General features: G+C 45.7%; 6 protein-coding genes across 11 annotated transcripts; 1 reads left to right on the top strand and 5 right to left on the bottom strand.

Annotated features, from left to right (window-relative positions):
• Positions 1-9,475: 9,475 nt before the first annotated feature.
• On the bottom strand, positions 9,476-13,050 carry LOC120670972 (probable LRR receptor-like serine/threonine-protein kinase At3g47570). The gene is made up of 2 exons (XM_039951161.1): positions 10,099-13,050; positions 9,476-10,002 (listed from the first exon to the last, which is right to left on the bottom strand). Exons 1-2 carry the CDS (start codon positions 12,998-13,000, stop codon positions 9,608-9,610), a joined length of 3,297 nt encoding a protein of 1,098 aa, XP_039807095.1. The 5' UTR covers positions 13,001-13,050; the 3' UTR covers positions 9,476-9,607.
• A 7,823-nt stretch (positions 13,051-20,873) lies between these two features.
• Positions 20,874-30,053, bottom strand: LOC120669626 (probable serine/threonine-protein kinase PBL28). Its single transcript, XM_039949428.1, has 8 exons — positions 29,975-30,053; positions 29,616-29,639; positions 29,397-29,525; positions 28,943-29,284; positions 22,291-22,406; positions 21,908-22,168; positions 21,228-21,425; positions 20,874-20,942 (listed from the first exon to the last, which is right to left on the bottom strand). Exons 1-8 carry the CDS (start codon positions 30,051-30,053, stop codon positions 20,874-20,876), a joined length of 1,218 nt encoding a protein of 405 aa, XP_039805362.1.
• A 1,772-nt stretch (positions 30,054-31,825) lies between these two features.
• LOC120670270 (mitochondrial outer membrane import complex protein METAXIN-like) lies at positions 31,826-34,967 on the bottom strand. The gene is made up of 6 exons (XM_039950358.1): positions 34,723-34,967; positions 34,108-34,448; positions 33,936-34,012; positions 33,712-33,772; positions 33,266-33,431; positions 31,826-32,330 (listed from the first exon to the last, which is right to left on the bottom strand). Exons 1-6 carry the CDS (start codon positions 34,904-34,906, stop codon positions 32,152-32,154), a joined length of 1,008 nt encoding a protein of 335 aa, XP_039806292.1. The 5' UTR covers positions 34,907-34,967; the 3' UTR covers positions 31,826-32,151.
• A 7,285-nt stretch (positions 34,968-42,252) lies between these two features.
• Positions 42,253-43,319, top strand: LOC120670016 (proteasome subunit alpha type-4-2). The gene has a single exon (XM_039949971.1). The coding sequence runs from the start codon at positions 42,367-42,369 to the stop codon at positions 43,117-43,119; it is 753 nt and encodes a 250-aa protein (XP_039805905.1). The 5' UTR covers positions 42,253-42,366; the 3' UTR covers positions 43,120-43,319.
• Positions 43,320-44,718: 1,399 nt separating this feature from the next.
• LOC120670014 (probable LRR receptor-like serine/threonine-protein kinase At1g56130) lies at positions 44,719-61,646 on the bottom strand. Of its 2 annotated transcripts, XM_039949963.1 has the most exons (18): positions 61,159-61,646; positions 60,907-61,063; positions 60,744-60,815; positions 59,838-59,909; positions 59,163-59,299; positions 58,992-59,067; positions 58,816-58,887; positions 58,662-58,733; positions 58,357-58,428; positions 58,200-58,271; positions 57,582-57,653; positions 56,530-56,595; positions 50,430-50,498; positions 50,281-50,325; positions 47,125-47,186; positions 45,531-45,892; positions 45,259-45,445; positions 44,719-45,159 (listed from the first exon to the last, which is right to left on the bottom strand). In XM_039949963.1, the coding sequence occupies exons 1-18, from the start codon at positions 61,268-61,270 to the stop codon at positions 44,969-44,971; spliced, it is 1,968 nt and encodes a 655-aa protein (XP_039805897.1). In that variant the 5' UTR covers positions 61,271-61,646; the 3' UTR covers positions 44,719-44,968. The 2 variants fall into 2 exon arrangements, with proteins under 2 accessions (XP_039805897.1, XP_039805899.1); XM_039949965.1 differs by lacking the exon at positions 59,163-59,299 and having other exon boundaries at positions 58,992-59,063; positions 61,159-61,586.
• Positions 61,647-62,002: 356 nt separating this feature from the next.
• LOC120670015 (dehydrodolichyl diphosphate synthase CPT3-like) lies at positions 62,003-68,863 on the bottom strand. Of its 5 annotated transcripts, none has more exons than XM_039949969.1 (3): positions 68,714-68,863; positions 63,322-63,390; positions 62,003-63,130 (listed from the first exon to the last, which is right to left on the bottom strand). In XM_039949969.1, exons 2-3 carry the CDS (start codon positions 63,355-63,357, stop codon positions 62,255-62,257), a joined length of 912 nt encoding a protein of 303 aa, XP_039805903.1. In that variant the 5' UTR covers positions 63,358-63,390; positions 68,714-68,863; the 3' UTR covers positions 62,003-62,254. The 5 variants fall into 5 exon arrangements, with proteins under 5 accessions (XP_039805903.1, XP_039805904.1, XP_039805902.1 ...); XM_039949970.1 differs by lacking the exon at positions 68,714-68,863 and adding an exon at positions 67,215-67,424; XM_039949968.1 differs by lacking the exon at positions 68,714-68,863 and adding an exon at positions 64,232-64,486.
• Between the last annotated feature and the right edge of the window lie 914 nt (positions 68,864-69,777).

The raw sequence follows: 69,777 nt of genomic DNA, 5'->3' as shown, positions 1-69,777 counted from the left end.
CAAGCATTTCCCAAGTTAAATTATACTCTGGTAGTAATGTTTAAAAATTGCTTAGACAAAGTACTCTATTATGCCTTTATGTGCACACATTAAAAAAATGCCAAGTTGGTTTTATTCTAGAAGTCATGTTTACAAAATACTCAGGCAAAAATTGTTTGTTATGCCTTTATGTAAACACATTATAGGCTCACCACATAAAAATCTGCTTAAAAAACAATGTTCCTTAAACTGAAAACATCATCACTCTGATTCACCTGATTTTGTTTATGAAGGAAGCACACATTACTACCTGGCATATTTTGATTATAAAAAAATTGTGTGGCTTGCAGTAACAATGGATTTGAATGAGCTGCCCCCTGAATTTGATTATGATTTCCTAGATGAAGTTGGTACAAATGCTTCCTATTGCACTCAGCCAACCTTTGGTGTTGCATGGCCACAATGCGATGAGCGGGGGGTCCAGAGCCACCAAAGCCATAATGATGTTGGTGCCACACTGGTTGCTAGTAGTAGCACCCAAAATGCAAATGCTTGTTCTGTTAACAATCAAGAATCTAGTGTTGTTGCTAGTGATGTTGTGCAAAATGTTGTTGAAGAGGGGCTAGCAAATATTGTAGAAGATGCAGTGCAAGATAAGGTTTGGTTAACACCTCCAGTACCAGACAAGGGGCAGACCTTTAGCACCATATAGGAGGCTCGAGAGTTCTACAATTCCTATGCAAAAAGGGTTTAGTTTTATATCCGTACAACCACTACACGCTGTTGTTCCTATTACTAGACCTAAATAAAATGAGTTCAGTATCCTATTGCAAATGCATATTAAACGAAATGTTGTTGTTCCTGTTACTAGCGGTAAGCAGAATCCGCATGTAACCTTGCTTCTGCAGAAAAAAATACTTATTGTAACATATATTATTGCCTATCTGAAACAATATTATTGCCTATTTCCTATATATTATTGACTAATAAAGAATCAGTGTTATCATAAAAGATGTAGGATCTAGCACAAATACCGCCACAATAAGAGGAAATAAAGCCTATAATTGAGGGTGGAAACATAATGTATCATTCTGGTTAAATATATGTGCTTCTAGATCAGAATCATATAACGAGTGCAGATCTTAGTTTAGTATATCCAGTTCTGATTATGATTAGCACAAAATATTAGAAACACATTTGCCAAATCAGAAAAATATAAATTGCTTATCACAAGCTATATAAATACTATAAGGAATAAGTATAATTTCCGGTGAAAATAGTATAGTTGTCCTTCGCGCCAGCCGCCTCGAGCCTTCCTCCTTTCATGCTGGATACTAGCAAAACAATAATATGATTAGAGTACTTGTAGCAGTGGAAAAATAGTGTGGCATGAGAAATAAAAATTGCTTAAAGACTTACATTATTCTGATTAGTTGTTAACACATTATTGCCTGAATACATATATTGAGCTGCATATCTAGAAAAATCAGAAAATTTGTCGAGATAAATACACTGAGTTTGCCATATTCTTAACCATTATTACCTAGATAAATGCACAGAGTTGCTTACTGGAAAAGTGATGAAATGCTTCTAGTAATTGACAAATTGTCTATAGAAAAGTACCGAAATGCTTCTACTATTTGATAAAAAATTTCTATTGTAAAGTACTGAAAATGCTTATGACAATGAACCCAATGCACAGGGTTGGGATGCGTGTGTCGTGAACCCACCCCTACCACCCCAAGTTTCTAAATCTGCACTTCCACTCCCTCTCCCACATCGAGAATAGATTGCTCAAATCCAAATTTTGGCATAGATTTTTCCCGTGTGCAAAATGATTTCGGAAGCACTCTATGAGCTACTGGAACCTTTTTTGAATTCATGCAAGCAAACTAGTATGAGCTACTGGAACCTTTTTTTAATTCATGCAAGCAAACTAGTTAACTTTGTTTACTATGATGATATCTTTTATGAACTCCATGTGTTCAACCAATCACCAGCCTTTTAAAATTCTTGTTTAAAATCATAACCATTGTGTCATAAGCATTTTGATTAGTGTTCAGTAGGCATTTTAATGATGTTAGTATAGCATCTCGTAAGTTTAATCAGACTTCCTCTCATGTGGTCATCAACAACTTTATATGTGGGATGAGCACACATCAACCACCTATACTAATCACACTAGGAAGTAGTCATATTATTTGACTGCACATATGACATGCCTAAACAATTTGTCTGAATCATATAGGATGCTGTAGCGAAAATGACCTCTCATGCCATATTTCAATATAATGTTTTGGTGATTGATATAGACAACACAACACTTGGACTAATATGATTGTTAAGATGATCATTCTCAGGCTTTTAGATTCAAGTGATGACAAAGAGAAGATAGGCGTAGCTAGGTCCGAAGGGCCGCACATACGGTGGATAGGCGTAGCTAAACCTCTTCGTCCAAAGGACAAGAATTGAAGAGACCGTGAAGAAATCCAAGTCGAAAAGATCAAAACGAAGACAATTTGCTATCACCGGTTAAACCGATGATGAGCAAATTACACTCATCGGTGCAATGAACACAGAAGCTGCGAGCTAGGGTTTGGCACCAGATTAACCGGCGTTGGGTGTTTTACACTCACTGGTGTAATGGACTTGGAGGCCGAAGAAGCAGCAGGAGTTTTACAAGCACCGGTTAAACCGGCGATGAAGGCAAAGTGAACGTCGGTGTAATTGTCCAGAGAGTTAGTTTTTCAGGAATCATGGGACAGTTACATTCACCGGTTAAACCGACGGTACGTCGGTTAATTTCCCGTACAACTAACAGCTAGTTTTTTAAGTGGGCAGATTACCTTCACCGGTTGAATCGACGATGGCCATTGGAGGAGCATCGGATTAACCGGCGTTACGAGCTTTTTCTATCAACTTTCCTCCAATGGCTAGTTTGAGGGGTTGGGCTATATATATGCCACCTCATGCCTCATTTGGGGTGTGCTGGAGTTGCTGAAGCCTACTACACTTGAAGAACACCTCCAACCACCATAGAGCATCATTGTACATCGTATAGGCTTAAGCACACTTGTGAGAGTGCTTAGCACTTATTTAGGCTTAGCTCTTGAGAGAGCAAGCTTGAGAGAAGTCTTGCTGCGGCAAGCAATCATTGTACTCGTCGTGTGACCCTCCGACTTGGTGTGGAGAGGCAACGACACTTTGTGCGGGGAATGAGACCCCTCTTGGTGAGAAGCTCCAATAGTGAAGACTGTGCCGTTGGTGACGCTTTGAGAGAGACGGTGGCGGTGGCATTGTCTTGGTGACTTGGCGCCACTTAGCCTTTGCTTGCCGGAAGCCTTGGTGGCGAACGCAAGACGGTGATCAAGCAAAGAGACTTGGCATCACACTTGTTCTTGTTGGACAAGTGGCCGTGGACGTAGGAAAGGACTTGGTGTCCTAACCGAACCACGTTAAATCGTGTGTCTTGGTGTCTTCACGGGAGTTTGCATATTCTCTCCCTTACCTCTTTACTTACCGTATTACGTTTCCGCATTTACTCTATCTTGCGTGCCTTTACGTTCCTAGTTAGTTTGATTAGGATTGGCTATAAGTTGCAAGTCTTTTAGGGGTAAGTAGAGAGTAGCATAGATAAACCTTAGTCATAACTAGTATGTGTAGGACGTGTTAGGTTTATCTCATGCAAATAGATTGAGCCCTAGGATATAAAGCGATTAGCGACCCTATTCACCCCCTCCCCCTCTAGGGTCAGACACCCCGGTGATCCTTACAGATGCACTTGCAAGATGCGATGCCCTCTAATAAGTGCGAATGTCTAAAATATGAAGGAAAAGTACACTGATCACAATTTTTTCATCTTGGTATCGACGGAGCCTTCCAGAGAATATACTTTTATAAGCATAGAAATGTGATGTGCTTAGGTCTAAAATAGTATCATTGCATAATCATAACAGTAGTGCTGTCTAATTAAAAAATATTATTATTGCCTAAACATGCTTTGGAAAAGAAAATGTATTGAATAAAGTTATGCAAATGTGTCATTTCTATATGCATCCAGCTTGATATAGTTATCAATTAGTCTCATCTTCAATAATAAAATAGGATGCTGTCTAACTGAAAAATAGAATTGTCTACATATAAAATAGAATTTCACCTAACTGAAAAAAGAATTTTCTATAAAAAAACAATTATGTAACTAAAATGGAACGGTAGCTTTACTTAGCAGAAATTGTACTTTACCTCAACATGCTTGACTTAGTGTACTTGTAGAAATTAAAATTGATTCAATAAGCAAAATGGAGAACCCTGAAAAACGTAGAGCACTGCAAAATGGAGGTCGGGATGAGAATCATCGCACACCTTCGAGAACACTGATGGGGGTTTAAATCCTCACCATCGGGGGGAATCTAGGTTGGTTCATGAATCCACACATTCTCCTTGGATGGGTGAAGAAAATCCAGCCAAATCCTCAAAAAATTCCCCAAAAATGACTCAAAAACTCAATCGATTCGAACCAGCCCAATACAGAAACGAGATAGCTCACCTGCATGTGCGCCTACATCCATCTTCAATTTGCACTTTTCCCTGGACAAATTGACAGATTCGAGAGGAACGGGAGAGGATTTGCCATGGGGGGCGAGCACTCCGCTCCTGACGCCCGCCCGCATCGGATCGAGGCGGCAGCTGACCTCGACGCTAGCCTCCATGTGCACAGTAGCCGCTGCCGCTGTGCCCCGCCTCTCCCCTTCACAGCCTAGTCCGCGACATTGCGACCGTGAGCCTCCTCCATCTCGTCGTCCTGCGCGGCGCGAAAATCCCGACACCTCTCCTCCTCCGCCTTCATGCCGGCCGCGCCGCGCTAGCAGGAGCAAGGCTCGCCGCGCCCTCCTTGAGCCCCCACCGCGGATCGAGGCTGCCCGAAGCGATAGGGTTTGGTGGTGCCCCGGGCCCGGGGGAGCTGCTCGCCCAATGCGCAGAGGGAGGGAGGCAAGATGCGATGCGGGAGAGGAAGGAGAATGGTGGAGGAGATAATGTTTAGTGGGACCCATGCACATGGGGTTGAGCTGGTGGCAACAACAAAAAGAAATCTCTCGGCACACCTTAGGCCGTATGGTTCCGCAAAATTACGGCCAGCCAGAAACAAGTCATTACCTTTACTATTTCTTCCGTTCCAAATAGCCCATCACTTTAAATTTGTTCTAAGTCAAACTCTCTCTCTCTAATCAAGCACTACTATACAAAAACAATTTGTAGCGACACCTCAATTTTTTTAGAGGCAGGTCAAACTATAACTCACACCTATAAAAAAAACTGCGGGTACTATAGCAGCTGACCCACTCTAAAAATGCATTTTTAGAGGCGGATCACTCCAACACCCACCCCTAAAATGTCATTTCTATGGACAGGTCACCTATGACCTGCTCCTACAAAGTTTGAACTAACTGAGCGACTGACAGGGATAGAAAATTTCCTATGGGCGGCAGCACGGTGCACCTATTAATATCGGCGGCCACCTCTTTCTTATCCTCAACTCACTCCTCTCTCTCTTTCCACTTATCCTCCTTCATCTGTCTTCTCTATCGCCTCATCTCTCTCCTCTATCTCAATCTTCTGTTAGATGCGGGCACAACATGGCGGTCTCTAGCGACGCTGGCACGCGGTGGCCTCTTGCAGCAAGGACGTGGACATGGCGGCCTCCTGCAGCGTCGGCGGGGTGTAGACGCAGGCGTGGCGGCCTCCCGTGACGCCGGCGGAGCGCGGACGCGGTGGCCTCCTGTGGTGCCGGCACGGTGCGGACACGGGCGCGGTGTGGACGTGGCGGCCTCCCGTGGCATCGGCGGGGCGCGGACACGTGCACGGCGGCCTCCCGCGGTGCCGGAGGTGTGCAGACGCGGACGCGGCAGACTCCTGCGGGACGCGGATGGGGTAGCAGGAGTGGTGCGGCTTGGGGGAGCAGCAACGACCGGTGCAGGGTGGAGGTGGCGGCTCGGCGCCAGGACGAGCGACTTTTTTTGTTTTTTATTTGATCTGTAAGGGCGGATCGCGGGCATGATCCGCCCCTGCAAATCTATTTTCAGAGTCGGGTTATGCTCTCTTCCGCCCCTAGAAATGTTTTTTTAAGGGCAGCCGCTTTATCCGCACGTACAAATAACATTTGTAACCTCATAAACTAGAGGTAGGTATCGCGTCCGTCTCTAAAAATATATTTTTACCTCTCCTTAAAACCATTTTTGCAGTAGTGAAATTTAGAAAATAGGTTGTTAATTTCCACAATGCTAAATAAAATCAATGTACATTTCACGGTTGATTTAATGAAACTTGTTTGTGTGATGCTGTAGATATGTATACTTTTTGTACTATGTCATAATTGTAAAAAGTTTGGCTTAGAATAGAACCAAAGTGTCAAGTAATTTAGAGCTGAAAGAGTACTACTTTTAACCACCAATTTCACATTTTCAGGGGTCGCTATATTTTAAACAATAAAAAGAAAATGCTATCTTTTTTTTTATAGATCAAGAAGATGATGCTATCTTCAAGTCGGCCACTTTATTCTGCTTTATGAGATGTCAGTCCGATAGCTCATGTGTCACCTTCCATCTTATAAACCTCTCAGTTGCTGTCTTCTACAAGCTCAACTATAGAGACAGTACGTTTTGAGTTAGATTTGTACCCCCGTACGGCTACTCGCACCACTACCACTAATCTTCATGTGTCTCCTTTAGCCTAACAAATGGATTAAGTTAACATGAGTTTAATGGATTGAGTTTTGATATAGAATATATTTGGGTGGGTTTAAATGGATTATATTAGGTAATGGGACGCAGTAGAGCGGGTTCTATGTAAATCCGGGTTGGGGTGGGTTGGGTGGACTGAAATAGATATTTTATATAAATAGCATAGTTATATATAAATGTCGGTCTCGTATTAAGAGCTGGACCTTAAAAATAAAATCTCATGTTTACACTATAAAATTTTATCAAAATTGATCGATTTGTTAGAGATGACTCGTATGACTGGCAGCTATTCTATGCAAAATAGTGTGACAAGATCTACACTATAATTTTTTTAGAAATAGGTTCTTATTGGGTTGTAACCATAGTTTGGCTATTACATTATGAGCTGAAATTTTTGAGCTTGATTGGTGTGTGTTGGTGATGGTTTGAATTGGAGTGGATAATATTAATTTCTTTCGTGAGAATGGATTGGTGTGGACATAGTTTGGTTTCTAATCCATTTGCAGATTAGTCTCCTTACATGCAAACCACGAAGAACTCTTGAGACGCTGACGGCAAAATAGAACAATCAAAATCTTAGATTGTCCAAGGTAAATGATATATGTATCCCAACACGCCCTGATACTGGTTTTGCAGTCAGCGCCCTTCCCGATTCCACTTCCACCTTGTCTTTTCTAATTTTCTAATTTTCAGATGCTCTAATTTTTATCTTCAACGTTTTTTGTTTCTTTGAATTTTGTGTCAAAATATTTATCTCCAAGTTTTCTATCTCAAAATATTTTGCTTGAATTTTTTTTGGCTCCCCAATTTTTTCTTGTACAAAATTTTACACCACCACTTTTCTTTCGAAAATTTATCGATCTTAAATTTTCTGTTCAGACTTTTTTCGCGAAATTTCATGGTAGCAAACATTCTAGCGTGGAGGGCCACATAAGCAAAATCGGACTGCAAAACCACTTTGAAGTTAAATATTTGGTTTTGCAAAGGTGACTTGATTTTATAGTTTAGGGAGTGATGTGATTCACCGTTGATATATATGTTGGAGGTCGTATAGAGTTTTTCTAAAATAAATTCTTATAATAATAATAACAACAATAATAAAGACATTTTAATCCTCTACTTTTATGCGTGGAGCGTGCAAGACCCCAGCTATACAAGCAACACCATTAGAAGTTTCAATCATTCCTATCGTCAACCAGATCGGCAGCGGCTGCGCTAGAGCCTTCGTCAACCCCGCCGCTTGCCGTAGTCGCCGCCGCATCGTCTTCGCCCGCCCGGAGCGCCGCGAGCCGACTCTTCACCATGACGTCGAGGTCCCTCAGCCTCGTCTCGAACTCCACGGAGAGCTCCTCCTCCATCCGCGACAGCTCGGCGAGCCGCGCCCGCAGATCGGAGGCGGCGGAGGTGTCGCCGCCGGCGGCGGCAAGCTCCTCGAAGTCCCCCTCCAGCTCGTCGAATAGCTTCGTCAGCGCGTCGGCCCGGGCGTAGGCCTCGTGAGCCACGTCGTGGAGGAGCTGGTTGATCTGAAACGCGGAGAGCGGCGGCGCTGTCTTCTCCCGGGTCATGCCGCCGGCGCCGGAGGTTGCGTCTCCTCCCATGACATGACGACGACGTTGATATCGCTACTGCAAGTTTGCAACGCACGAGTCCGTCGATCGACGTGCTCGCGGAGGACGACACGGCCGCATAATTATAGCGGTCGGGGCAGCATGTTTGATCCGCGTACGAGTACGACGACGGCACGGACTCCAGTGTACGGTCGTGCAGGAGTCCAGGAACTGCTCGACTTTTTAATCGAACGAGTCTCGGGGTCGGGGATGAGTCCGGCTCCGGTTCGGACAGTACTTCGTCGTAGGCACTGCATCCTTAATTTATCCCAAATTAAATTAGTTTAAATTTAATCGAATAAGTAAATAATATAAATGCATTTCATAACGTGTCTAATTATTTTTGTTTAGCATTCAAAATATTATTACTCTTTTCAAATTTTAAATAATTCAACTTAGAATAAATTAAAATATTTTATATTTTAGGATGGAGCAAGTACAGCGGAAGCCGACGTGCGCTACGGCCAATAGCTGAACATTATGAAAAAAACATATCAAGATAAGTCCGGTACGAAATCTTTCTTTATGCAGTTATTAGTAGCCACGGGAATATAATATTACGAATGGAGGGAGTATGTGCAATTTTGGGCTCAATTTGTATATGACGTGGATAAAGGAAAATTTTCTTGGCGAGAATTTTCCGAGAAAACCGAAAATCCTGTTTCTCGGTAGGGTCCAATTTTTTTTTGCTTATCATCCATAATTTTCGACGCTTTTGAATCCCCGCGCCAAACCAAATTGGTGCAGGCCAATATCAGACCACCCCACTGCCTCCTAACCCTAAACCTTATCATATTCCGTTCCCCATCTCCCTCGGTCCCTCCACGACTCCACAGAAAGCCATGACGGCGGCGGCAACCATGTTAACAGATTGTCTGTTGATGCAATATTTCTCATTTATATGCATTGTTGTATCTTGTTTTTGCTGTTAGATTGTTTGAAAATAATCTAGGTTATTTCCTGCACAAATTGAGGATTTTTTTTTCTAAATTTTGCCCGAAAGCAAAACGGAGAATCTGAGAATTTTTCGAGAAACCCGATAAACGCATTTCTCGCTGACCTCTGTTTTTTTTTTTACTTACCGGTAAGGAAAGCCGGTTGATTAGCTCAATTTTGGGCTAAAAGGCGTCATATAAAAACGAATGGAGGGAGTATCTGCAAACGATGAGCATAACTTTTCCCTTAAAATAAACAAATGAAAACACTAAGTTCTCATGCCCGCTAGATTCAAATCATAGGCCACCTCGGATATTTCCCCCAAAAAAAGAAAAATTATAGGCCACCTCATGCTGAACTGGACTCCAGCTTCAAATCGTCCTTGATCTTCTTCAACTTGGCAACAACATCAGTCATAGTCACCCTTTCGTCAGGCAATTCACTTGAGCATAGCAGACCCAACTGGAATACCGATGTGAGAGTGCTATGCAGGGTGCTATGAGAAACTTCTGAAGAGTTGCTGGTGTGGTGAAAACCATGCACAATTTCATCGTCTTTTGGTACATTACCATCCATAATATGGCCGATCCTCGATGGAAATGCTTGGTGAACCCACTCCCTAAGGCTCAGTTCCCCAACAAACATAGGATCTGTAGGTTTCTTACCAGTGAATACCTCAAGCAGCATGATTCCAAAACCAAACACATCGCTCTTCCTTGATGCTTTCCCCATTAAACCATACTCTGTTCAGGTACGTTGAAAACAAATAAGCATCAGTACAAAATAGAACAAGTTTTCATGTTACTAAAGAATTAGTTGAGTCATGGTTGGTGGAGAACCTGGTGCCATATATCCGATTGTTCCAGGCATGCTTGCAGAAGCCACCGAGCTATTGTCACCTAGCAAGAGTTTTGCTATGCCAAAATCTGCCACGTGTGCTGTCATATCGTCATCAAATAACACGTTGCTAGGCTTCAGGTCACAGTGCAAGATTACCTCATGGTGTTGATAATGCAGATACTCTACTGCCACCGACACCTCTAGCATGATATCCAATCTCGTCAGGAATCTTAAGGGTGGCTTGTCTTTACTGTGCAGATGTGTATCCAAGTTACCATTAGGCATGTACTGAAGTAACAATGCTTTGAAGTCTAGGCTTGAACAAACGTTGACTATCCTTATCAAGTTGCGATGTCGAACCCTGCTCAGCACTTGGCATTCAGCATCAAAGCTCTTTGTAGCTTCTTCCAGTCGTACGTTTAGAACTTTGATGGCAACCACCATTCCATTGTTTAGCTGTCCCTTGAAAACTTTGCCAAAACATCCCATTCCCAATAAATTGTCATCGCTGAAATTATTAGTGGCATGAACAATCTCGTGATAAGATACTAATCTGTGGCTGATTGCATCAGTAACATCACTGGAACCTGTCGTCGCTGCTGGATTTTTTGCTTTCCTTCTTACTGTTACGTATAAGCAAACAGCTAGTGCTCCAAATGCTGCAAGGGCAGCAGGGAGTACAAATTTTAGGATGTGTCCATTCATTGAGTGAGATATGACTGTACATGGGGGGAAACCTAGGCGTGTAGCACCACAAAGTGCGTCGTTCCCCAACAAGGACTCCAAACTGATGTTTGAGAAAATACCTCCTTCTGGTACACGTCCTTGAAGCTTATTGAAGGAGAGGTTCAGATTGATGAGGTAGGTAAAACTGGCCAGGTATACTGGGATGCTGCCGGAGAGGTTATTGTAGGACAGATCCAGTGTCTCCATGCTTGCTAACTTGCCAAAAGAATTTGGAATCGAATCTTGAAACGAGTTACTTGATAAATTGAGGTAGGTCAGCATCTGCAGTTGTCCGAATGAATCTGGAAGGTGACCAAGTAGCTGGTTTGTGGAGAGATCTATTTTGTTTATCGCGTTCATGCTTCCTAGTGTATCAGCTTTGAGAGTACCAACCAAGTGGTTGCTTGACATATCAAGTTCAATGAGGTTGTCAAGACTAAATAAACTCTGTGGTATGGTTGAAGACAACTGGTTATGGGACATAGAAATACGTTGCAACATACTAAGATTGCCAAGGCCATCGGGTACGGTGCCGGAGAACTCGTTGTTGTCAAGAAGCAATTGCTGAAGGCTTCTTAGCATACCGATTTGGGCTGGGATGGGACCAGACATGCTGTTACTGGAGAGAAGAAGTACCTGAAGATTCTCCATTGTCACAACAGATTCTGGGATTGGCTTGTTCAGTTTGTTGCCTGCGAGATCTATGAACTGGAGACCAGTTAAGTTTGATATAGTTGCAGGAAGTCCGCCAGTTAAGTTGTTATCACTTGCATGGAAAGTCACTAAATTTTTGGAGAGGTTTCCAATATAATCTGGGATACTTCCAGAGTGAGAGTTGGATGCCATGCCAAGGTAACTGAGCTCCCTACAATTTGAAAGAGTGCCCAGAAAGTCAAGGCCTCCCTCAAAGCGATTCCATCCGAAACTAAGAAGAACTAGAGAGCCAAGATTCCCAAGCGTGGCTGGGATCGGGCCACTCAACATATTTGTATCCAATACTAGGAAAGAAAGATCAGAGAGGTTACCAATGGAAGCTGGAATTGGACCTGTCAGTTCATTATCTGAAAGATGCAAATAGAAAAGTGGTTTCATCTTCCCAAATTCAGGCGGAATTTGCCCTTTCAGCTTGCAGTTTGAGAGATCTAGCTTCTGAAGCCTAGTGATATTGGTTAACTGAACTGGGATTGACCCAACAAGGTTATTTCCACCTAAGGCAAGGTACCAGAGGTTTGACAATTTGTCCAACCAAGTTGGCACAACATCTGTAAATGCATTTTCTGACAAAGATATTACTTGGATGAACTGGCACGCGCTGAGTCCCACAGGAATTCTACCCACGAAGTTGTTTCCGGAGAGCGATAAAAATTGCAACATGGGAAGGCTAAAGCTTTCATTGTCAGGGACGGTCCCAGTCAGATTATTGTTTCTCCAGAGGCTCAGAACTTGCAGGGAGGACTTGTTGAAGATGCTAGGAGGCACTGTGCCGGAGAGCTGATTCTGTTGCAAGACGAGGAGCTGAAGCAGGGGCAAGTTACCAATACCAAGTGGTATCTGTCCCCAAAGGCTGTTGTTGCCAAGGCTCAGATGGCTCAGGTAGGGCGTGTTGTTGAATAATTCTCCTGGTATCTTGCCACTCAAGTAGTTCATCTGCAGATCTAAGAGCCTAATATTTTGCAGGTTTTGCAGCTCAGGCGGGATAAGCCCTGATAGTCTGTTCTTGTAAAGAACTAGGCTCTCGAGCCTGGTGAGGTTCCCGATGGTCGACGGGATGTAGCCTGAGATGCTGTTCTGGGGAAGAGCAAGAACCCTGAGACGTCGCAACCTTCCAAGCTCGGCTGGAATGGAGCCCGTGAGGTTGGCGTTGGTGAGGTTCAGGACGGCGAGGAAAGAGAGGTTACCGACATGGGGAGAAACGCTCCCGTGGAGGGGAGTGTTGGGCAGAGCCAGGGCGGTGACGCGCTCCCGGCGCTGGCTGCACGAGACGCCCAGCCAGCGGCAGAACGACGTGCCGGGGGTCCAGTTGCCGCGCAGGACGCCGAGGGGATCCGAGAGCTGTGCCCTGAACGCGAGCAGCGCGTCGAGGTCGGTGCTCGTGCCGCTGCTCCGGGAGGAAGCGGCAGCCGCCGGCAGGACGACTTGGGCCAGTGATACGAGGACAAGGAGCAGGAGGGTCATGTCGCTGCGAATGCGAAGGCGTGGTGCCAGTGCCAATGTGTTGCGCTGGGTCATTCAATTGGAACGGGAGGTTGGATGATCCGGGCTTCTTTTGAGCAATTTGGTTCGACAAAATAGAGGACCGTTCCTAGTCAACGCAAAGTCGTTATCATAAATGCCTCTGATATTTTCCTAGAACCAAATGCCCTTGGGCGTGTTTAGTTCGTGAAAAGTTCTCGAAAAAGTTGTTGTAGCACGTTTCGGTTTTATTTGGCAACTATTGTCCAACCATTGAGTAATTAGTCTCAAAAGATTCGTCTCGTCATTTACAACCAAATTGTGCAATTAGTTATATTTTTTAACTACATTTAATACTCCATACATATATTGTAAGATTCGATGTGATGTGCGTCAGTGAAAATTTTTGGGAACTTTTCGCGGAATTAAACACAACCCGTGATAGTTACTGCCTCCATATCGTCGCATGTAACTACAAAATAGAGGACCGTTCCTAGTCAACGCAAAGTCGTTATCATAAATGCCCCTGATATTTCCCTAGAACCAAATGCCCTAGTCCCTCCATACTCGAAAAAAAAATCATTTTGAATAAGATTTAGGTCAAACATTTGAGAATATAAATCATAAATAACTTTTAAGTTATTAAATTTCAAAATGCAAAAAAACCATACTAATATATTTGTCTTGATAAATATTTTCATAAAAATAAAAAAATATCACTTTGCGATAAATATTTTTATAAAAATAAGAAGTTAAAACTAAACTTTGGAGGCCACGCTATCCAAAACAATTTTTTTCCAAAACATCTTTATTTTCGAGCAGCATGGATCACGGCAGTGGCAAAAGGTACGAGAGCGATAAGGCAGAGGGACATGAAGACCTTTACTTTTGACTTCTGAGTTCTGATTAAGATTTTGTTTGGATCTAAGTGCTAATAGATGAAAGTACTAAACTTTAATACTAGTGTATCCAACTAGGAATGCTAAAATAGGTAGGTTAAAGTTTAGCCAATATTTAAAAACTTAGTAAAAATATAAGTGCTAATAGGTGCTAAAATTCAGCACTCAATTTTAATCCCTTCAAACAGATCCAGTGGTAGCGGATCGGAATTCCCTATCCCAGCAAAGACTTGGAAGCAGTCCAGCAAAGACTTTAGAGCAGTCCATCATTTGGAATCATTTGGAGTGGCACGTTTTCATCAGTGGGCAGTTCGCGACAATTTTTAGATTTGGCTACTGTAGTACTTTCATTTTATTTAATAATTAGTGTCTAATTATGGACTAATTAGGCTCAGAAGATTCATCTCATCATTTACAGCTAAACTGTGCAATTAATTATTTTTTAAAACTATATTTAATACTCCATACATGTGTTCAAAAATTCGATGTGACGAGAAATTTTGAAAATTTTTTAGAACTAAACAGAGCCAGTATTCTTTACTAGAAAAAGCAGTCTAGCCGGCTGCTACTGCTAGTAGGGGCCGGATTGGATTGAGTGTGACAACAGCCGTGTATATCACGATCTGATGCGTGTGGCCCCGAATTCACCTATCAGTATCCGGAACCGAAGTCAGGGATCTGATGATGCCCTCCTCTGCCTCTGGCTGTGTTTATATCCGTAAAATGATGGTAAAAAAGGTCATATCGGACACTGTGGCACACTGTAGTACTTTTCGTTTGTTTGTGGTAATTGTTGTCCTACCATGACCTAACTAGTCTCAAAAGATTTGTCTCGTCGTATATATCAAAACTATGCAATTAGTTTTTTTATTTATCTATATTCAATGCTCCATGCATGAGGTAAAAAATTTGATGTGATAGGTGAATAGTAAAGTTTGGAGAAATTTTTTTTTAAACTAAACACAGCCCTCATCAGGAATGCCTGTGGATGTCCACAATTCGTCATTCAAGAAGCAAATACATTCGAATATTTTGTTTTTGAGACGAATACATCCGAGTATATTGGCATGCTTTTGCGTCTCGCCTGAAAGGATTGTGCATAGAAAGGACACCTTGCTGCAGGGAAACTCTATGCATGCATGCTTACGTCGTCTGAATTTAGCCACGGCCCTGCCTGCCAGAGTAGTTCAGGATCAAAATGGAAGTGTGAGTGTGCGACTGGCTACACAGAGGGAGGAATCACATGCGGCTGTGCGCTGCACGCAGCTCTCCGCCGGCCGGCGCACCAACGGAGCAAAGCGGCAGCATGCCCACCGAACGTGTATATGAACATTTGAAGTTGGCATTCTTCCAGAATAGGAACCTTGATAAAATGCAACCACATAATGGCCTGCAAAAGAATGGTGTTGCGCTTGTACTATAGTTGTACGCACCTTGACTAGCTCTTGGTATATTACTATATTATTAAGAAACGACAATTGCATAGAGAATTATGCAAAACTATATATGTCACAGGTCTACTATCCGCGAAAGTAGGGGGTGTCATTTGTAAGGTTTCAAAGTATGCAAGTAAGTTGGGCAAACTTGAACGTTTAAGCCGCTTTGTACAAAGTTAGGCTCGTTATGGTAGGGGAAACCATCACGTTGAGGCCATTCAAGAAAATGATCAAGAGCATTGAAGAGTATCAATCAAACTCAGAGTTGAAGATTCTTTGTTTTGATCATTGTCTTCCTGATGTCGAGAAAGTCTTTTCAAACATAACACCTTAATATTACTGATTAGAGGCTTCTTTTGAAGCCTCCACGTGAAGTCACATATAATCCTAAGTGGACACTCTAAAAAAAATAGAGAAATCCTACAAATTCTTACAAACATTAGAAAGATACAACCATTAGTCCAACAACTCTAATCATAATAGTCATTGGAGCCGTTATCTTTTCTAATAAATTACTCACTTCTGCCATTATGAAAATGAACTAAAGTACTCATAAACATGTATCTGAATTACGCACCTCTGCCATTAAAATAAATTAAAGTAACCCCCTAATCTTCGTATAAATTACCCACTTATGCCACTATAAAAATAATGCAAATAACCCTCTAAATTTGCATATAAATTATCCAATTATATCTTTATTAAAATTTAAAGTAACCTCTAAATCTAAATTATACAATTATAACAAAAGATTTAAATGCACCAATATAAAATTTTAAATTACTATTTCTATCTTTAATAATAAATTATTTATGTTATTATTTATTTAAAAGTATTACCCATGATATGTGTCACCATTTATTCATGTATGATAGAAGAGATAAGAATACCAACAAATGGTTCAATTAAATATATATATATCAAACACACATATATGTGTGATGCAAAATGAAATCTATTGCAACTAGATATGTGTTAGAATATTTAATAGATGAAAGAGACCGTATGAACACATGAGTATTTAACTAGTGTTGACAATATAGATTTTTTTTTCCGTAGCAACACACGGGTACTTAACCAGCCTCATATATTAAACATGAAAACTGAGTTTGATAAGACATGCATGGGCCTCTTTCCCTGTCTACGCTCAGCACCATGTCAAGGCATTCTTTTCGGTGGCTATTATAGAACGAGATTTACTCCTTTTAAGATGACTTAGATCTTGTATTTGCGTAAGTTACCAACGTGGACCATTGGATCCCGTCCAGGATCGATCTTAGTGTCTTGTTTTGTTTTTGTGTCTAGTGTTACTTTCTTGTGGACTGATATATAGAGGGTTACTTAGTCACAGCTTGAAACAATTATTACCACATTTGATTGGTTCAGTAGCTACTAGAGCAAGAAAGAGAATAATTTTTTATGCCTTATTGGAATGAGGTTGATCTCTGATAGACAAGGGGCACTCACAGTGGATATCCTGATCTAGTATATCATGAACTGTGGGATCTTCTCTCAAGTGTTGTGCTGTAATCAGAGGTAGAATATTTGCATATTTGGAAGTTCTTTGCTACTGGTAAATGTGACAGAACCGTCAAGTTAAACGGCTTAATTAAGCGTAATGGCCATCATTTGAACGCATCAGGCCATCATTTGAACGCATCAGGTGCATTAGCTTAATTAAGTGTAACCTGACAGCCTGTTTCCAACCCACAGGCCGATCGAAACACACCAGAAGTCTCGCGCGACGGCGAGCACAGACGGTACCAGCATAATATAATTTCACAAAAATAGATAATAACATATATATTTACACAATAACTTTAAATTTAGAATTTACATAAAATAAATGACAGCAACGGATGAGAATATGACCTGAGAGGAAGAAATTTGACTGAGAACCAATAAAACGAAACGATAACTATGAACACATGAGGACGTCACATCGAGCCCACCGATGTTAATCCTGGTTAGCTTTTATACCTGAAACAGGGTAAACAACAAACCCTGAGTATACTAATACTCAACAAAACTTACCCGACCAGTGGGTATAACTTAGCCCACATATCTAGACATGCAAGACATTTGACTGGTGGTTATTTTGCAGAAAAAGCTTCTAAAAGTGGATCCTTAATTTCAATATTTTAGCTCTAAGTTTCCATATGCTTAAACCATCAACTAGCATTTGCACCTTCTAAGCAACCATAGCAAACATTGAAATATTAAAACAAGATAATTAATTCCTAACCATCATTTAAATTCCATATAGCATCACTACGATGTGGTGCTGTGATCAAGGTGCTCATATCCGAGATGCGACGTACGGCGGATCAATCCGATTTAACCTTGCAAGGTGGACCTAACCAACACGGCACGTATTTGCCCCGTCGGACAATACAAACCAACCATTCCCCTCCCCGTCTCGAACTACAGGACCGCCCCACCATCATATGGTCAGCCGAGCTCAACGTGAGACCACCAAAAGTAAACATATGCAACCCCATTTCTCCGCGACTACTCGACTACCCCAGGAGGTGAGTTGGAGTCCTATACTTTCGAAACAAGGCAGTACTCGGCTTACCGGTTTCGACTACCTCCTACTCCCGGCATGCGGTTAGTACAATTCAAACTCGATCACAGGGCCAGGCAACGAACGGTCCTTAACCGACACAGGCGGGGCTAACCTTTCCCCGCCCGGTCTCCAATTCTTTTCCTTTCCTCCATATTCCAATATTCCATAATCAAATCATAAAGACATCCTATATCTCGTGAGTAACAGGACATTACTCGACTTCTACCGAATCCTAATTTTAGCATGGCAAGAATAACGATATAAACACACTAGTATTCCGACCAATGGAACCTAGGAATTATGCAACTAGGGTTTCATCCAATGCCTAGAAACTTAATGCATAAGTAAATACATATATAACATTTCATAAGTTAAAGTAATAGGTTATGCTCCGGGGCTTGCCTGGGAATAACACTAGGTTAGTGTTAGTTAGAGAACAACTGCTCGGCGAACATCTTCCTTCAGTCATGCACATCGGGATTCATCCATCCATCTTCAAGATGTGTCCACCATTCACCGTCTTCTGGCTCGGCTTCAATGTCACATCCCTCACGTGGTTCATCTATCGTACCTAAATGAAATACAGCAATGCATATGTATGAATGCACAGTTCTGAGTTGCTCAACAATATAGATGCTATTATTTTTCCTTTACGATAAAGTTGTAGTCTAACAAGTAGCAAACAATCATATCACATGGGCAATCGTTTATAGAGTAGTTAACTACATTTCTAACTACCCATGGCATCATGATCAATCAGCACAAAAAAAGTTCACTAACTGCACAAACAAGCAGTAGTTGATTCCTATAACATGCAGGTCTTGGCTTGCTAATAATTAAATAACTCAGTACATAAACAACAACAATTTCAGCAACAATTATTATAAACAGAAGGTACAAAGAGCAATCTACTCTGTAAAAATCATGTCATTTCATGCATCCATTTAATTCGAACAATTCATTCATTCAGACAACTCCTAGAAAAAGATTGAATTATACAAGTCATACCAGAGCAAAACAGAAGCTGAAAATTTAACAGGAGGTCTAAACAGGGATTATTTAGCTACTGTGAATTGTTCATGATTTTATCTACACAGAATTAATTCTGAGAAAATAAACAAAACAGACATCAATGTAACAAGATTCATTTTTAACTTCTGTTCTAGTCATGAACTGGTACTCAAACTTCATGGACAAGCTAATATATTAAAAAAGAACACTCAGAAATATTTTCATGATTTATCATGAATATAAACTATTTACCATAATTAAAGTCTAATAAAAAAACATTAAATCAAAGAAATAGCTACTCATGAGAACTGACCACGAAAGTTTTATAACAACACTAGTGTCACATGAACAAACCACCATAAAAATTTCAGAGCATAACAAGGCTCCAAGAATTAATTAAGAAAAAGAATAAACAACTAGCCTTTATGCACCTAGTAACATAAATCTAATTTTCCAGCAAAAAGTTTCAACTAACAACCAGCATATTATGATTCTACTGCATAGATATTTACACAAGGATTCCAGAACAATTGGATTTGCTAATTTACGATTTTTTTACGAATTTTTACCGAATTTCAAAGTTTACAGCTAGAAATTACAAAGAAGTCCTTAAAGCACTTTTCATCTGAGTCACAGTCTATTCAAACAACCCCCTGGACTTTCTTGAATTTCAACTCGAGGTCCCTGGCTGGGGTTTGAAACAGGGGAGGCGGCGGGCGGCCGGATTCCGGCGCTTGGGGTCGTCGGCGGCAAGGGCCCGGTGGGGGAAAAGCAAGAGGAGGACGAGCTCTACCTCGGGGTGGCTTTGGTTGGGGCTGGGATGGCCGGAGCGGGCGGCGCCGTGGAGAGGAGCGGCCGGCGGCGGACTGGGCCTGCGGCGGTGGCGTTCCGGCGGGCTTGGGCGTCGGCGATCGGGTCGGGGAGCACCAGCGGAGCGTGAGGGAGCTAGCTGTGGGGTCGGTTGGGCGCGAGGAAGGCCGGAGGAGGGAGCTCCGCGGGAGCCTAGGGGGCGGCGGCGCTAATGGCGGCGGCGGCGGCTCTGGACGCCGCGGAGAGCTCGGTTCGGCACTTGGAGCAAGGAAGGGAGTAGAGGGAAAGGTAGAGAGCTCGCTTGCGAAGCAAATGGAAGGGAGGAGAGAGGGCAGAGGGTGATGCGCGGTCGGCCGACTCGGCACGGCTTCGTCGTGGCGGCTCGGCGTCGAACCTCGGTGTGCGCGCACGGGAACGGCGACGCGTGGCGAAGCCGAGAAGCTACGGGAGAGGCAGGGACGGGGCGCTGCGAAGGCGCGGCGCGTGGCCGGCGGCCTTGCGCACGGCCGACGCTGACAGGGGAGGAAAAGAGAGAGCAGAGAGAGTAGAGAGAAAGAGAGAGAGAATGACATGTGGGGTCCACGTGTAAGCTCAAATTTTCATTTGATCTCTAATTTTTGGATTGTTACAGTAAATAATCCACTAAATCTGCTTATAAACCCTTGTTCATTGGGGCCGCGTGACATCACATCAACCCTAGGTTGTATAGACCTATATTTCGGTATGATATTCATGACTTTAAATACTCAAGCTTTCTACTGTCAAACAAGTGAGAAGATCTTTGGAAGATACACATCTTGAGGATCAAGAGGAGCCCCAACCTAAAAGGTGACACCATGCCATACATCCATAGCCCAAATTCTGACTGCATTTTTACATCTAGGTTCTTCTACTTCTTTTAAGTGTTTACAGTACCTTTTAAGTATTATATTAACATGTACCCATAAAGGGCTAATGCTTTGTGGAACCACTAGTGTTGCAGGTATATCGGCCACTATTGTACAACCACTTCAATAAGTATTGCAGCCGGTATAAGTCACTCCTTTGTAAAATCTTTTGACCATGGTGCATCTTCCTTTCAGCCATGTGAAAAAGGTGCAGTCTTACAAATCCCATCGTGGTTGTCATAACATATGAAGGTGAAATGCGATCTATACATCCAGCACTTTAGCATATTGAGCGTCCAAATTTGCCGCATTCATCTCCTTCCTTGCCGTAGTCTGCACAAGACAATATTAAGGTTGTGAAATGAGAATGCATGAATTTTTGTATGAAATACTAAAATAGTGTAATTCCTATAGGAATCATTTGAAACTCATATATTCCAAATTGTTAGCGAAATGTTGTGTCCAAAGAAGTTATCATATCATTCCTCAAATTTTGCTTTAAAGGAATTTGTGAAATACATTTGTCGCGGTATTGATCTACCACACGTCATGCATAAACTAGAAACATAAATTACTTTGAAGGTGCAAAATAGTACTATGTTATATTGAAATTCTAACCTTTATGGTTGTATTTCTTAGAGCTTTGTCCATCTCCTCAAACACATCCTTTATTGTGGGACGCCCTATGCTTGAACTGGCCACACAAAGGGCTGCAATTTTCAATATCAACACGAAATCTTCTATGATAACTTCATTCCTAACACGTGGGTCTATGAATTCTTCCATTGGCTTTTTCCCATTGACGACATCCTTGGCCTTCAAATATATGACAATCACAATAAAGAAATAAAATTAACCAAAGAAAAGATAAAAGAGAGTTCATGTTATCATAATATAAATTAAGTAGCTCAGTTGGTAAAGATTCTTGTGGTGAAACCTACCCAGCCTTGTTCGAGTCCTCAATTGGGCATGGGTGCTCATATTTTCCTAAATTTATTTCAGGATGTAACCAGCATTAAGTAGCTCAGTTGGTAAAGGTTCTTGTGGTAAAACCTCTCCAGCCTTGTTTGAGTCCTCAATTAGGCATGGGTGCTCATATTTTTCTAAATTTATTTCAGGATGCAACCGGCATTATTCGTTCAGCAGTAGGTAAGCGTCTACTGACATCGAGACGTATGTGGTGACTTCATCAATTTCGAGATCTGCCGGCTCAGTCTATCAGAAGTATTCATAGGGGTAAGGTTCTGTGCGCGTATTCGTTTGGAAGAAAATATAACATTTCCACTAAAAGAACTTACCTTCTTTGTAAGAGAATCACGTGCAACAATGTCAAGTTCTATGACCTTCCTCCCTGACAGAAGCTGCAGCGCAACCACACCAAAGCTGTATATGTCACTGGCACAAGTGAGTTTAGAGTGTGTGATGTACTCGGGATCCATATACCCAATGGTTCCCCTCACATCTGTGAACACCTTAGTCTCCTCCATTTCCAGCATTTTGGCCAAACCAAAATCGGATAGCTTTGGCACCTTGTCCTCTGTCAGCAAGATGTTTGTGAGCTGGAACAATCCGAACAGAATTTCAGGTCTAGTATGTAAAGAGCTCCAAGAGGCAAGAGCATGTTATGGTTCAGAAGCAATCTCACGTTGTTATACCTGCAAATTTCAATCAACGTTCTCACCTTGATGTCTCTATGGACAATACAACCATCAGGGTGTGTGTGAAGAAACCTCAGGACAGATGCACAGTCCCTAAGGATCTTCACTCTTGTTTCCCATGGTAGAACAGAGTCACTTCCTGCCAATCAAGAACAGAACTTGCTGTACTAAGTGTTGGAGTAATGGGCTTGGCCCATTTATTCTAAAGCATTAAAAGAATTTAAAGCCCACTATTAATGCTAGGGAATCAATGTTTAATTCCGTACCGGGAATTGAGGAGGATCTCAACCGACTTAAAAGGTGGACTTCTTGTACACCACTTGTGAAGCCGGTAAGAGGAGGACGGTGAACCACACGCGCGCGCGCGCGCTCGCTCGCCTCGCCGGGCCGGGCCGGGCCGGGCCGGGCCGTGGCCGTGGCCGTGGCCGTGGCCGTGGCCGTGGCCGAGGCGAGGCGAGGCGCGGCGCGGCGCGGTGAGCAGGCCTCCGAAACCTTGCTCGCCTTGAGATCCTGCACGGGATAGGCGGGCAATCAGGTTTTTGGGTAACGCTTTAGCGTGACTGCTCAAAAATACTAAGGCTTTGCCCGATTGTACGACTACTTCCTGGTGGACGAGCCGAACGACTACGTCGACTACATTCTGGTGGCCGAACGACTACGTCGACTACATCTTGGTGACCGTTCGTGGGACTGCACTGCGAACTTCTTCCTGCACCGATTTAGTTCGACTACTTCGACCGAGGCCAACCGAGTAGATGTCTACTCCAGTTGGTAACAGCGCAGCCAATGCCTCCGGCAACGGCCCCGCTTTAGGGTACTCCCTGAAACTTTGGTTATTTATATTGTTTATGCTTATATGTGTGATAAGTATAAACATGTTCACATGTTTTATTTTACTCCTTAAAGTCATAGAAATATTGCTAGTTTATACATTTAATTTTGGAATTAAAATATACCGAAAATTGCCTAGATTTATAACAATCCAAAAACCTGATTATGTTAATAGGCTTTCGGTATCTAGCTTTGCTGCATCAATCAAACCATCACCTTTTGATGGTTCAAATTACAAACGTTGGCAAGAGCGGCTTATACTGTGGTTAACACTATCGAGAGTGATCCATGTGAAAGAGGGTAAGCCTGAACAATTCTCTCCAGAGGAAGGGAGTGCGTTCGATGAGGCTGATATCCTCTTTCGAGGCTTGATCATTAGTGTTCTCGGTGATAACCTGGTGGATTCTTATATCCGGCTGCCAACTGGCAAAGCTTTGTGGGATGCTCTTGAGGCTCAATATGGAGTATCTGACGCCGGGAGTGAGTTGTATATCATGGAACAGTTCCTTGAGTACAGGATGGTCGAAGACCGTTCTGTAGTGGAACAGGCTCATGAAATACATACTCTGGCAAAAGATCTCAAAAATTGTAGTAAAGAGTCCCCATGTGTGTTACCCAATAAGTTTGTGGCTGGAGGTATAATCTCTAAGCTGCCACCTTCTTGGAGGGACTTTGCTACTTCTCTAAAACATAAGAGACAGGAGTTCACAATAGATGGACTCATAGGGACTCTTGATGTTAAGGAGAAGGCGAGAGCAAAGGACATACGTGGGAAAGGAGTTGTTGGTGCTTCAAGTGCCAATCTTGTTCAGAAGAACAACTCCCATAAGAACAAGAAAAAGCCACCGCAGAACCAACCAAAGACTAAGAAGACAACCACTTTTAAGAAGAAGAAGAAGACGGGAGCTTGCTATGTGTGTGCTAGTACGGATCACTTTGCTGCAAAGTGTCCGAACCGCAAAGGCAACGACTCCGCCAACATGGTTATTAGCGAGCCTGGAGGAACTTCGGGGTACGGTAATTTATTACCTACTGTTCTTTCAGTCTTTGGTTCACCCGAGTGGTGGGTTGACACTGGTGCTAATATTCATGTTTGTGCTGATGCTTCTTTGTTCTCTTCTTACCAGACCGGCGGGACTTCCTCCTTGCTGATGGGGAACGGATCACATGCGCGTGTTCTTGGTGTTGGTACGGTAAATCTGAAGTTTACTTCGGGGAAGACCGTGCAGCTGAAGAACGTGCAGCATGTCCCCACCATCAAGAAGAATTTAGTCAGCGGCTCTCTACTGTGTAGAGATGGTTTCAAATTAGTCTTTGAGTCCAATAAATATATCTTGTCTAAGTTTGGTACTTTTGTTGGAAAAGGTTATGAAAGCGGAGGTTTGTTCCGTCTTTCTTTGTCAGATGTTTGTAATAAAATTGCATACAATGTTATTAACGTTGATGAAACAAATGTTTGGCATTCGAGGCTTTGTCACGTTAATTTTGGTTGTATGATGCGCTTAGCTAATTTGAGCTTAATTCCAAAGTTCACTTTTGTCAAAAATTCTAAGTGTCATGTATGTGTTGAATCAAAACAAACTCGTAAGCCTCATAAGACCGCGGAGGCAAGGAGCTTGGCACCCTTAGAATTAATTCATTCCGATTTGTGCGAAATGAATGGAGTGTTGACAAAAGGTGGTAAAAAATATTTCATGACTTTGATTGATGATAGTACTAGATTTTGTTACATCTATTTGTTGAAGTCAAAAGATGAAGCTTTACACTACTTTAAAATATATAAAGCTGAAGTAGAAAACCAACTTGAGAGAAAGATCAAAAGAGTTAGGTCAGATCGTGGTGGCGAGTATTTCTCAAATTTATTTACTTTATTCTGCGAGGAACATGGTATTATTCATGAGAGGACGCCTCCCTATTCACCTCAGTCAAATGGGGTTGCCGAAAGAAAGAACCACACTCTAACGGATTTGGTTAACGCCATGTTAGATACAGCGGGACTTTCCAAGGAATGGTGGGGTGAGGCTATATTGACTGCATGTCATGTCCTAAACCGTGTTCCTACAAAGAATAAAGAGATAACTCCTTTCGAGGAATGGGAGAAGAAAAGGCCAACACTGTCATACTTACGTACATGGGGTTGTTTGGCAAAAGTGAGTGTGCCAATAACCAAGAAACGTAAGCTTGGACCTAAAACTGTGGATTGTATCTTTCTAGGTTATGCTATTCACAGCGTTGGATATAGATTTTTAATAGTGAAATCTGGAGTACCTGACATGCATGTTGGTACTATAATGGAGTCCAGAGATGCTACATTTTTTGAAAACATTTTTCCCATGAGAGATGAAACAAGTTCATCTAGGCAAGAGTTCATCAAGGATGATGGCTCTGCTGAGCCGATAGAACACAATGAACATACACTTGTAGAAAATCCTGAGGAGGATAACAATGATGCTCTGAGAAAGAGCAAGAGACAAAGGACTGTAAAGTCTTTTGGTGATGATTTCATTGTATACCTCATAGATGATACACCCAGAACCATTGAAGAGGCATATTCATCTCCTGATGCTGACTATTGGAAGGAAGCAGTAAGGAGTGAGATGGATTCTATTATGTCTAATGGAACCTGGGAGGTCGTTGAACGTCCTTATGGATGTAAACCAGTTGGATGCAAGTGGGTGTTCAAGAAAAAGGTTAGGCCAGATGGTACTATTGAAAAGTACAAGGCTAGGCTTGTGGCCAAGGATTATACACAAAAAGAAGGAGAAGATTTCTTTGACACTTATTCACCAGTTGCCCGATTGACCACAATTCGAGTGTTACTTTCCTTGGCAGCCTCTTATGGTCTTCTCGTTCATCAGATGGACGTTAAGACGGCTTTCCTCAATGGAGAGTTAGAAGAGGAGATCTATATGGATCAGCCGGATGGGTTTGTATCAAAGGGTCAAGAAGGAATGGTTTGTAAGTTGTTAAAATCTTTATATGGTCTCAAGCAAGCGCCTAAGCAGTGGCATGAAAAGTTTGATAGAACTTTGACCTCTGCCGGCTTTGTTGTGAACGAAGCTGACAGATGTGTGTACTATCGCTATGGTGGGGCTGAAGGAGTGATTTTGTGCTTGTATGTGGATGACATACTGATCTTTGGCACTAGCCTTAATGTGATTAAGGAAGTCAAAGAGTTTTTATCTCAAAATTTTGAGATGAAGGATCTGGGAGAAGCTGATGTTATCCTTAATATAAAGCTGGTAAAAGAGATCAATGGTGGGGTGATTCTTACACAGTCTCACTATGTGGAGAAGGTGTTAAGTCGCTTTGGTTATAGCGACTATAAACCTGTCTCAACACCATATGATGCCAGTTTAATTCTTAGAAAGAACAAAAGGATAATGCGAGATCAGCTGAGATATTCTCAGATCATTGGTTCATTAATGTATTTAGCGAGCGCTACAAGACCTGACATCTCGTTTGCTGTAAGCAAACTGAGCCGGTTTGTTTCAAACCCGGGAGATGATCATTGGAAGGGTCTTGAAAGAGTAATGCGCTATCTGAAGGGGACAATGAACTATGGAATTCACTACACCGGGTACCCAAGGGTACTAGAAGGGTATAGTGATTCAAATTGGATTTCTGATGCTGATGAGATAAAGGCCACAAGTGGATATGTGTTTACACTTGGTGGTGGAGCTGTTTCCTGGAAGTCTTGCAAGCAGACCATCTTAACGAGGTCAACTATGGAAGCAGAACTCGCAGCATTAGATACCGCCACTGTTGAGGCTGAGTGGCTTCGTGAGCTCCTTATGGACTTGCCGATAGTTGAAAAACCGTTACCGGCAATCCTAATGAACTGTGACAATCAAACGGTAATTGTCAAGGTGAATAGTTCAAAGGATAACATGAAGTCATCTAGACATGTGAAAAGACGGTTGAAATCTGTCAGAAAATTGAGAAACTCCGGAGTTATAGCCCTGGACTATGTTCAGACGGCTAAAAATCTGGCAGATCAGTTTACAAAGGGTCTTTCACGAAATGTGATAGACAATGCATCTATGGAATTGGGCTTGAGACCCACGTGAGTCATTCTATAGTGGAAACCTGTCCTATGTGATCGGAGATCCCGTGAATTAGGATGGTGAAACAAACTAAAGTCTGACTGTGAGAAGAGAACCTTTGTGAAAAGGGCTCATTCCGTGTACATGGTGCATTTCTCTTCTAATCTGTATGGCAGGTTGGTTTATACCTTAATATGTGCCAGGTGGTTTCTTTTAAACAAATGAGTTGTTTTCTTGAAACAAAGATGTTGTCCTACAGAACATCTGAAAGGAACACACCTATATGAGTTTGACCACTGGTCATGGTCTATGAGAATTGGGTATTCTCTAGAAACTCATGAAGGGCCTGGAGTATGACTTATAAGCTCCAAACCGCGAGGATGCTTTTGCAGCCTAGTACCAGTGTAGGGCTCTGGTCAAACTTGTTTGCACAAAACTGGCAATTCAAGGCATAGTCCATTGCACAATTGTGAATAAGTGTAGCCTTTGTCCTAGATGGAAGTTCAACTTAACAGTCTCTGTCGAATACTGGTATATCAATGAGAGAATGAGGGTATTTCTAGTGTGGCTTGAATTTCTTGGTGGGGATTGTTGGAGTAATGGGCTTGGCCCATTTATTCTAAAGCATTAAAAGAATTTAAAGCCCACTATTAATGCTAGGGAATCAATGTTTAATTCCGTACCGGGAATTGAGGAGGATCTCAACCGACTTAAAAGGTGGACTTCTTGTACACCACTTGTGAAGCCGGTAAGAGGAGGACGGTGAACCACACGCGCGCGCACGCTCGCTCGCCTCGCCGAGCCGGGCCGGACCGGGCCGTGGCCGTGGCCGTGGCCGAGGCCGAGGCGAGGCGCGGCGCGGCGCGGCGCGGCCGGCCGGACCGTGGCCGTGGCCGAGGCCGAGGCGAGGCGCGGCGCGGCGCGGCGCGGCCGGCCGGACGGGCGGTGCGGTGCGGTGCGGCGCGGTGCGATGTGATGGCTATTTTGCCGTTGACAGCAATTAATCGTGCGATTAAACGTGCAATTAAATCTGTAATTAATGGCCATAACCGCATCACCTAAATGACTCTGATGGTGTCCAGGTTCAACGATCCTGAGCACCTGAGTCACTATATAAGGAGTGCCATTCCCCTCATCCATCCTACACCAGAGCACTGAGGCAACTCGGCTCCTCTCTTCTCCCTCTCCAGTTGCAACAACTGAGTTCCCCAACGCTAATTTCTGCGCGCACAGAATTAGCGTGAGCAGGCCTCCGAAACCTTGCTCGCCTTGAGATCCTGCACGGGATAGGCGGGCAATCAGGTTTTTGGGTAACGCTTTAGCGTGACTGCTCAAAAATACTAAGGCTTTGCCCGATTGTACGACTACTTCCTGGTGGACGAGCCGAACGACTACGTCGACTACATTCTGGTGGCCGAACGACTACGTCGACTACATCTTGGTGACCGTTCGTGGGACTGCACTGCGAACTTCTTCCTGCACCGATTTAGTTCGACTACTTCGACTGAGGCCAACCGAGTAGATGTCTACTCCAGTTGGTAACAGCGCAGCCAATGCCTCCGGCAACGGCCCCGCTTTAGGGTACTCCCTGAAACTTTGGTTATTTATATTGTTTATGCTTATATGTGTGATAAGTATAAACATGTTCACATGTTTTATTTTACTCCTTAAAGTCATAAAAATATTGCTAGTTTATACATTTAATTTTAGAATTAAAATATACCGAAAATTGCCTAGTTTTATAACACTAAGCTCAGAATAAACCTACTAGAAAATCTCAAAGCTGAATTGCCCTTACTCAGTAGGTTCTGGGCCAGGTTCCCATTGGCACAGTACTCATACACCAGGTACTGATCTCCCTCCTGATCACAGTACCCAAAGAGGCACACCAGGTTGGGATGCCTCACCTTGGACAGCTGCTCCACCTCCCTCATGAAGGATCCCGACATCGCCGTCTTGTGGATGTGCTTGATCGCGACAAGCTGACCGCTTGGTAGCACGCCCTGGTACACCTGGCCTGCGCTACCAGAGCCAAGGTAGATCCTGCTGTTCGCATAATTGATCGCTCTCTCAATCTCCTCCTTGGTGAACCTGTACAAGCCCGACCACCTGCTGGTCACCTCCACATGCACCCTGTTGCCTTGTGTTAAGGTGGGTCAATCAAACAAACCATGAATAATCATTAAATGCAGTAAGTTTTTTTTTTGTTCAGGTGATGGTATTAGATGTTCACATGTGGAGGATCTATCTACCTTGAGATGATTTCAGTGACTCTGCAGTAGTATCATCAGCTTTGTTCTTGTTCCTTAGGTATCTGGTGATCGCAATGGCGAAGCCAACCGCCAGTAATGCGAAAAGTATCAGGACTGCAAATGTGCTACCTGAAATTTACAAACACACTACAGTTAAAGATTTTATTAAGCATGCGTTGAGGCGCGCTTTGTGGACTCAACAGAAAGGCTTGGGCTTACGTTTTACCATGATGTACTCGCCTTCTGCAATTGTCAAAAGATATCTCATTAGATATACCATTGTTGTACTTTCATTCATACATGCAATCAACAATTTGTGGCCTAATTATCCGTTCCAGTAGTTCAGTTGGATGAGATGGTCTGACCATTCCCTAGAACTCAAATTTTTTAAGTTTTGCGAGTGCAACTATCCAAGTCAATCACAGACACACACACTCCCATACAAACAACTATAGCTCAATATAAGCATATCAGAATGGTATGTCTATTTCAGACCTGAAAACTGGGATGAAACAGTCTACGATAAAACTAGGCAGTCTTCTTACTACTCAAATATTTTTCAATTGAACCGCGCAAACCTGACTTAAAATCATGATTCGCCTTGCAGCCAGGGACAGCCACCAGAACCAGAATCAGACAAGATAATGCTTTCCCCATGCTTCACTATTACTGTCTTTTCAGTGCCAAGTTGCTAAACAGAGAGCCAGAGACTTGTCTAAAGAATTCTCTCCGCTGCATTCCTGTGGATCCAACCTTATATTGTCTCTCCTCCTTAGTAGACGTCGCGGATATTCGTCACTGGCATTTGGAACACCACTATTTAAATGTGTTCCCAAATTCTTATGCAACCGCATTGGCGTATGCGGATTAACGAATATTGATTGGTTGTGGAGGAGGGGAATTATGCTAGTATAACCCATACATGTCTCTTTCTCTGACATTGTTTGCATCGTTTCTTTCTTTTGTTATCAGAGCTTAAGAGGTTGTAGGTTTTGTGTTCTTTAACTGAGGTTACTTTTATGAGATCTGGACGTGCAGTTATGATTGAGTTTTGTTAAGCTAGCCATATACTTAGGTGAAAGCATTTCAGCGTAGTGTCATATGTTGCACAGACTGCATCCCCAGTTCCCCATACCGAACAACTATGATCACTAGAGCTTGTCGTGAGGGAGAGGTGGATCTCAGAGTCTTTTCCGAAAGATCGATTTCACTGTCAGAATCAGGTACAGGGGAAAGATCCACAAAGACAGTTGGGTGTGGCGATGCAGGCTCCATGGGTATTCCAGCAAAGAATTTCTCTGTGGTGATGACGTAGTGCAGTAGTTTCTTTTTTTTTGAAAAAACGTTTTTTTTCAAAAAATAAAGTGCAGTAGTTTCCGGGAAAATGTTAAAATACCTTCCAAAGTTTATTGTTGTGCTTAGATGATTTCAGTGACCTGTGATCAGGAGAGTTTGATGAATTCAATGCTACTCGCGATAATGAGGACGATGGCTAGCTACTGAACAGACCAAACAAGGATATTATTTTATTTAACTACTAAAAACAGCAAGCCTAGAAGACGGTGTTGCGTAACATATTTTAACTCAATATTGCTTAGATGAATTCAATGATCTGTGGTCAGGAGCGTTTGATGATTCCAATGCTACTTAGATTAATAAAGATGACGATGACTAGCTAATGACAGACCAACTAGTGTCTTATTTCATTTACCTATTATATAAAAAAAATACAAATTAGACGATGTCATGTAATAATACATATTTACTCATTCTATACAGACTAGTAGAGCGGACCCAGGCACATGTTTTTTAAAATTCTACTAAATAGAGAACTTCATATTCATAGTAAATCTAATATACAAGAATTTTATATTTGTAGCAAAAATGAGTCTCCATCAAATGAGCATAACACAGATTAAAGTTACTGAAATAAGAATTGCATTGTTCGATCTAAAATAAGGTGAAATAATCACCAAAAGTTAATTCAATATGCATATGTGTACAAATAACCATAAATTAAAATTGGTAAGGTGTCCTCCAGTGATGCAATTTCCAACACATCATGAAGGTAATGATAATTAGACAGGTTATTTTAATTAAAATTCGGGCTTCAAACAATCTGCATACAAGAAAACATCATCAGTATTGTCTGAGTAAGAAAATAAATGGATAAAATAATAGTTGTTAATGTACATCATAATAAAACTAGCATTTTCTTATGCTTCAAGACATCCTTGTAAACAATATTTTCAGCTCAAGACAGCCTCCAACAGATATGATCGATGATGATCGCTGACCTCGACAAGGACTCCATATCCGAACTCGAGGCTAGCTGATCTTGAATTGAACTTCGCAGCTCAAAGTAATTTACTGCCAGTTACTTCTAACTGAGAAATAACAGTGTGATTTATTCCCAGAAGCACCCTTCATTTTGCAAATCAGCAGCCAGTTCAATTTATTCATTTAATGACAGAACACAAGTTCAGGCCAACAGATCCGTCCTGTACCAAAGAAGCATCTCCATAAACACCAAAATTCAAATTTGCTTCCAGTTTGGTTCACTGAAGCTGCAAAAAAGTCGAGCCAAGTATGTGCACAGATTATGAAACTGCCGAAGGCTAACCAGCTCAGTGTATTCCTAGTCACAGCATCAGGTGTATCACATCTCACTAACGGTGGGAACAAATTTTCACAGCGCCCAGCAAAGGGGCAGACTATCCTTGGAACGAATCATGTAGTACAACATAGGGAGGATCTAATCTTCATAATCCATGCCATCATCATCGTCTAGCTCGGAACTGTCAACCCCGCCCATCAGTGATAGGAACACAAGGACTGCAACAAGTTGCGTGGCCAGGAAGTACTTTGCTCTTTGCCTGAATTTCTTTTCCTCTTCGGTCCGTTCCTTCTTGGCTTTGGGTTTTGGCTTATAACCTAGAGACCAGGACAATAAGAACACCAAACCAGTAAAGAATATGAGCAACACAAGTGCCAGAGATAAAAAGGGAAATGAGCCAGGTGATGTTCAAGCAGAATTTGTTATCATTCAACATTTCCTCAGTGCATTTTAGTTTTAATTATCTCACTTCCAAATGAAAGCACAAACAAGTAAAAAGTAAGAGAACAAATATTGTGTTAACCCCTGGACACTAACTTCTGACCAAATCTTCCCAAACATATCTGAGAAAAAATATTTTGCCAGATGAGCCCAACTACTACTATTATGTTTTGTTGGGCTCTTCGGGCCTAGCTATATAATTATATATTTTCCACTCCCATCCTATCTAAAGCATTGTTTGACACCGTTTCTTTTGGTAGAATTTCTTGATGCAATTATCCAGGATTACAGAAAGGATCAGTCTGCTAAAACGCTCTTTTTTCAGGGAAATACAATATGGTGTTCTTGAGAGCAGACACAGCATTACTTCGAAATGAAATGTATTTTGGAAGGGATTAAGTCATCACTTCATGCACAAATACTATTGCTAAATGCAGATGAGTAGACTGCAGAATGCAGATGGCTTTAAACAGTTCAATGTGTGCATATAATAATAATAGTGATTCGCAGTGGCAAAGACAAAATAATAATTTCCAGAGGAATATTTCAGTCTCTTCACCAGATCTAATTAAATATTGAATGGAACGCATTCTTGCATTAAACTTGAGTGACAAGCAACAGGAAAACCTGAAAGCATTGGCAGCTCCTGGACACATATAATGGGCACTAGAGGCCTAAAGCTTAGGCAGAGTTAGGTGTAAAATGGCATCATTCAACTTTTAATGTTAGGTTATCTAGTATTCGTGCTATAACTTTCAATCTCTGAATTTTGAACGTCTGACGGTCTGAGTATAGTGATCTGTTTGCTTACTTTGGCCAGCGGATGCTCTTTTCCTGGGGGTGGATGACGATGATGGACTGGGTGATGATCCTAACCCTGATGATGATGAGTCGTCCAGCAATTGGACCTTGTGGTGCTCGACAAAATTCACCAAGTTTTCATGCTTCTGCAAAGTGCCCCTCAGCACAGATGTGTCCTAAGAGCAGCAGAAGTAAGATCAGAACAAGCCTCAAAACATAGTAAGCATTTGCTTGACAGATTTAGGTTATAGCTAAGGAAATTCTTCACAGCATAGAGAAACAACTTAATTCCCCTACTGCTAACATTAGAAGCATTTGAGATCTGCACCTGCTCCTTCAAGATAATGTGCTTGTGCAAATTGGGCATGTGTGTTTCATCATTTTGTTTATGCAATTAGAAACTTTAGGCAGTATCTGTCATTTGGGTGTACATAGAAGTGTAGAAGGGGCGCTTACAGGCAATGCATTGAGGACAAAAAGAGCATGTCCAAGGAAAAGAGCATCAACATCTGTAGGGCTTCGCAAACAGAAACAAAAGAAAAATTAGTGCTCCATAAAAGGCGCATCAGGACAAATACCCAAGTGGCAGTAAGCATTAAAAAACTAATACAGAGCACAGACAAATAGAAAAATTGATAAAGACATGACTCAAGTAAAATAGATAAAGATCAGTTCTTTACCTATTATCAAATAGAAAGACTTGATCCCCTAATATCAGAGAAAATGCATCATATGCAGCACTTGCCTTCTGGTATATCTGTTTAAATCAGAAATTTGCATCAGAAGCTACTAGTGTGTCGCCAGGGGGAAAAAAAGGACTAGCAATGAAAGTAATGAGTTGGGAGTAGGAACCTCTTCTTCTTTCTCTGCAGCACTAAGCTTTGTTATACCCAGTAGTTGCTTCACATCTCTAGTTTTCTTCCAGTGGAGTATCTTTCCGATGGGCCAGGCAAGATCAGAGAAGTAGATATCATGCGCGATGCTTCCATCATCAACCACCCAGAGCTCATACTGCAAAGCATCCGCAAGCCAGGTCGAAACCATGGCCTTTGTGGACAGCACATCGGAAGGTGAAACACTTGGGTGCTTTGAGTTCAAGTCGACAATTTTCTCCCCCTTGAGGTATTCAATCACACCTCCTTTCTCATTGTTGAACGCCACGCAATCACCGAATTCGACATATGGTATGTGATCTGTGGAGCAGAATTAAGTTGTGAGCAGAGCAGTTGCCGCACACATGGCTCAACCAGCGAAGCGATTGCTTCACGTCAATGTGTGGCTCACCCCCCACCCCCCAAAAGCTATCAACAGGTTTATTTTATTTTTGTAAGGGGGAAGACACTATCTAGCAGCTGACGAACGGAGACGCCAGTAGCACAGCGAGATCCCAGCATGGCAACACCGCGCACGGAGCTAAGGCGATACGGGATGAGAGGGTAGGGCCGCGCGGGCGGGTGGGGAGCTCACCGGCATCGGGGAAGGAGGTGTCGATGTGGATGTCGAAGGGGACCTGCGCAAGGCGGAGGTAGAGGAGCACGGGGAGGCTGGTGGGGCAGCCGGTGGGGAGCCCGAAGCAGGGCTTCCGCGCCACCAGCACCTTCCGCTCCGCCGCCTCCCACTCTGCGGCGGCGGCCGCCGACGCCGATGCCATCGCCGGGAGAGTGGGCTGGGGTTTCGGCCTGGGGGTTTGCCTTGCGGAAAAAGGGTTTAATTTTGTCGCCTGCGCGTCTCCATCTTATTTCCCCGGACACGCCGGAGCGGGCCTTATCCAGCCCACTTGTAAAAGAAATTCCATTCAACCCATGTAAGAAAACCGCAGGGTCCAGCACATTCGTAGCGCGTTAGCAAGGCCTTCGGTGGAGCGCTTGCCGCCCGCGTTCGAGCGCTGCTCGGCCCGGGTTCGCACCAGTGTTCCTTGTTTAAATCTACAGCTTCTCACGCGTGGAGCTATAAAGGAAGTGTGATGCGTCTATCGTCTACGGAGTCATTCGGTGATTTCGAGAAAGACGTGGTCTTCGATTCTGAGTGTAGTTGTAGGGCTGTTTGTACGTGTATAGTGGTGTGAGTGAGGTGTGCGTATACATATATGAATAGATACTACAGCTATACCCAAATGAGAGGAGTTAAAAAAAAAGTCCATTCGCAACCTCACGGAATTCACAAGGGCATTTGGAAACGGCACAAGCCAATCGATCGGCATCGCAGCGGCAGGGATTTTCCGATGACCTGGCCGGGCTGCGCGGGCGCCTCTCCCGCCCCGTTTGTAATCGGAGATGTCTAATCCAAGCTGAATTGGATTGATTTTCATGGTCTCAAGTCGGACTGGAATTGGATGGCTGTGAAATTGCAGAGCAGAAGTAGAAATCAAATTCAAATCCGAACGTCGGTTGTTCACCATTTGAAGATACACATCCAAATCAGTGTTACCACTAGGCACCAACATCTTTTTGTGACACATTGGTCCTCGCAAGAATGGGCACGGCCTATGGTCTATGGAAGACCTGCCATCTCAGCTACCAAGAGCAGCAATGGATGCTCCATTATTCCAAGATTGTTTTAATTTGAGAGCTACACATAACAAGCATGTACTAGTGCCCATTCCTTCACTAGTTGAAGGAGCGTGCTATTGCTCGGTAGTCGACCAAGCTCGCTGCCTTGTCTTCAACCATGCAAACACACAACCATACACGCTTGGTATGTTTAGAGCAACTCCAAGAGTTCCTCATCTCTTTTTCTCATTCTTATTTTTTAGAAAAAAACATTCTTCAATAATTCCCTATCATAATTCCCTATCTAGTTCGTGAAAATTTTAGATTTTTGTATTATAGCACTTTCATTGTTATTTGACAATTAATATCTTATCATAAATTAATTAAATTTAAAAGATTCGTCTCATCATTTATAGTTAAATTATGTAATTAATTATTTTTTAACTATATTTAATATTTTATATATGTATCGAATATTCGATGATGGATATCTCTACTACTCTTTTTTTTCGTCATCCGAATATTCCTTTCAGATTCGTTCGTCCGTCCGCCTCTACGCGCGCGGTTCCGCCTGACCGCCTCTCCGCCCCCAACCCCGCTCCCCCCGACGGTTCCACCGCCCCCCGACTCCCTCACCCTCGCAATCGCTCGCACGTTGCCCGACCTCCTCCCCCACCACCCCCGCGTGCTGCCGTCGCCCCCAACCCCGCCCTCGCCGCCGGCCCTCGCCGCCGGTGCCCGCGCCCACCACCCTCGACGCCGCCGCCGCCGCCGCCGCCGCGCCCCAGCCTCCTCCTCCTCCTCCTCCCCCGCGAATCCCTCAGGCGCACGGTGCCCACGGCCGCCGCCCTCCACGCTCCGATTCGGCCTCCCCCACGCGCTCAGCGCCGCCTACGCCCCCACGCCTTTCTCCGAACTCGCGAGCTGCCGCCGCCGTGCCTTTCTCCGACCTCGCGAACCGCCTCAGCGCCACTAACGAAGGCCCGCCGTGCCTCTCTCCCCGAACCCACAGCTACAGCCAGCCTCGCAGGGCGCCTCTCTCCCCAACCCTCACCGTCCACCATCGCGTCGCGTCGTTCTCCCGCACCGCCGCCGCCAGCACATCGCGTCGTCCTCCCGCGCCACTGCCGGCCGTCGCGGCGTCACACGACGCCGGCCCCGAGCTCCTGTCCGGCGCAACCGCCGGCCCGTCGCGTTGGGATCCCGCGCAGGCCGCCGCATCCGTACTCGTTGTTTCCTGCTCCCTCCATCGGCCAACACCGCCAGGAGGCCAGACCGCCGACGGCGCCGTCGCCTGCTTCCTCCGTCGGCCAGCGCCGCCAGGAGGCCGCGTGTCTGTTCCTCGAACAGAACCGCCGCTTTCGGATCTAGCCGATTCCCCGCTGGTAAGTAGCAAAACGGAACCCCTCGACGTCCTCTCTCAAATCCTCCGTTCACTGCACTCTCCCATGCCAAAAATCGCCGGGAATTTGGGATGCATTGAAACCCTGAGGAACCATGGAATAGTTCTGCTTTTTTGTGTCTTGTACAGATCTTTTACATGTCAAATCCCAACTTGGAGCTATACAATGTGTTAACAGAATAATGATGCCCCATGATTTCCAACCATCAGCCTTGTTACCAAGTCATCCCCATCTTCCATCTCTATTTGCCTATACTATTTGCCTACACTTGGATCGGAAGTAGATACACTGAATGTTCAGTTACTGAGACGATGTAGCAGTGTCACTTAATGTTCAATTTTCTGTAGTAACACCTAATGAACCCTACAGTGTAAACTCATTGTTAGTCCAATGCCATCCCGCTCAGGGGCACTCGATGTTCAGTTTTCTAAACTAAAACCTAATGCAGCATATTAAACATTCAGTTCTCTAAAGAAAAACGGAATGGAAAACGTTAGGCAGTCCCAATAAATCCCAGTATCCATGTGAGTTTTAGGCAGTCCGAATCAATTCCAGTATCCATGTGAGTTTTAGGCAGTCCCTATTTGTATACGCTATCTGTAGTTACATTAGTCTATTTGTAGTGGATTTCAGTAGTTACATTAGTCTATTTCCCTTTTGAAACTTGCCAGGTCTGCAAGCTTACCTTGCATAGGAAGACCAACAAGAAGGCTCCATCCCCCTGAGGTACGTGGTAATCTAGCCACCATAATGCTCATCACTGTTTTCAGTTTCAGCAATGAATTTAGCCACCATAAATAAATTTTATTCCTCAGTTGAGCTGACTGCAGACCTACATGAAATGTAAATAAGATGGGCTGATTTATTTTAACTGTCTTTTCACCCATTCATGCTAAACTTCAACTTCAATATTATACATTTTCTATGTCACCCTTTACAAGGAATCACCAACCATCTGACCAAACTATGCAAATTATTTTCCTGGTAATAACCTAACCGGAAATGACTATTGCAAGAAGTCGAAAATCTGTTGAACACAAGCAGTTTCTTCAAATAGTTATAGCATTAAGAGAACTGTAGAAGGGAGCCTAACTGACCTGGCACCTAAGAATGCCGTTTTGGACATCAATACAGTTTTGTTAGGTCAGAGAGTAGACATCATAATTGATTAATCAATGGATCTTGCTTGTAACCATTAAAGTTTCAGTAACTTTGATCTATGTTCCTCATTCTGCAGTTCAACATGTATAAGAACCAGAAGGTATGGCATCCCATTTAGTGTGCAGAATAGTAGATTAGAGTAGGCATATAGGAGGTTAATCAGCTAGCAAGTAATGCCTTATCTGATCCATTATTCAAGACACACTGTCCTGCTTGTGGTTTTGAATTTGACCATAATATCCTACTTGTGCTCCTGAATTTTAGTAGAGAAAATGCAGATGGAACTTCTGTTAAACAGCTAGGTAGCAATTATTGGGATGTCATGGTGCCTGGCTTAGTGCTTAGAAAAGAAGAAAAAAAATCGCTGTTGTTGATGAACATGGAGCAGATTTGAAATTAGCACTACATAGTAACTACATTGCGGAGCATGTTCCTTTTTTATGACCACCTTGCTGACTGTAACAGGCTACACTTGATTTGCCAGGATGCACTTCATTGGCACATGGTGAGCTTCTGATGTCAATTAGGGTTAAAGATGTTTCTCTGCTGTGCTCAGGTGGGAGAACAAGAAATTAGCCTCGACTGCAGTTATTTGTCACAAGCAGGGTATAATAAATTCCTTCTTGTCTCCAGTACTTGCTAATACAATGCCTGGACATTTAAATCATGATTGCGCTTGCAGCACCCATATTCACTTAAGAGTTCCAAGGATCAAAGATCTTAGGATGCCTTGATCCCCCAAGATCAAAGATCTGGCTTTTTTAAGAAACATAATTATCTGAATGTGTGCTCTGTAGATCGTCATTAGTATCAGTTTCATTTTTTTTAGTAAAAATGGAACATGCCACCTTATTTTGATCGGATAAGTTTATTTGTCAATACTCATGGTCTTGCACACTGTATGGTCGATCTTATCAGAAACATCTTGCCAATTTTGTTCATATGCATTTGTTAATGCTAAACATCAATCATCTACCTTTCCTGATTACTGTTGCTCTTACTATTTTGCCTCTGTTCGGCTGGTCACCAGCTACAGGATTTCTTTCTCACATTCCTCCAGCTCCAGCCTCCAGCTCCAGCCTGCCGAACAGTATTTTTCTGTCACACCACTCCAGCTCCAGCCTCCAGCTCCAGCCTGCCGAACACGGTGTTTGTTTAGTATCAGTTACTGAACAGTAACCTCAAGATGTTCTTTTAAAGCTTCATTTCTTGCTGGATTCAACTCTCTGATTGCAGACCCTTCATTGGCTGCAGATAGTTGATCATTCATCACTGGAGGAATTAATGGCTCAAGGAGCACAGACGCATTTGTCCTATCACCGGCGAGGTTCTGGTGCACACCATGTTCATCCCCAAGCCCAACATCCTCATCAAGCTCTGCATCGAGCGCTGGCGTGCAGCAAACAAAATTCCAATCGACCAGGCGTGATGACAGCCGCAGATCCACCTGCCATTCCCCCTGAGGTGGAAGCTCTGTTCATGCAAGTCACTCTAATGCCGCAATCCCCTAGAAGCTCCAACGAAGCTCGCGACACATTGTTTCTCTTCCACGACATGCTCAACAAGGAGAGCTCAGCCATGCACCTGATTGGCAGCCACCCCGGGACGATCGCGAAGCTCACCTCTGTCCTGTCGGAGATGGTGCCTGGAACCTGATATATGTGTAATCTTCATTTGGAGGTGCAGGAAGGACTCTTCAATTTCTCTGTTTGCTTCCTCTTACTTCACTTCTTTATTGTTTTCTCTTAATAATCGCAGGTTTTGGTATGAGACCTGATTCCGTTCGGTTAAGCAACCAGTACCATGACACTTAATCGGTACTAACAAAAGCCTTACTAGCAATCGTCTCAGTTCTATGTGGCAACATTTTTTTTGGATCACATAACATGGAAACCAACATCACTGAGTTGTACAGGTAATCTTAAAGTGTTAGATGCTTGTGTGTTTTTTGCTTTGTTATGAGCTCTTCATAATGGTAACCATAGACCTAGGGCAATCCTTACTTTATCGAATCTTGAACATTATTATTGCTGATCCAATTCATACTTGTGAGACTAGGCAAAAAAATAATTTATTTTCTTGGGATCACACTTGATTCCTGCTGGGTGTTCTTGTCTTTGCTGTTATGCCATCTAAGACTTAATTAACTTGTTCTTCTATATTATAATCACAATGTTTGGATTGTTTGGAAAATAAAATACTTGGTGGTATTTTTTGTGAACTGTAATTAGTTCATGTAAGTGTCACATGACAAGCTTGATCTTTCAAACTGCATAATGCTGAAGTACTGATGCTTTATTTTCTCATCCTGCAGATCGTAGTAAAAGGTTTGAATTTTGGGAGGAGATTTTGCAGCAATTACCAATTGAACAGGTAACATTATGAAACTTTAGTGGAGTGGAAGTTTAATTAATTTATACTATTTGGGCCATTTGCAGCACTATAGGGCTAGGCTCTTTGCTTTACCTGGTATGACACTTCAAATCGAGACAATGTGGCACTTTCAATCAGTGTTATTCCTACACAGCTTGAATACTCTAATGATGTTCATACCAAATTATATTGTTGATAAGATATTTAGTTTTTAGTGTTGATCAAACACTAGCTACCTTTATCACAAACGTAACTCAAACACTAGAAATATTTTCTACTCCCCTGTCCTAAAAAGACTGTTGTTTTAGAAAATTTTAGGCATATTACTCATCCTGAGAAATAATTTTGTTACCCCAAATTACTTCTAGCAATTGTGATTGAAAATGTGTTGCTTAATTGGTTTTCTAGGTCCTCAATGAATGCATGTGCATTGGAATCAGAAAAATAGCATTTACTAAATATTCGATTGGCTCTATGCGTTTTTCTATACAATTTTTTCTTGGTACTTGGTATTTCTTTAATTGGATGGATCTCACTACAAGCTAAAAACACTCTTTGTGGGATAAAATTTCAATGCTAAAAAACAACACTTATTTTTGGAAGAGGGAGTGTATAGAGATTCTTACGCCATAGCGAGTTTTGGTCACTTATTTATCTATTATATTGCTTACCTCCGATGTTACAGATCTTATAATTACTTTCATCTATGCAGTCCTATACTTGGTGTATTAGACGTTATGGTGAACTTATCGTGCCTGCTTGCTGTTTCAAATGGGCTACAACTTCATTGATTTATTTGTAGCTTGAGTGATAGCCCAATGGAGTTTTATTGTCTGATCTATTGCTACATATGGCCCGTGCTAATGAATGGATGACTAATAATCCGTATTATATTGTTCCTAGAGGAATTAGGGAGATTGTCATGGATCATTTTACTTTTGTATTAAATCGTACATGTAACCTTCTCTACAAATTTAAAGATGTGCTTGTTATTTGACATGTGGATATGTACATATGCCAGTACCGCATGAACAACATGGTGAGACAACAACGACCTTTGCGTGTATGTTTTTTCTATTGGTCATGATAGCATTGAAGGACTATTGTCCTGTGAAAGATTTTGAATGTGAATCAGAGTACGTGCAGCTATGCGAATTTAGATTACAGATGGACATTAAGTTCAAAAAAAGATTACAGATGGACAGTTATGTGCGACAATACCTGTTGCTGTTCAAAAAGTTTGCTCACTATCAGAGTGTATTGCAATATAAATTTATTGCATCCCATTACAACACACGGGCACAAACAGTAATGATAAAAAAAATATTTTAAAAATATTTTGCCCGTAGCAACGCAGAGGCACAACACTAGTTATAGAAAAAAACTTGGAACTAAACATGGTCTTCGTCAGCCTCCAAGCCTTTAAAGGTAGCCCCCGATCGCCTTCTTCGCCCTTTGCAGGGGAGCCTCGTTAGGACTCGTCACGGATCCAACGGCCAGGAAGCAAGGGCGGAGAGACCGACTCCCCAGATTCACTTAAATCGCGCGGCTCCGTTTCCCTTTCTTGTCTCACAAGTAGATCTGTTATAAAAAAAAAAAGTAAATCTCGCGTTTAACTTCTCCCGAGTCGCCTCCCCCGAATCCCCAATCTCGCAAACCCCAATCTCGCCGCCGCCGCCGCCGCCATGTCTCGCCGCTATGACAGCCGCACGACGATCTTCTCGCCGGAGGGGCGTCTCTACCAGGTGGAGTACGCGATGGAGGCGATCGGCAACGCCGGGTCGGCCCTCGGGATCCTGGCGGCCGACGGCGTGGTCCTCGTCGGCGAGAAGAAGGTGACCTCCAAGCTCCTCCAGACCTCCCGATCCGCCGAGAAGATGTACAAGATCGACTCCCACCTCGCCTGCGCCGTCGCCGGGATCATGTCCGATGCCAACATCCTCATCAACACCGCCCGCCTCCACGCCCAGCGCTACGCGCTCGCCTACCAGGAGCCCATCCCCGTCGAGCAGCTCGTCCAGTCCCTCTGCGACACCAAGCAGGGCTACACCCAGTTCGGAGGCCTCCGCCCCTTCGGGGTCTCCTTCCTCTTCGCCGGGTGGGACAAGCACCACGGCTTCCAGCTCTACATGAGCGATCCATCTGGCAACTACGGCGGGTGGAAGGCCGCTGCTGTTGGGGCTAACAGCCAGGCCGCGCAGTCCATGCTCAAGCAGGACTACAAGGACGGCTTGACCCGCGAGGAGGCCGTCGCCCTCGCGCTCAAGGTCCTCAGCAAGACCATGGATTCCACCAGCTTGACCGCCGAGAAGCTGGAGCTGGCCGAGGTGTTCCTGCAGCCCGGCACCGGGGAGGTGCAGTACCAGGTGTGCTCCCCTGAGGCGCTGGGGAAGCTGCTTGCCAAGTCCGGCCTCACGCAGCCAGCACCTGAGGCTTAATGTGCTGGATTGCTGTGGCTTGTGATGCCTATTTCTGCTCTTAGATATGGTTTGAGCAGTTATGCTTCTGTTGTCTGAACTAAGATATCCGAGAATTATGTGTTTTAATTTTATGTTCAGCATGCTTGATCCATTAATGCTTCATCTGTATCAGTGGATTGCCTTGAACTTGTTGCAAATTGTTGGTTTCTATCTGCTTAGCTCGATTGTTGTGATGATTAGGGAGTATGGGAGACAAATATAAGCCATCTGGATCATACTACTGCTACTGTCAACTGTGCACCAGGAAAAGTGTTAGTTTTAGGGTCCTGCTTGTTTAAGATTATCTATGTGCTTCTGCTGTGCTTGGTTGTGTTGCAATTGGGACTAGTGGAAGTTAAGGGAACTTAGAAAACCTTTTTTTTTAAAAAACTAAGTACTATTTATGTGAGGTTGACCCATCAGGACAATGTTAGTGTTTTATCCAGCATCTGTTCTAAGACTTGATAAACTCCTCAGTACATCATGGCCCAAACTTTTCAATCCCCTCTTGCAAGTATAAACTTGAGGTCAATATCTTCGGAGCATGTCCATTGTACTTTTCTATTTCTGTTCGTGCTGATAATGTTTATCTGGGTATTCCTTCTTGTTATCCTTTTTTTGGATGAATCATGTCTTTTGCACGTAAATCAAGTGAAGTATTATTTGGTTATATGCCTACTAAAGCAATATAGCATCTGTGCTCCTGTAGGGAATGATCATACTGTATATCTCTGACGACCTTAAACTTTGGACAGCACAGTACTGAGATTTGAGTACCAAATACCATACCTTCATATTATATCACCATTGTAGATTTCATTCTCTCCTTTTTCTCTTGGTTGCATACCATACTACTGTTCTTCTAATTAACTAGTTTTGTGCTGAGGAACCAAGTTGCCTTGAAGTACCAAGTTTTCTGAACCCTGTGGTGTTCATGGTGCATGTTTCATATCAAATTGGTTTGTGTTGCGACTGTAATGTGTTCATGGTCTCTTACTGGTAACTAATAGTTTCCTCCTTGCCTCGGTTCCTTGGCTGGGTGTGAAACTAGAGAATGCAAATCAGGGAAGATTTTGGTTGGATGCTGCAGAATGATGAGATGATTTAGTATTTGACTGGGTTTTCATCCCGTGTGTTTTCTTAATAGCTGTGTGCTGACTTGAAACAATGTTCAGTCCGTCTATAAATTTGGCATATGCTTGTTTTTTGTATCTTTTTGTGTACTAATATTGTTTGTGAGCAAAGAATCCAAGATCCAGAGTGTATGCCTTCCTAAGAACTGAATTGGATAGATTGGAAAAACACTCCGTTTGGATCATGTTTGTGTTGATAGGGTCTAGATTCTGGATCATATTTTAGGATCTTGTGTAAGGAAGTTTGATCAGCGTACAGGCGAACACTAAACTTTGGGCATGGAGCAGTTACATTCATTCGACAAGAATTTAGCAACAATGATTTTGATCGTACATCTAATAAATTGTGTACATCAGTAGTAGGATCTTGTGTAAGGAAGTTTGATCAGCGTACAGGCGAACACTAAGCTTTGGGCATGGAGCAGTTACATTCATTCGACAAGAATTTAGCAACAACAATGATTTTGATCGGACATCTAATAAATTGTGTACATCAGTAGTAGATATTCTTGTTACAATAGTGAAGCAAAACTACAGACTAAGCTTTCATCACAAAGTGAACTGTACAACAATTGTATCCTTCTAGTTATGCTCACACCAAAACTCAGCACACAAACAACACATACACAAGGCTCTGACGAATGGAAAGGAAACAGGATGAAAATCAGATATATACACCAAAATTCCTGAATTCCTCATCCCATTGGACGTTTCACAAGCGAAACCCATTTCCACCAAAGGTAAACCACGGATGAAGATATTACTGCAGCAGCTATGCAAAGAGCTGCAATGCCTGCAATAATTCCTCTTCGCTTTTCATCCTGTCGTGAAGAACCAGAATGCGGTGCTTGTGGGGGACTGATCTTGGGGTCTTGGAAACGGGTAACTGAGAAAATTAAGCATTTTTTGTCAATTCATGGTATCTGGCAAGCATCCACAAACAAGACATGAGATCAACGGATGGCAGCTCATGTTCTATAGCTACCTTTTATTGCTGACACAAGTGGCCCATAAGCTCCTTCATATGGAATGCAGCAGGTGCCTCGTCCGCTCCAATATAGATGTATTACCAGTATGGTGTTGTCAACAATCACTTCATGGGTTATATTAGTGGGTTTTCTGGAACCTCCTGCTTCCTTAGCAATGTCAAAATCCTTCCTGATATTCCGATCCTGCATTAGCTTACCAAATAAAGTTATAGCTTGTGTACTGTATATGTTAAAGCATTTTTTTATCATTAAGGAGGAAGGTGCAAACCTGAATATCAATGTCAAATACACGCCGTCCTGGTCCATCAACTATGACTATCTCTGCAAAGAAGAGTTGGATTGTGTATTTCCCGTTTGCCAAACCTACCACATAGTACCTCAATGCACCTGTTGATGTCCTTGCTGTTTTGTAGAGCTCTAGCATGTCTGTTTCCAGAATATCGTGTACAATGCCAGGGGATTTACTAAATGGATCAGAACCCACATGACTAACTACCCAATGACTCGTAGTATTAACATGAAAGCCTGCTCCTCCAAGATCAGTGGAGTCTTCAGAGAAAACAGTTGGCATTCGATCTGAATAACTAGTTTGCTTGCCACCACAGTTAATAGCGAAGGAAGTTGCATGATCTGCATGTATGATCAATTGATGATGTAAAGACCAAGGTTTGCATAAAATACGATAGATACTAAAATGAGCTGACAAAATCTGAGTACAACTTAGATGCATCAGTAAGTCCCTCACAAGTCATAAGTCATAACCCTGTCGATCAACACTGCAATGGACAAATTTACACTTTCTTAGCTGCATGTTCCCAGATGTCAGACTCCACTTTTTTTATTGCCTAAGTTTGCCTCAATTGTGGCGATCAACTTCTTCGCCACAAAAAGTGTGGCATTCAACACTTTCCTTAAGGTTAGTTGTGGTAACACTAGGCATGATCCAAAAGCCCTCAGCCTCTTCATGCAACTTCTGGCTGCAAATTTGCACTATGGTATCTTTAATCTTTACCTATGAACGAGTAAGAACCACATTGATGTTTGGCATGTAATTTTGATTATTTTATCAAAAGTTTAAAATGAAACTAAACATGTCACATGCTTTCTTTTACTTCCATTATTCAAAAAAATCAAGCATACCTTGTATGAAGGCTATAAAAACATTGAAAGAAAGACTGGCTACCATAGATATTGGAATCTTTATCAAAAGATAATAAAACAACAATGTCAAAGGTTGAGGGCGAATAAGGGTACGGTTCATCAATCCTCTAAAAGAAACTCAAATCAATGCAAAAGTAAAATCAACAGTTAGAATGTTCAAACAAGGCAATGGAGCATGACAAATAAAAGACTGACCGACAGAGAGACAGATAACAGTACACTTTTGGCATCAACACAACATCAACAAAAAAACTTGAAAATAATATATGGTTCAGCGAATCATCAGACCACAGTTTCCATATCACTATTAGCAACTGAATCAGAGACTAGTTGACATCCTTGCACCCGCATTATAAGCTAGTACTCTGTTTACCAGGCATTATAGCAGAGGAACATGGCAAAAGGTACGTTGCAGGAAGGAGAGGGCAAGGATAGATAGATAGTCTTTGGATGCCATTCACAGGAGAATAGACGGTGATGACATTTCATAATGTCTCATGCTGTTTTATGGCATTTTGAGGACGTCATTGGCAAATTGCAAGAGCATTTTTTAACTTGATGGAGATTGCGGATGATAGGTTTTCTCTTCATAGAATTTACACCATAATATTGACTGATGCTATGAATATGAGCACTAGCAGTCCAATAGTAAACAGTGGCATGCTCAATGATCAAAAGACACTTTCTTTTGTAAAACTTACTAGTTAAGTCATTTCTGTTGCATTCTTGCATGCGAAGGCAGTTGACGATTGTGAGACTTCCACTGCATGTCAATACAGCAAAGTGAGATGCATGCAGCATATTACTAAATTTTAAAATAATGCGGTGATTAAAAATTACTTCACATCACTAGGGCAATTTCATGACTTGTACTATTTCTAGAGGTAGCAAAGCCACCATAACGCTAGAAATCCATTTACCATATTGTCCTTATCGAGAATTTTCTACGCACACCAAAAATTCTACATCAGTCGTATCAGTTTCAATCTATTTCATGGTACTTCAGTTGTCCCAAATATCTTGGTACTTCTATTAAGTTTTCTTGCTCAGGAAAGAAGGTTTACAGTGAGCAGCAGGGCAGATATTTAAAAAGGGAATACTTTTGCAACAGTGTAAGAAAAGTTCTCTATAAAGCAGATATATTAACCTTGTCGCTCTAGAAAAAACAAGCAAGGACCCTATAGTGAATGTTATCCAAATTTCAAAAATTCGTATACCTACTTTGTGTAGAATAATAAGATTGGTGTAATTGATGGATGTATTGCATTGAGGCCTCGGCCGGTATATATAAGAGTACAAGACTTGGGGGGCAAGCCTCCCCGGAATACATATGGCAGTCTACGATACGTATATCTATAACTACCAAATATACTATAATACTCCCCCGCAGTCACAGCGGGAGCACCGCAAACGGTGAGACTGGAGAAGAAGCCGAAAGCAGGAGCCAACGGACTAACATCCCCCCGCAGTCATAACGTCTATGAGGTGCGGATGCTGCGACTGGAGAGAAAACCGATGAGTAACTCATGCGGATGGTAGCCCTTTGTGCCGATGTCGAGGTAGCCGAGCCAGAGGGCGAGGAGCCATGGTCGAAGATGCCGTGCATAGGATAGCCGTGGTCGACGTAGAGCTGTCGAGGTTGCCGAAGACGAGGTTGCCGCACATGAAGCCGCGGGCGCACGAGGAGGCGCCATGGTGGTGCGTAATGGGGAAGACGCCGGAGACGAAGACGGCGACGCGTCGAGGAAGTCGTAGAGGGAGCGATGCCGAAGTCGATGCAGTCAGGCCATCGGGCGACACATGCCCGAGTTTGCCAGGCTCGGAAACACATCGGGGATGATGGGCATGCACCGGTGTTGCCAATACCAGACGTGCAAGAGAGGATGCACAACCAGACGCCGTCGCCGGGGGGACCAGCAGAGAAGGCCTCCATGGCGGTCGCAGGCGCAGAAGAAGACAAGGTACAAGATGCCAACGCCTGCTGTTGCTGGAGTAGACGAAGTAGTCGGGGACAAGATGGCGACGTGGTTGTGCTAGACGAAGCGAGAAGGGGAACTCGGACTTTCCAGCACAAGGCTGAATGATCCGGATAGCGCGACGGCGGTGCTCGAAGGAGATGGCGAAGAACTCGTACAGCTTGACGAAGACCATGCGCGAAGCGCGCAGCGACAAGTCGGCGATGCGGTCGCGGACATGGTCGGCGGCGGTGAGGAAGCAACGGCGGAGAAGACCACGAGGTGACACCACTGCTGCCCGAAGAGGCGATGCAGCGGCAGCCCTCCGTGATCGGTGAAGAGCGCGCTCGACCAGGACGGACGTCACGGGAGCCGGGTGGATCACGCACATCGGCTGATCAGACCGATTAGCGTGAGGTGAGACGACGGTGGTCGAAGTCGGCGAAGGCGTCCCGATCGGTGAAGATGAAGACAAGCCGGCGAGGGTCGACGTGCGAACGAAGCGGTGAGGAGGTCGGTGCAGATGGGCGTCCCCTGGGAGCGCCGTCCATGTCACCATGTCGCATGTTGAAGATGAAGAAGAGGCCGGTGAAGTCGATGCCGACGTCGAAGTAGAGGCGCGAGGTCGACGGGCGGTGGGCGACTCAATCTCGATCAGTGATCAAGTGAAAAATCAGAGAAACTAACCAAAAATAAACCAGCAGCAATTTCTCGTGTAGAACTCTTGGGATGCGCTTAGCACCTCACCCATCTCATCTTATCTCCTCTCGGCACAACACACCAGCAGTCTTGCGTCAGAGAGAGAGAACAGAGGGGACGGGGGGCACCAGGGAGGAGTCGGGAACAAAGAGGTCGGCGGCGGCCTGGAGAAGAGGTCGCCGGGGCAGTCCGGCCAGGCGCATCCGCGCCAGACTGGGCGGCCCGTGGCCAGGCGCAGCCCCCCCCCCCCGACGGGGAAGGAAGAGGGCGGCACTGGGCTGCCGGCGGAGGGGTGGAGACATCAGGACGCTACGGCCACCGACGGGGCAGGGCCCGGCGGGCGGAGCCAGTCCGCCCGCGGTGGATCTGCCACAGATGGAGTACGAAGCCGGCGCTTCGGGGCAGAAGAGGGCAGCGGGTGGTGGAGGGGATCCCAGACAGGGAGGAGCCGCGGGCAGGGCAGCTCGGATCGGCGGGGTAGATGGCCGAGGCGGAGCTGGTCCACCACCGGTGGAGGTGACGACGCGATTGCAGCCGATCCCCGCCAGGGAGGAGACAACACGGCTGCAGTGGTGGAGGGCGCGGATCCAGATCCGCCGGGGCGAAACCCGCCGGTGGCGGAAACAGACGGGAGCAGAGGCCTGCGCGGATCCGACTGGAGGAGCAGGAGGAGGGAGGCCAGCGGACGAGGACACCCGGGTGAGATCACCACCGATCTGTTGCTGCTGGACGACCTTCTACGACGGCGGCGGATCGATTCGATCCACCGCACAGATGGGGAGGGCGCTGCCCCCGGCGGAGGTCATGGCCTCATGGGCGACCTCCCCGGGGGCACGCTAGGAGGCCGTCGAGGGGGCGCGCGGGAGGCGCGCCGTGGAGGACGACCGGCGACGCGAGGAAGGCAGGGCCGTGGGTGGCGGCAGCGGAAGGTTTAGCCTAGGATCCCAAACCCTAATCTCGTGATACCATGTAGAATAATAAGATTGGTGTAATTGATGGATGTATTGCATTGAGGCCTCGGCCGGTATATATAATAGTATAAGACTTGGGGGGGAAGCCTCCCCGGGATACATATGGCAGTCTACGATACGTATATCTACAACTACCAAATATACTCTAATACTTTGCAAAACAATAACAGCTGACTTTATCCACTAAAAGATTATCAAAGAATGCATGTTGCATATTTAAAAGGATCATTACCTGTCGATTGTTCCATTTGCATCAACTGAAGTTCCAATATAATTTCTATACATAATATGTTTGCAGAAGAATAGGTAAGGTTGCTATAATTAATCTATTAATTAAAATAGTAACTGTGATATACTTATAAAAAAGAAAGAAATTTATACATGGGCCACTGCTGACCAGCAGGGATGCTACGAAGGGATCCATTAATGAAAGGATTATATGAAACATCCCTGGAGAGTTTATACCAAAATTGAAAAGAGTTAGACATGCATAAGATCAGCCTGAGCTGGAGAATCATTGAGAAACAGAAAATATGTGAATACAAGTTTTACTTAGAAAAGCATAGAATTCTAGGTAGATTCTGAAGAATTAGAAAATAGGATATGAAACCAGAGGGAAAACTAAAAAGTAGATTGTAACACTAGTCCCACTTCAGATTCGATGTATGCAAGTTCTTATCTTTGCTATATGCCTAGATCTCAACAGTTTTATCAAAGTTATTCTAACTAGAATCTGATCAAACTAAGTTTTGATCTGATTAAAGTAAATATTTAGGACATACAACTCTGCGCTACCTAGGGCCCACATTCTACATGTGATATGATATACCAACATGGCTATAGGTGATTATGAGTTGAGGTGATGCATAAGGTTTCAGCCAAATTAGTTTGCTTTGTGCATAAATGGGAAGTCCTATGTAGCAAATAAGTGGATTTACATGGTAACAAACAATTATTCGGGGAAGTTCGTACAAAAATCCAATGTGTTCAGATGGGAATCATTAGAAAATTATGCTGTCTTAAGAGGCCCTTGCAAGAATTAAGATAGTAACCGCAGTTAGCCCCTGAACTTTGGGAGCCTGTGTACTTCACTGTTTTGGGATCAATTTCCTTGTATTCATCCAAACCCTAGAAGGGTGGGTATATACAGAACATATACATGGGCCTCTAAATGGGCCGTAACATTGGGCCAACACATACACCAACACCCCCCCCGGCAGTCTGAACTACCGGCACAGCGGAGTTCAAGACTGGTCAACAAGAAACACACACAGGGCAACCCCCCCCCCCCCCCCCCCCCCCCCCCGCAGCCACAACTAGCCACCTGCTACGTTGAGGCTGGAGCGAAACTCCGAGAAGGTCGAGGAGGATAGTCCCTTGGTGAAGATGTCGGCAAACTGGGAGGTGGTCGGGACATGGAGTACCCGAACATTGCCGATGGCGACCCTGTCGCGCACGAAGTGCAAATCGATCTCCACATGCTTCGTCCGCTGATGCTGAACGGGGTTGGTGGAGAGATACACGGCGCTAACGTTGTCGCAGTAGACGAGCGTGCTCTTGGCGAGCGGGCTGTGGAGCTCCGCCAAGAGCTGTCGTAGCCAGGACGCCTCTGCCACGCCGTTAGCTGTCGCTTGGACGACCAGAAGACCAGGTTGCCGCCCAGAAAGACGGCGTAGCCAGAAGTGGAGCGGCGAGTGTCCGGACAACCAGCCCAGTCAGCATCGGTGTAGACAACTAGCTCAGCAGAGGACAAGCGGTGAAGAACCAGGCCGAGGTCCACAGTGCCACGGACGTAGCGGAGGAGATGCTTCAGTGTAGCAAGGTGTGACTCCCGGGGATCATGCATATGGAGACAGACCTGCTGAACAGCGTAGGTGAGATCCGGCCTGGTGAAGGTGAGGTACTGCAAGGCACCAGCCAGACTCCGGTAGGCAGTCGGATCAGCCACAGGATCACCCAAATCAGCAGACAGCTTCGCCTGAGTGTCGACAGGTGTGGAGCAGGGCTTGCACTCAGTCATCCCAGCCCGCTCCAGAATATCGAGTGCATACTGCCGCTGGTGAAGGAGAAGGCCAGATGGGCGAGGCTCAACAGTGACGCCCAAGAAGTGGAGCTGACCAAGATCCTTCATAGCAAACTCCTGCTGCAGAGATGAGATGACGTGCTGAAGCAACTGCTGACTGGAGGCTGTGAGCACAATGTCATCGACATAGAGCAGCAGATAGACAGTCTTATCCCCACGACGGTAGATGAAGAGAGACATATCAGACTTGGTCTCGGTGAACCCCAATGCCAGCAAGAACGTAGCAAACCGAGAAAACCAAGCCCGAGGAGCCTGCTTCAGACCATAGAGAGACTTGTTGAGCCGGCAGACCATGAAGAAACGCATTCTTCACATCCAGCTGGTGCATTGGCCAAGAGCGAGATAGCGCAAGCGAGAGGACCGTGCGCACAGTAGCAGGCTTCACCACTGGACTGAAGGTCTTATCATAGTCCACACCAGGCCGCTGGATGAAACCCCGAAGAACCCAGCGAGCCTTGTAGCGCTCCAGTATGCCGTCAGCCCAACGCTTATGCGTCCAGATCCACTTACCTGTGACCACAATGCAACCAGACGGACGCAGTACGAGGTTCCACATCTGGTTAGCAAGAAGAGCCGCGTACTCCTCTTCCATCGCGCGACGCCAGTGAGAATCCGCCAAGGCGTCGCGGACCGAGGAGGGTACCGGAGAGACCCGCGGCTCCCCCTCGGTGGCGGAGAGAGTCGCGACTTGAGACACCATCCGCCGAGTCACCATGCGATGGATATGTCGAGGATCTCGATGGACGACTGGCGGGTGGTACACCGCCGGCTCGACACGAGAGCGAGGCGACTGAGGCGGCGGCGGCGATGGCTCCGGTGTAGGCGTCGCAGGAGCTTCCGGAGCCGGAGAAGGCGCCGGTGTCGGCGCCAAACGACGCCGGTACACCTGCACCTGCTGAGCGTACCGCGGCGGCGCCGGGGGAGGCACCGGGGCCGCGCACGGCACGAAAGGAGGTCCTGGGGCCGCGCGTGGCGCGACAGCGCGCACCGGGGCCGCATTGGGTGCAGCAGGGATCACCAGAAGCGGTGCCGGTGCACCGGAAAAACCTGCAGGGAAAGGACAGACAGGTAAAGATGGCTGAACCACCGAGTCAGTCGAAAACTGCGACTCCAGCTCAGGGTCAGGAGAAGGTGTGGAGGAGGTGAAGTAGGGGAAATCCGACTTGTCAAACACGACGTGCGGGAGATCAGGACGCGGCGAGGTGAGGTCAAAGCATCGGTACCCCTTGTGATCAGGGGAGTAACCAAAAAACACACAACGAGTCGAACCGGGCGCCAGCTTGTGAGAAGTAGTGGCGGAGATGTTAGGGTAACATGCACACCCGAAGACCCGAAGGTGGTAGTAGCGAGGAGGGGTACCGAAAAGAGCGTGGTGTGGAGTGGGAGCAGGAGAAGCAGTGGACGGAAGGCGGTTTAGCAAGTAGGTTGCGGTGTGGAGGCTCTCAGCCCAGAAGCGCGGGGGCAGAGAGGCCTGGATCAGAACGGTGCGCACGACGTCGTTCGTCGTGCGAATCATCCACTCAGTCTTGCCATTCTGAGGAGAGGTATCGTAAAAGACATACGCAGCTGAACACCCCGAGAGAGGAAGAAGGAACGGGAGGTGGGGTTATCGAACTCACGCTCGTTGTAACACTGGACGACCTTAATGGTGAGGCCGAACTGAGTGGACACCCAGGCAAAGAAGTGGAGGAGGGTGGGGAAGGTCTCAGACTTGGCGCGCAAAGGAAAAGTCCAAGAGTAATGAGAAAAATCATCAACCACCACCAGATAATATTTATAACCCGACATGCTGAGTACAGAAAATGTCCATAGATCACAATGAACAAGATCAAAGGCATGCGCAGCATGCGAAGAAGAAGTAGAAAAAGAAAGTCTGACGTGACGACCTAACTGGCATGCATGACAAAGGTGCTCAGCAGGAGTTCTAGTACATGAAACATCGGTACTACGACCAAGCTGAGCCAAAACGTCGCGGCCGGGGTGACCAAGCCGGCAGTGCCAGGTGGTGGAAGACGGCGTCACGGCAAAAGCAGCAGACGAAGAAGTCGAAGGCGGAGCAGCGGAAGCAGAAAGACGAAGGGTGTAAATGGGCCCCGAGCTGTCACATCGGAGGAGCGGACGCCGGGAAGCCGAATCCTTCACAGTAAGACCAGAAGAGTCAAATTCAATGGAACAAGAATTGTCAGCAGTAAACTGGCGAATGGAAAGAAGGTTGTGAACCTTCTGAAAGAGCCAGGAGCAGAACCCACGGCAGTGACAGAAAGACAAGACCCATCACCAACCATGACGGAAGAAGAACAAGAGGGGTGTGGGGGTCGGACAGAGGAGAGGATACCGGCATCTGGGGTGGTGTGGAAGGAGGCACCCGAGTCGGCGATCCACTCGGTGCTGACCGGCGGCGTCAGTCCCATGGTGCTGAAGTACTGCGCCAGAGCGGCCTGGTCCCAGTCCCTAGGCCAGGTCGGCTGCTGGCTGGGCTGAGCGGGCGGGGTCCAGGACGGCGCGAAGAGGGGAGCCGCACCGGTGAACATGGCCGCCGGCTGGAGCTGAGGACGAGCCCCCCCCCCCCCCGGACCTTGGAAGGGCCACAGCGAGATGCGTCCTGACCATGAGTTGCTGAAGGATGGCCAGGGCGTACCTCCAGAGGCAGGGGCAGGAGCCGGAGTCGGCACGCCCCGACGGCCCCCACCGGCACCCCCAGAAGCAGGCGCCACCCCGTCCCCCCCCTCCCCGACGACGTCCACGCCCCCCCCCACCTCTGGTCTGCGCGGCGGGAGCAGCACCAAGGAGGGAGGTGGCAGGAGCGGCGGATGAAGCCGGTGGAGCAGCAACGAGCGCGGTGGGGGTGGACGAGGACGATCCGGGCGCGAGACCCCTGGTGATCTCCTCGAGAGCAAGGTCGTCCCGGACCTGCAGGAAAGAGGGGAAGGGCCTCTGGCGGGTGATCTATGTCTTCAGGTGGTCATAGGTGCTGCTCAAGCCTCACACGACATTGAGCACCAAGACCCGATCGGACACCAGACACCCAAGGTCGTGAAGAGCATCACCCATGCCCTTCATCCGCCGGCAGAACTCACCGACGGAGAGGTCCCTCTGCTCGAAGGTGCGGAAGCTGGCGTCGAGCTAGAGAGCGTGGAACTCGGCGTTGCCGAGGAACTGCCCCTCTAGGGCCAGCCAGGCCTGTCGCGCGGTGCCGCCGTGGGTCCTGACGAGGTCCTGAAGATCTAGGGAGATGGTCCCAAAGATCCAGGACATGGCGACGCTGTCGAGGCGCAGCCACGCCACGTCCCGTGCCTCGATCGGCGAGTCGACGAGGAAGTGGTCGTCGAGGGCGTAGCGGCGGAGGGCGAGGAGGACTTGGTCCCGCCAGCGTCCGTAGGAGGAGGACGTGGGGTCGAGGAGGACGGTGACCAGGGCCCTGATGTTCTGAACGACGGCGGCCTGGATGTGGAGCTGGGCGACCATGGGGTCGAACGGGTCGTGCCGGGGTCCAGAACCAGCGGGCGGTGCCTGGTGGGAGGAAGAGGCGTCGTGCTCAGGGACGACGGGCAGCTGGCCGGAGGAGACGCGGAAGTAGTGCTCCGCCTCGGCAACCCGGAGAGCGAGAGCGAGGGCGTCGGCCGTGGCGCGCTCGCGCTCCCAAGCGAGGGCAGCCACGCGAACCCGCTCCTGAGCCGCCGAAGCCTCTGACTTGGTGGCGAGGAGGGCCGCGGCGAGAGCGGCGTCGGCCTGCTGCCCACTGAGGGCCGCGTCAGCGGCGGCGGCCGCGGCGGTGGCAGCCGGGTCGGTGGCGTGCGGCTGCAGGGGGCCCCCCGCGGCCCATGCTCCTGCAACGGCGGCCGCGGCGCCCGTGGCGTTCGCGGCGGCGGATCCCGGCGTGGCGGCGGCGAATCCAGGCGGCCGCGGCCAAGCGGACAGCGCGGCGGCGGATCCAGGCAGCTGCGGCCAAGCGGGCGGCGCGCCGGGCGCAGGGGAGGAGGAGAAGGAAGAGAGGGGAGGGAAGGAGGAGAGGGGCGGCGGCCGGCCATGGCCGCCGGCGGCGGGTGGGCACGGCGGCGGCTGCTAGAGGGAGGGAGAGGGAAGAGAAGGCTCTGATACCATGTTTTGGGATCAATTTTCTTGTATTCATCCAAACCCTAAAAGGGTGGGTATATACAGAACCTATACATGGGCCTCTAGATGGGCCGTAACACTGGGCCAATACATACACCAACATTCACCTCCCAAAGTTCAAAACCATGTAAACTCTAAACAAAACCCTTCCCTCAAACTTCACAAACCATCTAAGTAACCCCACCAAACAATGTCGAAGGTGGTTTTGTCAGGTGAATTAATATTTATTGCCATCCATCAAACAGTGTAAACATAGAAGACAGAAAAAAAGCAACAATTACTTACAAAGGAACGGATGGCTGAATAATTTCAGGAGGCAGACGTTCACTGAAGCTGTTATTACCTACATATCTAAATGAATAAAAGTTCATTAGCAAAGTGAGAAACACGAACCTCATGGAACTTGAAGTTATATATGCACAAGAATGGTAAGATTTCATATGAAGTGTTAACAGATCATCTGCAGATGGCATAGACTTACATTCTTGATTCTGAGTTCAATACTAGAAAATATTGCACCAGCTGCCTATACAAATTTGCAAGAATACCTAAAAATGTCCTGCTGAATTTTGAGATAAACCGTGACTGAAGCACACAGTTTATTTCTCCAATTTTGAGATTTTTTTGTGGTAGTGGTGGGTTGGGGAGGGGGCTTCACATTTTCTGATTACATGCATGAGTTTAGAAACTCTTTAAATTACAAGTTAGGGAACTGACAAGGGTGGGAGGTGTTGGTGTACTCCACCACCAAGGTTCGAGTCCTCTTCAACTCGTCGAGTTCAGGTGCATATATCTATCATTTACAATGCCACCTAGGTTGGTTGAGTTTTTTTAAAGTACAAGGTTAATGAATTTTCTAAAAATGAAGAAGACTACATGATTTCGATATGTAAAAGTCCAAAACTTATAATGGCAATGGTTCACACTACACATCCATTTCAATAATCACAAGGGGACATGCAGACCCTCTAACAAATCCAAGCCAGCAATATATCTAGTATTGGAGGAAACCGAGATGGCAAATGCACATCACTTATCCTGTCATCAATCTTGGGGGAAACATAGAAAAATAGGAGATGGTATGATAGTTTGAATGCCTAGCCATGATATTTGAATTCCGAACATCAAGCTATAGAGATGAATAGAAATATGCATTGGAACTTGAAAGTCAACGCTGCTGGGCTAAATGATTATTCCCTTAAGGTTCTCAAATTTTAATGCAATCATTACCAAAGTTCATGTCAAGCAAAAGTTTCACGCCTAATTCCTTTTCTCACTGAATGCACAACAACAGCATATCACATTTATATTACTCAAGAATTCAAACTCCATCGTACATGAAGTTTAATGAGTCCTTGTACTGAAGCAATAGTTTTATTGAGCCTGATAAATTGTTCGATGTCAAATCCCTGCAGATGATACAAAAGCGTCTTTCAAATTCATGATATAATTAATATCAAAAGAGTGAAAGTTTACTATAACATTATGGACTGCACAGTTTCTACAGTAAGGAAATTAAATTATCACGTAACTTCCTCCACTTAACATTATAGCAAGCTAAGAACACAATCAACTGTCAGTGCATACATGGTTCATGGAATATCTTACAGCCACCAGGTCTTCATTTATTTTGAAAAGTTTGAAAAAAATAAGTTGAAGTAACAATCAATCAAGAACATCCAGGTTATTTTCTAGCTAACCTAGCCATTAACGGTAGAAACTATTAAAAAAGGGGGGAATTCGGTTTCAACTGTTTCTCTTTTGAAATTGATGCTTGCCGACTGTAGGTAGAAATAATATAAACGCAAACTACAAAAAAGTACTGACAACTGCGATAACATTAAGAAAATCACCATCCTATTACAAGATATTTTAAAGAATATACGATAATTCGCAGTTATATTACTATCTATCAGAAAAGGCATTCTGTTCAAGCAGAATCTTTAACAACTCACAGGTATTTCAGCTTGGGCAAGTTTCGGGGAGGACTAAGAAGCTGGCCTATGAGCCCGCATTTCCTTAGAGACCTGCATAATAAAAAGAAAGCATGAAGTAGTTGCATTAATCACTAAACTAGACTATTCATTAAGAGTATGGAGAAACTTGACATACAATGTTGAAAGGTTTGCCCAGTTTTCTATGAAATCAAAAGAAGTATAGTTGCCCTCAAGGTCACCAAGCATCCTGTAAGGAAAAGCAAATGCTACATATTAATATCAAAATCGTATCAGTGCCTTCTAAGTTCTAACAAATGATAACAATGTTATCTGAAACAACGATTGATAAGAAATTTCTTCAGATTAGAATCTTAGGTGGCTAAGGTTTAATAATTTTTTACTCCAATATTTATCACATAACAGATATTCAAAATAAATGAGGATATTTATTTAATAGAAGTGACAATTAGAGTGACTCACAGGTTTTCTAGATTGATCAATTTGGAGAAATTTTGTGGAATAGGTCCTTGAAGTTTCATCCCATATAATCGCCTAGCAAGATCACACCATTAGCTCATGAAGATTGGGAAGGAAGGAGGAGCTGTACCTAACAGCAAGTCAAGTGGTTGCATACAAGTCTGTCAGGTTGGTTAAGTTCTGAATAAATTCTGGAATAGGCCCTTCGATGTAATTATCAAACATCCACCTGCAGAATCAACCCCAAGATTAGTTATGGTTCTTCAAATTGACTCTGCCTAATGTAGACGGTTACTTAGTATGTAAAAACAAAGAGATATATGACACACTTACAGGGACTTGAGATTCCTTAAAAGTGATGATTCATGAGGAAAATAGCCACTGAGATTGTTATTATTGAAGTGCCTAGCTACATGGAGAGCATTCAATCAGCTATGAGAAGATCAAATGTTTTGGCTCACAAATGATGTCACAACTAAGACAATCAGAGTAAAAAGGACAGACCCAGTGCTGGTAGCTCCCACGTTAGTGGGGTCTGGGGAAGGAATAACCAAGGCAAGCCTTTCCCCTGCATGCAGAGAGGCTGACTCGAACCCAGGACCTTTTGGCTCAGTGGGGTGACTTTAACCACTGCGCCAGGCCTGTACCAACAAAAATCTGGAGAAGGATTAATTCTTGTCATAAGATGTACTATTTATAAGCATGCACTGGATACATCACAGAGACACAGACTAGTTACTTGAATAACATCAGCCAAACTACAACAGCTAGAAACTGATCATGGGATGGCAGAAACAAAAGTCAGCGATGTAGAATATTATGTTATTTGAAATTCGTAAACTAATATCCAAATTTGGAATAGTTAGGAGTTTCAGTCCAGACTTGAGACAGAAAATACAGAAATAAGCAAGCATTTCTTAGATAAGGAATCGCTCGTCTTATTCAGCTATATCATGTCTGTAGTTGCCATGGATGCATGTCAGGGCCACAGTACCATTGTCCAACTAAGTTGGAAAATTAAAGATTCTGTTACCAGTATAGATTAATTAGATTTCAATGGCATTCAACAAGATGGATCATCAATATACATGTTCTTAGGTGACAGTTACAAGAACAATGGCTCAATGAAGAACAAATCAAATTTACAAGCACTTCAGGGGGAACAAGTTCGGTTATCACCATGTTTCCAGCTTGGAAAGATTGCCAACTTCTCGGGGAACTGAACCACTCAGGTTGTTATTACTCAAATCCCTACAGAAACAAATAGGAGGTGACTTACAATCGTATTGAAATTCCTATTCTAAGAGAATGTATATATCCTATATCATATTGATAATCAGAGGCATTTTTCAAAAAAAGAAAAAGGAAGACCAGAGCTATGCTAACGCTGGTAGAGCAAACTTAAAAACTGTAACCATCGGTCCAAGCATATACCATTCTAGGAAGGAAACATGGTCAATTTCCAACACACGCCACTATTAATTGCTTCTCAATAGAATGATAGTGGGGATAGACTGTTAAAGGGTATATGGTACAAAACATAGGAGTGAAGTATGTCAGAAATAAATGAATCCATTCCTTGTTTCATGTAAACAGAGCTAAATGAAAATAAAATAGGGTAGGACGAAGTAACAATAGATAATTTTTCTGTCGTGCAAACTTACAGAAGTAATGGCTCAATTTAAATGCTATGTGCATGGATAACTAAGATAACAAAATTTGTGTAAACTGTCAATGAAGCATAAGTACATTGAGTAAGAACAAAGAAGAATAACTAATGTTGTCCAATATATTCATCTAGGAACAGTAGGACACCATATTTTAGCAGAAGTTATAAAAGTCCATATTTATGGTGAAAATGGCATAATACTTTTAGTAAATACGGGTACATTATGACACAGTTCATTGTGGCTCGATGACAAGTTGCGGACAAACTAGATCCATCAACTACTTACAAGAAGAAGTCATCCTGGCCAAAATATCACATCTCCTACTAGTATAAAAACAGGGCGCTTATTTTCCAGTCGATACAAGAGTAACCAATTCTGCAACATTTACTCGTCAATTCCAGAACTGAAAACTCACAGAGTGACAAGCTCCGTCAAGTTGAAGAGCGCTGGCGGGATCTCCGTGATGTTCCTGTAACCAGTCACATTCCTGCATTACCCAGAGATTCAAGATCCACACGTCAGTCACATGCGCTCAGAAGCGTCAGCAGCAAACGGGAGGAAAAACGAAGACGGCGTACAGCTGTGTGATGCGGCACTCAACGCCGCTGGAGCAGTCGCAGCCGACGGACGCGTTCATCGCGAACGACCCGGACCAGGCGCCCTTCCCGCACGGGTCCTCTGCCGCAGCGTCGCCCTCCAGGCGCCACTGCCGGAACACGGCGTGCAGGGCGGCCGCTGCAGGAAACGCGAGATCCACGAGTCACTAGCTGCCAACCTTCCCACAGCGGCTGTACAAACACAGGGCACCAGAGCGAGCGAGAAATGGATACCATCGGAGGGATTGGTGAGTGGCCGCGGCGGGCCCTGTGCGGCGGCGATGGCGAGGAGGAGCGCGAGGACCAGGAGGAAGACGGCAACGAGAGCGGGCTTGGAGCGAGCCATGGGGTGGGGGGCCGGCGTGGGGCGCGGCGGCCGCGGGTGGGAGTTGACTTGTGCGCGCAGGAGGTGGTGGAGGGGCGGTGGGAGGAGCACAGCATTGGGTTGCTGCTGCCTGCAGCGGCTACTTGCTAGCGGAGCGGGCGGGCCGGGTCTCTGCCTCTGGGGTTTGACCGCGCGATCATGTGCGGTCGCAGAGACGAGGTCGCGGGAGCGCAGCTGGAGTTGACGCGGCCGCGTCGGGGAGCGGGCGGCAGGAGGATCCGGTCGGCGGCGGCGGATGCGGCGGGTCGGCAGCGCCGGTTTGGAGTTTTGGCCGATGCGGAGCAGCAGGCGGAGGTGAGGGAGGGGGACGAACTTGGAAGGGAGATGCTGGTCGCTTTCGCGTGGGACGAAATTCGTATGGGCCTTAAATTCGAATCTCCGTGCAAAGCAACGGTGATAAAAACGAACAAAATTCGTCAACAAGTTTGAATATGGAATTTTTGTGCAAAGGAATGGTGCCAACTCTCAGACACTCAGACTTCTGCCGTGCTAGTTGAGAATTGCTACTAGGGAGTACCAATCATTCTTCAGAATTGCTATGCTTCACGATGTGGCATGACCTTTACAGACCGTACTCCGTGCCAACAGGGAAGTCTACAGCTGCAAATGTCGTTCCGGTATGTTGATCATGATAGCGAACAAAAGAGATGCTAGCACACCCATGTGGCACATCCACCTAACAAAAACCACTCGTTTCAGAGAGACAAGGCACTTTGCTTAGTAAAGGTATTCATACAGCTGCTAAAAAAAAAAGGTATTCATACAGTACAAATCCAGGAATCACAAATATGTGTACAAGCTCAAATCAGTTACACAATCAGTAGAATGGCAGGTACATTATGACCTGAAACATCTCCGTAAGCTATTTTCATTTTGGCATATGCTAGATGTGATATAGCTATAATCACCCTAAGTATGAGGTATCCCCCTGCAAACAACACCAAATCAGAGTTGCTTCTTTGCCACATTTTTGTTCTGCGCCAGATAAGGGTAGGCTCTTTGGTACTTTAATATAGCCCAAACAAGATGCCTGAACGAGAATTCAGGCCAGAGGGGGTCTGGGTTCTGCAGATGACTGAACGTCGTCTGCCACAGGAGGAAATTGCTCAGCCGAGTCTCACCTGAAGTCCGAATCACAATGTCAGGATCCGGGCAACCAGCGCTATACATATGGCGATCCAAATCGGCCACTGAAATCTCTGAATGCACACTGTTATTTGCAGCCTGACCATTAGAGTCGCTGGCATGTTCTCTCTGCAGCATCTCCCTCCTTTCTGCGCAGACCTCATTAGCAGCATTGACAATCTCAGAAGTCGAGTTATATGGCATGCAGACAGAGAGAACTAAACCTGTGTTTGCAGCCGTGCTTGCCATCAGCTTCTGAGCTGCTAACCTCACTGGCTCAGCTAACAGGTCCAAATTTCCCCAGAAGTTGATCTTGCAGTTAATCCTGTTGATCACACTCCGGCTGTCTAATAACTCATTGATTTTTTCCTCCATTAACTGCATCAAGGACTGCACCTCACTTGGGTCCCTTTTAAAATTGTCAATGCTAAATGCATACACCGTGATGTACCTCACACCCATTTCATAGCAGTACAGCAGATTTGCAATAAGAGCAGAGAAACCCACCCTGTGACCAGCTCCTTGCTGGATGCTTCTGAATGTAGCATATCTGCGGTTACCGTCCATAATAAAGGCTATGTGCTTGGGCATTGGGCCATATGAGATGACAGCTATGAGGCACTTGCGTAGGAATTTCTGAAGACTTGCAAGAACACCAGCATTAACCATCTCATCAGGCTTCTCTATCTTCGGATCCTAGACCAAGCAAATAAATCATAAGTGATCAGAACCTTCCAAATTGTAAGAATATTTGTGGACATCAACACAATGAAAAGGTTATAGCTCTTTGAGGATCTTTACAAGCCTGATAAATGATATCTGTTTGCTTGCTTTATTAAGAAATTAATCTACATATGTTGCTACAAATAGTCAAATATAAAACTCACCACTTCAGGAGAGCAAGCAATAAGTGACCCTGCCATTGTGATAATGAGGGGGGCAGCCAATTACCAAAGCTGCAAACAGGAAGACACGTGAGGATTAGAACTTGAATAAAGGGGGGAAACGCCATCAGAATAGAGTACATTAAAAAGAAACTACACCAATCAACTTTTGGCATTAAAAAACATGCTTTAAGGTTTTTACGAGCATGTTGAACAATTGTACTACCCAGCTATGAATTTACACCTTTTTTTCCTTTTTCGAAACAAAAGAGTCATCTTGGGCTATGAATGGTGAGAGGCCCACTGATTAACTAGTTAATGGAGTGCAGAGTTTCCCATAGTGGAAATGATGAGACCCACTGGAGATTGAAATCAACCAGCAGCTTGACTATCTATCCAAAGCTTCAATTTAAGCATTTGCAGGTAAGTGTCAATTTCCACTTGCTGATGCACATGACATGGAAAGATGTAAAAAAAAAAAGATGGAACTTTTTTACTAAAGAAACAGTGTTTCCACTTGATGGTGCAAGGCACCTCAAGAACACCATCTTTCCCTTTTAGTTTCTCGAAACAAGCTTACTACGTGGGTGTGTCAGCCACACGCACACTTCCCTCTTGTGCCCAATTGTCCAAACTCCTATTTGCTTTTCTAAAACAAGCTCGCATAAATGGCACCGAGAAGACCAGAAAGCGGCAACTCAAATTCTTAGCTACAAGCTTCACAGCTTCTGAACAGAAACCATCATACCGGTAACCAGCTGCTGGATTAGGACCACATCGCCGCTCCACTCCAATGGACCGATCGGCTCAAACAAGACCCAACAGACAACAGAGGTATACCCGCCACACAGCTAATTCATCGAGCACATGGCGAGCAGGAGCAGAGAGCGACTGCAAGAGGGGCACACCTGACCTGCGAGAGTCAGGGGACTCGGCACGGGAGCGTGAGGCAGAGAGAGCTGAGGCGGACTGGCGGACGGGGTGCCAGTGGTGGGGAGCGGCAGGTTCTGGAAGGGAATTTGTACCCGCCCCGTCGCCTCTCCCTCCGCCTCTGGAACGCGCGGAGAGCAGGCGGGGACCACCACCGCCACGACGCCCCCGTGACGCGAATAAAAACGAGGTTGAAACGGCCGGACGCCGAGGTGGACTGGAGAGCAGGTACTCCGTACGCCGCGACAGCAAGGCCGGGAGAGAGAGACGAGCGGCCCACCGCGCGGGTATTGATAGTTTACGTACCGGAGGCTGCTCGATTTTCCGAACGTTGTTTTTTTTTCATTTATAAATTTTTTTTATTGTTTTCTGATTAAAAAAATTTAAAAAAAATACAAGAAAAATTTTGGAGACTAAAAAAACATTTCAAGCAAAATAGGAGAGCAGAAATTTTTTTCAAAAAAAATTGGAGAGCAGAATTTTTTTTCAATGAAAAATTAGGGGAGGGAACCTTCAAGAAAAAGTTTGAAAAAAAATTGTACAAAATAATTTAAAAAATCAAGAGAAAAATTAAAAAAAGCTCGGAGAGGCGGCCGCGGATCCGCGCTGCCCCGTCGTCCTCCCCGTCGACGGGGGAGCGCGCGGCTCAGGGAGGCGCGAGGCCGCCGCACCCCGGGGAGGCGGATCCGACGGCGGCGACGTCGGTGGAGCGCGCGGCGGCGGCGACGTCGGTGGAGCGCGCGGCGGCGGCGACGTCGATGCGAGCGCCGGGGAGCGAGCCGCCGCGGGCGAATGCCGGGGAGCGAGCTGCCGCGCCGCCTCCGCCTAGCCGCTCCGGTCCACGCACCTTGCCGGGTCGTGCCGCCGCCGCCGCCTATCCTTGCTGCTCTGCTCCGTCGCCGCCGCCCGCTCCGCGCCAGCAGCTACCGCTGCTACGCCGCTGAGCTCAGATCTAGGGGAGAAAAAGAAAAGAGGAAAGGGAGGAGAGAAGAAGCTGAAAGGGTAGAGAAGACAGTGGACACTAGTCATTTGCGGCGGCTTGTGGGGGCCACCCACGTGCGCTCGCATCGACCGCACCGAGGGCAGCTAGCGGTCAATCGCAAAAGCAGCTTCCCGCCACCGCGCGACGTGAGCCCACCCCAGCCACGCGCCCGTGTGGGTGCGTGAGCCCAGCCGAGTAATCCAGGCCCCACTTTCCACGAGCGGCTCCAAAGCCAGCTCCGGCCGGTGCCCTGCCAAACGGGTGCTTCACCCTCGGCTCCAGCTCCGGAGCCAGAAAATCGTAGCTCCGCGCGGCTCCAGCAGGCTTTTGCCAGCCCTGCCACCGGAGGGGCGCAGCCCGTGGGGAGGAGGGCAGCCGGTGGGGAGAAGGGAGCTTGCGGGGCCGGTGGAGGGAGCTCGCGGCACCGGAGGGAGCTCGCGACGGCGGCGGAGCCGAGGCGGCCGGCGGGGGCGCGGGCCGGCGGCGCTGGCTGGGGAGCGGCCTCAGCCGTGGAGGCGGCGATGAGCAGCGGCGCCGGAGGCACGGCCCGCGGGGAGGAGGGTGGAGGGAGCTCGCGGAGAGGAGGGAGGCCGGCAGGGGATGAGGAAACGGGCCTGACGGAGGCGGGGTGAACAATGGATAAGGAGGAAAGAAAAAATATAGAAAAAGGTAATTTGGACATTTTACAATATCGGTTCAACAGGTGAAGCTGTTTTGCCAAACATTTTTCAAAATAGCTTCAGCTTCATCAAAAAAGACGTTCCACCAGAGGACAAGAGCCGGAGCCATTTTCGAAGAAGCCGAAGCTCTGCTAGACACGCCCGTAGTACTCCCTCCGTACAGACGCAGACTCGTGAATACCTGGCCCTGTTTGGTTACTCTAGTAGCATGAGTAGCACAAATTTTGACCAATAATTAGAGGTACTAAATAAAGGCAGTTTGCAAAACTAACTCCATAACCCCTCCAATACTTCGCGAGACGAATCTAATGAGGCCTTTGACCGTACGATTAGAGGTTGGTTACTGTAACATCATTATAGTCAATCATCGATTAATTATCATCATTAGATTCGTCGCGAAAAATTGCACCCATCCGTAAAAAAGTTTTGTAAATAAACTTCGTTTAGTACCTCGTGCAGACAAGATTATTTTTTGTGCTAGTTGTGCTAGTGTCATCCAAACGGGGCCAGGACTGCTCGTGAAGTTGGGCGAGCGCTAGGGTCGTGTCGTACCTACCAGGCTACCACGGCACCCCACCCGCCAGGATGACCGGACGGGTGTACCGTACTGGCGCTGAATCATCTCCGGCGCCGGCGACTGCCATCACCCCGGCCGCCCGGCGAGGCGGCGACCTACCCTCTGTACAGACGCCGAAGCGAGCTGCGAGCAGGGGGCATGTGCGGATCGGACGCGTAGCCGGGATCAGACACGGGGTGGGGCGCCGTGAAGCGCACTGGGATCTTGGGGGGCACGTGTGAAGCTGCGGGCGGGGCTTCTCTGTGATGTGTGGGGCCGGGTTCACGCGTCAGTGACCCCACGACAGAGGGGCCAACGGCAGAGCATTTGCTTTCGAAGAGCGAACGTCAACGCTCGCAGCAGGGCCCGACTCCCGGCAGCACTGAAAATGCGGGGACGCGACACGTGACGCGAGCGACGCCATATACGGTCGGGTCACTGACGTGCGGGCCCAACCCTACTTGTCGGTGACAGGGAAGTGCTGCACAGGAATTCCGTCGGCGGTGAGGATGCCGAACTTCTTCGGCTCCGGGTAGGACGAGCTGCCGGGGCTCGGTGATGTGTTCGTTTGGGTAGAGAAGCCTTGGGCTGCTAGCTTTGCTTCCCTGGTGCCTGGCATCGTGGACGCGGATGGAACCAGCGGTGGCTATCCCATGCGCACGCATGAGCATCCGCTTCTTCGCTGTCATCCCTGGCGAATGGATTGATGCATTCAGACTTCACAAGACGGCGAGGAGACATCGCGCACCTGGGGGAAGGGCGCTCGGTGGAGAAGGGCGCAGAGAGCGGCGCTTGGGCGGGGACGGCCTGGCGTTTGGCGGCCGTGAGCGCGCCTGCTCGGCCGTTCGCCAGTGGTGGGGAGCAAGGAGTAGCAGCGCAGGGCTGGCCGCAAGAGGGGAGATCTTGACCGGGGATGAGGCGGAGAGGGCAGATCGGAGCGGAGGGAGGGGGAAAATCATGCGCAGGGGGTTGTCCAAGCGTTGGACGGGGAGTTGAATGGAGGGCATCTGCTTGGCGGGGGCAGATTTGCGTAATTTTTCGGAATGATCATGTGCAAAATGGTACTTTCGCTATCCAGTAGCTGCTGAGAATCCAAAAATCCTACATCTAAGATCTCGTTTGCTTTTTTTAAATTTAAGTCACTTGTCCCGTCACATCATATGCTTAAACATCAATTAGAAATACTAAACTTATTACCAAAATAATTTCATAAGTTGCAACTTCATCACGAGAGGAATGTATTAAATCTAATTAGTTCATAATTTGTCCACTAATTGCTACCGTAATCATCCGCTAATTGTGCATCAATTATACTTAATAGATTCGTATAGATTTAAGCTTGCAGTTTATGCAATTATTTTTATATTAAATTAACATCTGAGTGAAAAAGACCTAGCGCAATAAGAACAATACAATTTAGCGGCAAAGGCAAAGCACATTCTATAGTTGTAGATATGATACGGCAATCTACGGCTTCCCTCCTCTAAAGCAGCTTGGGTATCAATTAAAAAAGCACAGATATTATTGCACCGAGCCCCTCCTGACTTTTAACACAATCCTTACTCATTCGAATTTACATCCGAACATTGGACGTGATAGCGACTTTAAAAACCAAACGAAACCAGATTAGGAACATTAATCAGTAGTCCGGGACCTACACTAAAGTACTCCGTGCGACGAGAGGCCACCTAGGCTAGGAACTTTAATATGGAAAGTACTGATTCCTAATTTGGTTGGGTAAAACCGTGACGATACGAACGAATGAGAAAGGCAGGCACTGAGGCAGCACTGTCCACTGGGTGGCTGGGACCTTTGTACTAAAGAAGCAGTGTTTCCACTTGATGGTGCAAAGCATCTCACGAACACCAACTTTCCCCTTTACTTTCTCGAAACAATCTTACTACATGGGTGTGCCAGCCACACGAACACTTCCCTCTTGTGCCTCATTGCCCAAATTCCTAGTGTTTTCCTAGGACAAGCTCGCATAAATGGTAACAAAAAGGTCAGAAACCAGCAACTCCAGTATTCCAATTCTTAGCTACGAGGGCCAGCTTCTAAACAGCACCATGCATCATATATACCGGCAACCAGCTTCCGGATTAGGACCACCCACCCAACACCTCGCCGCTTCACTCCAATGGACCAATCGGCTCAAACAAGACCCAACAGAGGTATAACCCCCCTCATAGCGAATTCATCGAGCACATGGCGAGCAGGAGCAGAGAGCGACTGCAAGAGGGGACTCACCTGACCTGCGAGTCGGGGACCCAGAGCGGAAGGTCGGCGACGGGGCGGCCAGAGACAGATGAGGCGGAGGGGATGCGAGACCGGGAGTGGTGGGGAGTGAGAATCTTAGAAGCGAATTTATAGCCGTCCCGGCGCCTCTCCCTACGCCTCTGGAACGCGCGGAGCGGAGGCGGGGACGCGGGACGGAGACGCCTTTGGAACCTGCCACGACGAGCTCGCGGGGCAATATTTCCTTGCGGTTCAGGCGGGCGCAGCGCGATCGCCATCGCCAAGTCCACGACGCCCCCGTGACGCAAATAAAAACGAGGTCGAAACGGCGGGAAACGCCTGCTGGATCGCTGACGCCGAGGTGGACTGGGGAGCAGGTACGCCGCGAACCTTTTCGACACCTATCTGTCGTTGCGTAGGCTTAACCACAACATTAACAATACATGGAAAAAGGCAAAAGGAAATTTGGTACAGGATCGTGACTTCAAAATACCATCGAAAATTTGTTTCCGCCTCTGCTGGATCACATGGCATGCAGCGTTGGGGCGTGCGGCAGACAGGCAGCTAGCACCAGCAGGGAGCGGCGGCCTGGGTGCCCCGCTGGTCGCTGGATGTGCGCACAGGGAGGCAGAGCAGGCCGGCGGCGGCCTTCGAGAGCCAGCGTCTTTCTCAACAATGATGTACACGTACAGACAACCAACCATGAGGATTTGCATCGATCACAGCGAGGAGCCTGTCATACACATACGAATCAAGCTAGAATAACGTGACGTAGGCAACCAATCCACCATGAACTATTAGCACGTGCTCGGAGAGATCACAGTCATACCAGCACTGAGCTCTCGCCAACCCATCAATGCACTGAATGCAGCGACGACGACGAGCGTCGGGTCCTGATAGAGTGACAGAACACGTCGCCCTCTCGGTAGTAATAACATCATAGGCACGCCCGACCCGAGCACGGTTGGGCACGGCACGGCTAGGCATGGCTAGCCAATCATGCGGTGTCGTGCCGGTACGTCATGCCGACATCACGGTCCAGGCACCGCACCACACATGCTGAGCCGTGCCGTGCC

This window comes from Panicum virgatum, chromosome 4N, assembly GCF_016808335.1.
Source record: "Panicum virgatum strain AP13 chromosome 4N, P.virgatum_v5, whole genome shotgun sequence".
In the NCBI taxonomy this organism is placed as follows: domain Eukaryota; kingdom Viridiplantae; phylum Streptophyta; class Magnoliopsida; order Poales; family Poaceae; genus Panicum; species Panicum virgatum.
Note: the sequence above shows the minus strand (reverse complement) of the source record. Positions and strands in the feature narration are given on the sequence as shown.

Bases quoted from the DNA above. Each gene is read 5' to 3' on its own strand.
- LOC120670972 (XM_039951161.1), bottom strand. From the start codon at position 13,000: ATGACCCTCCTGCTCCTTGTCCTCGTATCACTGGCCCAAGTCGTCCTG. The intron at 10,003-10,098 runs GTTCTCCACCAA...GTACCTGAACAG, and splicing joins AATCGGATATATGGCACCAG to AGTATGGTTTAATGGGGAAA.
- LOC120669626 (XM_039949428.1), bottom strand. From the start codon at position 30,053: ATGGGGAAAGCATTATCTTGTCTGATTCTGGTTCTGGTGGCTGTCCCT. The intron at 22,169-22,290 runs GTGAGAACGTTG...GGATTGTTCCAG, and splicing joins TTGTCCATAGAGACATCAAG to CTCACAAACATCTTGCTGAC. The intron at 20,943-21,227 runs GTTAGAATTTCA...TGTCTTGTGCAG, and splicing joins TAAGAAATACAACCATAAAG to ACTACGGCAAGGAAGGAGAT.
- LOC120670270 (XM_039950358.1), bottom strand. From the start codon at position 34,906: ATGGCATCGGCGTCGGCGGCCGCCGCCGCAGAGTGGGAGGCGGCGGAG. The intron at 34,449-34,722 runs GTGAGCTCCCCA...TCTGCTCCACAG, and splicing joins CACCTCCTTCCCCGATGCCG to ATCACATACCATATGTCGAA. The intron at 34,013-34,107 runs GTTCCTACTCCC...TGATTTAAACAG, and splicing joins CTGCAGAGAAAGAAGAAGAG to ATATACCAGAAGGCAAGTGC.
- LOC120670016 (XM_039949971.1), top strand. From the start codon at position 42,367: ATGTCTCGCCGCTATGACAGCCGCACGACGATCTTCTCGCCGGAGGGG.
- LOC120670014 (XM_039949963.1), bottom strand. From the start codon at position 61,270: ATGGCTCGCTCCAAGCCCGCTCTCGTTGCCGTCTTCCTCCTGGTCCTC. The intron at 47,187-50,280 runs GTAATGATCCTT...ATTGACATGCAG, and splicing joins GCAAATGGAACAATCGACAG to TGGAAGTCTCACAATCGTCA. The intron at 45,893-47,124 runs GTAAGTTTTACA...TCATACATGCAG, and splicing joins CAACAGAAATGACTTAACTA to ATCATGCAACTTCCTTCGCT.
- LOC120670015 (XM_039949969.1), bottom strand. From the start codon at position 63,357: ATGGCAGGGTCACTTATTGCTTGCTCTCCTGAAGTG. The intron at 63,131-63,321 runs GTGAGTTTTATA...TGCTTGGTCTAG, and splicing joins TTGCTTGCTCTCCTGAAGTG to GATCCGAAGATAGAGAAGCC.